This window comes from Boleophthalmus pectinirostris, unplaced genomic scaffold, assembly GCF_026225935.1.
Source record: "Boleophthalmus pectinirostris isolate CB_2022bp ecotype Guang Dong unplaced genomic scaffold, ASM2622593v1 HiC_scaffold_13, whole genome shotgun sequence".
NCBI classification, from domain to species: Eukaryota; Metazoa; Chordata; class Actinopteri; order Gobiiformes; family Gobiidae; genus Boleophthalmus; species Boleophthalmus pectinirostris.
In genome coordinates, this window is record NW_026571036.1 from 25322451 (window position 1) to 25394539 (window position 72089).

Here is a 72089-nt window from a genome sequence, read left to right on the forward strand (position 1 = left end):
AAACTCTGTCATTGAGCATCTTCAGTCACATGTCTGAAGACTGTAATATAAACTGGTGAACAGCAGGTGGCAGCAGGAGGCTTTATTCCATGTGAACTGCAAACACCCTTCACATGTTAGTAGATATACTTGTGTAGTAAGTACTGTGTGCTACAGCGCCGAGAAAGCAAGTGTAATACCAGTGTTGAGCAGCAGGTGGTGACAGTGAGCAAGTCCACAGTCCTGTTATTTCAATGTCATTTCAAAAGTACAGCTCATAATAACAGATCTAACATTAATATGGATATTTCTGTATTGACAAAAGTAAATTAACTTAGTCCACTTTCTCAGGGGGAGTTCATGGGTTCAAAAAAGAGGTTCCAAACACTGTGTATTTTAAAGGTGCACTGTGTAACTTTCCGGGTGGAGGGTCTGTCACTATGCAGATATTGTTGCTTTGCCTGGAATTTTTCGCAGTATAATATTAAACTGATCTAGTTCCATGGAGACAAGCACCAAGGTAATTTACAGGTCTGATCTGTGGAGAGGTGGGCCCACTTAAAATAGCATGCATATTTCTTAAGGTACTGTTTTATTGTTAAATATAATTACATAATAAGCAGCTTTAGTGCCATGTGGTACATTCCAGGGAAAGCAATCTCCCTAGAACATCTCCTTGGACACAACCAGGTGCTGGACTCTTACCACAACCACATAGTGCATCTTTAATCAAGAGACAGCATGTTAATTGCTCTTACAACATGGTTTAGTCATTACTCTTTTATAACATTATTAACCAGAAAATAAAGATATTTTTTCTGCAGACAAAATTCTGAGGTTAGAGAAGGATGTTTGAAAATATTTGAAAATATGTAAAATAGGGCTCATTGAGGAAAAAATTAAAAAAACACCACTGGTTACAAAAATGACTTGTTTTATTTACTTTTGTTTTTATTTTGAATGTCCTTGTGGATGGGGAGGTGTTTAACAGAGCCTCTAAACACTGGCAGCTGAAAGTGACGCTGTCTTATCATGACAACATCTTTTTCATTAAGAAATTCGACTCGGGAACAAAGATTCAGCCCACACACACACACACACACACACACACACACACACACACACTGAGCTGGAGCCTCTGATAAAGACATTAAATATGCAGAACATCACAGAGCTGTGTATCAAAAGTTTAGTCTCCAACATTGGCTCTGTCTTCCATCTTCTCAATCAGAAAACACTCCACTTTCCACCTTGTGATGTCATGTGGTAATACAGGAAGTGCTCCACTGTGTTTTTAAACTCAATACACTTTCACTAGAATCATTTAGATCATTTCAGCCCATTAACTCCCACAAAACTATGACTTCATGACACGAGGTGGAACAGAGCATTTAGAGCTTTGGAGATGTTTGAATGAAACAAAACACAACTCCAGGTCTGTTTGTAATGAAGAAACTACAATAAAACATAGATCAGAAAATAGTGTCATATGGGCCCTTTAATATTGAGCTGATGGACAGGTCAGATTTCTACAGTGGACTCTGCTGTTTAGACTGATCGAAACTTTCTGGAGGTGCAAAGTCAACTGCATAATTCCATGAAAACAGTAAGTTAAAGCCACACTCAACTGAACTCAACTTTATTTCTAGAACACTGTAAAAACAACAGAGACAAGCAAAGTGCTGTACACAAACACGAAAAAACAGTGACAGATACAGTAACACGTACAGGTAAATATAATACAATAAAATACAGGTAAAATGTCAAACCTCAAACTGAGTTAAAAGCCATGGAGAAAAAGTGAGTTTTTAGGAGGGACTTAAAAACAGGCAGTGTGCGGGTCACCCTGATGTGCAGAGGGAGCTGATTCCACAGCCTTGAACAGTCACTGCAAATACACCATCTCCTCTCACTTTTCTCCAGGTCCTTGAGACATGGAGAAGAGCCTGATCTGTAGACCTGAGAGCACAAGAGACAGACAGATACTGATGGGCCAGGCCATGGAGGCATTTAAAAGCAAATAAAAGAATTTTAAAATCAGTGCGAATGTGCACAAGGAGCCCGTGAAGAGACCAAAGGATGGGAAGTATCTGGTCAGATTTTTGTGATTGAGTTAAAAGGTGAGTGTCTGTGTTCTGCACTCGCTGTAGACGGGAGAGTGAGGTTTTACTGAGACCAGTGCAAAGTGAGTTACAATAATCTAAATGAGATGTAATAAATAGGCTGGGAGCCAGGTTCCCCCCTCAGGATGTTTTTTGCTGCCTTTTTTCACTAATATTTCCTGTTCTCTTATATCTTGGCCCATCACAAGTTGATAAGGACCAACCCCAACTCGACCTCGTTTGGTCTCAGGACCCACAAACACCATATTTAGGAAAAGCTACTGGCGAAATGATGTCACTGGAAATATTAAGGTGCTGCAACTGCATAAATGATCAGATAACCCCAAAGTTCTGCATGGTGTATCCTGACACATGGGGGAAACTAGCAGAAAAATATTCTGGGGCTTGCCTGCCTCAACATCCCCCAAAAGACAAAAAAAAGTCTGTTCACCTGACAAATTGTCATCAAAAGTGATCATTTTCAAGCATTTCATATTACATTTATCACTGCCTCAAATGTACATGAAGAACTTCCCAACTTTAAAAGCCCAAGTCCAAGATGACCTTTGTATCTAGAGGGAAACAGCTGCAATGACCAAAGTTCTTCACTGTACCTCAAATCGGCAGAAAGCAGAACTTTCAGAACTTTACTTATGAAGTGAATTACATTAAAAGTGAATAATATTTAAACTCCAGGTGAACAGGGGTCAGGGTGCAAGATAAAACTAATGTAAATTACACACACAAACACACAACAAACCAACCAAGCAACGCACAACCAACCAACATATCATCAACCTTCATGCAACATTCCATCAGAAGTTATTGTCCAAATACAATTTTGAGAGACGTTGGATAAGAGCAGTGGACCTGGCTCCTCGTCTAAAAAGCAAGGATCAAAATTTCGTAATAGTTCAGAATGTTATCAATGAAGATTTTATAGGTTTTATACCATACTGTACAATAACATCCAAAGCACCAACATTTTGTATTTGTACTTTAGCCTGCGGTTAAACTCGCTGTCCCCTGGTGGAAGAACATTACGCAGTGTTGATCCAAACTGACAGTTAATCAGACGTGGCATCAATTAAACAGCACAGCTCAGGTATCTGGGCATTTAGCACCAGGTTCACCCCCCAGTCTCCCTCATACACACACCAACACAAACACACACTGTCATAAAGGGCACACAGCAGCCTCCCCCACAGCGCCCCTCGCAGGTGACACTCAATAATGCATGAGCGGCATTAGAAACATGAACCATTACCAAGCACACACGCATACACACACAAACACACACACACACACACAGACTAATAATGGGCATGTGATTGTTGCCAGAGACACCCAAGACCATTGAAGTGCTAATGGGGTAACACCAGCCACATCATTTCATAACGTCCATCGTCAGGCTTTGCTCCGGATCCTTCCATGGCACCATCGGAAATCTAACAATTACCCATAATGCATCAGGTGTTCGGAGCTGCTGGGGCGTTCACACACGGATTAAATGTGTACAAAGTGATATCTCATGCATGTGTAATGTGTATAGGAAAAGTGACCAAACGCTCATTAGACTCTGGCTCTGTTCACCTTAGCTCGGATTTTACCACAGACTCTTAATGGGATCTCAGTGAGGATTATGGGAAATGTTTCTGTTTTTCACATGGTGTGTATAACTGGAATCTCACAATGTCACTGTAAACTACTGTATGTCATGTATGCAGTTTATTGGAGATAAATTGGCCACAGTAGCTCAGTTTAAAAAGCGTTTGTCCACTAATCTGAAGGTCGGCAATTCGAATCCCGCTCTCCACATTAACACCACTAGTAGAGTATTTCCTGCTTCCACAGGTGAATGCTATTATTGTGTCCTTGCGCAAAACACTTAATCCGCTTTGCCCCCAGTGTCTGCGCGCACTGGTGTATGAATGTGTTTCTATGAATGTTTTCTTATTAGAGGCTTTTACAGAGGCTCCAAAATGGTTCACAGTTTTGTTCATTATTTGTTCTCTCCACACTCAGTGGTGTTGAGCTACTATTGTGACCACAGCTGCCCTGGGACAGACTGATGGAATTGAGGCTACAAATCTGTGCCATGTGACGCTCTAACCACCACCAGCACTCACAATGCATTCAGACTTCAGCAAGGTTAAGTCTTTATTTATATAGCGCTTTTCACAGACAGTTTTTGTCCCCAAAGACGCTTTACAGAGCATTATTCAGCATTATTCATTCAGCATTATTCATTTGTGCTATACCTGTTGATGGTAAGCTACTGTTGTAGCCACAGCTGCCCGGGGCCAGACTGACAGAAGCACGACTGCCATGCCAATCGGCGCCATCGGTCCCTCAGGTACATCAGGTGTCTTTTGTTACTTACATTCTGTATATTCTGTACTGCAGTGTTTCCCAAACTTTTTTTCTGGGGACCCTAATTTTTAAAGTCACAAACCTTCGTGACCCAAGTCAATATTATTATACATTATTCGTAAATCACACAATAAAGGGGGATTTGACCATTAATGAGGATATTTTATTGTTGACTGAGTGATTGTGTCTCTGAACAATAAGTATTACTCAAGTTTGAAACAATGAAAAATATTTGAAGCAGAAATAAAAGGATCCAGAAGTCGCCTGTTTGGACAGTAAATGTTAGAACATTTCTTTTTCTTTTCAACATTTAATTGAACCTGCAATATTGGAACAAAATAGTCAATGAAATAATTACTGAAAGATGAGAAATAATACAAAACAAGTCTTAACATTTTAGCTTTTTTAGTGAGATAGGTGGGCCTGTGTTTGTTTTTGTTGTGTGTTCAGTCTGGGTGTGGGTGTCAGAACTGTATCACAGACCCGCATGCAGATCGTGACAAAGGTGACCAAAAAAATCTTGTGACCCTCCTGAAGGTCGTGACCCAGTCTTTGGGAAACAATGCTGTATTGCATGAAGAATTGAATATTTATATGTGGTAAGTTTAAAGGTGCACTATGTAACTTTTATGGTAGGGTCCACCACCTACTTGTCACTGTGGAGATATTGTTGCCTAAAAAATATGGCATTAAACATATCTAACTGTTAGTCATTTATTTTATTTATTGCTCAAACATGCCTTGAAAATCTATATTCTTACAATGAGCGGAGTAGCCTCTCCACAGATCTGAGCTGTAATTCTTGCCCGGTTGTGCCACCTGCTTGTTTTTCATGGAATTAATGCTATACTGTGGAACTTTCTTGGCAAAGCAATGGCCACTCCAAGGAGCTAATCAGGTGGCAACAACAACAATTAAAAGTTGAATTGTTTGCATCACAATTGGTTGCAGCTCTTTTAGATGTACATTTTTCTTTTTTTCTCTTTTATAACGGTAGTCATGAAGGTTTGTATCATTGTGCGGCATCACAACCTTAGAAACTGACTTTTTAAATGTTCAAGTCCATAAAGAAATGACAAATAGAAATGTGACGAGTGCTTCAGCGTCTGTATAGATCATACATGTCCAGGCCCGTCTCTGCTAAACTCCACTGACCACACACAGCTCAGTGACCATGACCGTCTGCGTCTGAACTGACCGTCTGTGACCCAGTGAAACTTAATGCATCTTAACCTACATCCAGCAGAGAGGAGCAGGTTCAGGCCCGGGGAAGCGGACAGGGGCCTGGGTCAAAGGTCGTGAGGAGCTCAGAGGTACAAAAGGCAGGAGCTGGTAACGGGAGCGTTCTAAAATATAAATGGTGTCCCAGTGACATAGTTTCTAAGACTGTAACATGTGCAACTGTGTGTGTCTCTCGTACTGTCTGTTAATCATGGGAGGACAATCCAGAAAACCCAACTCAAAACAAACTACATAACTTGTTTCTATGGATATATGGTCATTGCTCTGTCTGGAAGGTTCCACAGTGTGACATTAAACAGCTCTACTTCACATTTATTCAATTACAGGTGGATTTATAGCTCAAAATACCTAAAAACAGACATTGTGACTGTGAGCGGGGTCGCCTCTCCACAGATCTGACCTGTAACTTGGTCTTGTTTGGTCTCCATGAGGATAGAAAGGTTTAATGCCATACTGTGAAACATGAAGTTGAAGCAATGATGTGTCCACGAACAAAAGCATTTGACGGAGCCTCCACCTGAAATGTTACACAATGCACTTTTAAACTAAAACATCATCCAATTAATTTTTTTTCAACAGGCTGTAACATGGAACTATAAGAGAACAAGTAATCTTACATGGTCTAAACCACACATGTCAAACTCAGGCCAGGGGGCCAAATTTGGCCAGTATTTTGCCCGTGAGATCATATCAAATCTGTATTAGAGCTGCCGGCTACAGATAGACTATAGAGACATGATTTATTTAAAATGTTATTATTTTATATTATACTTGTTCTGGATTCAATGTTTAAGCAAAACTATTATTAAACATTTATTCTAATAAGAAAAACATTACAGATCTTGAAAAAAGAGAAAACATGCAGATGTTGTTGAAATTTTTCAATAAATATTTAGTTTGGCCCACGACCTAGTCCCAGTTTTTAATTTTGTGAATTTGAGTTTGACACTCCTGTTCTTAACTGTCTAAACTCCAGGTAGTGCGATAAGTATCTTTAAGAATGATCATCATGTTTCATAGATTATTACACACACTTAACATTTCTAATGAAGGAAAAATCTTGACTTTTAAGTTGATATTGGACAAATACTTTTACTTTTTTACAGATATATAACATACTTAAACACATATGATGCTATTTGTCAGGCTTAAGTACTGTTTCTAGTGAAGAGTACACCACTTTCTTGTCTATGGAGATGATGTTATAGATGTACACCTAGAATGTTCCAGAGTATAGCAATGAATTTGACCTCACCATGGAAACAAGCAGGAAGCAGACCCCCCTTCAGAAAAGTTACATGTTGCACCTTTAACATACCGGTTTTATCAAAGTCTGATCCTGTCAGATCTCAGAAGCTCAGCAGGTCTGGGTCTGGTCATCACTTAGATGGAGACAATGAGAAAATCAGGAGCCACAGGGGAGCACCAGTCACAAAAACTGTCATTGTGTCCTTAGGCAAGACGCTTCACCCACATTGCCTTGTATGAAAGTGGTGTGTGCGTGAATGTTGGTGGAGGTCTGTCCCAGGGCAGCTGTGGCTACATTAGTAGCTTACCACCACTGAGTGTGGTGTGAATGAATAATGAACTGTAAAGAGCTTTGAGTATTTTGAAAGGCACTGTGCAATGATTAATTAACATTAGCGAGTGCACAGAAACCAGTCATTGATTAACGAGTGAATCCTGCCTCCACACCAGCTCCAGACGGGACAAATGATTCACCAACTGAAATTTTGCAGTGACTTCACGTTGGGGGTGTTCTGTGTATCTCTATGGTGGAATGTTCATCAGTTACCATGGAGACAAAATGCACACTGTCAATAACTTTTTAAAATAGTCTCAAAATGTAAGAAACAACACAAAATGATGAACAGGAGAGTTCATGATCCTGTTTAGGTGCACGAATCAGATCAACTGTGGCAGTTCTTTTCTTTCTGGTCAGTTGTGTTAAAACAAAGCTCAGATTAAAGGTGCGCTGTGAAATTTTTCTGGTGGAGGGTCTGCCTTCTGTTTTTTTTTTTTTTTCATGGAGACTTCATTACTTTATCTGAAATGTTCCACAGTACCATTAAACTCTATCTTACACTTATCTTACATTTTTTATTGCTTAAAAACATGAGCAGGGTCACCTCTCCACAGATCCAACTTGTAACATGTAACTTGGCTTGGAGATGTCAATTTCTTTTGTCTCCATAGACATAGATATGTTTAATGTGATACAGTGGAGCATTCTGGACAAAACAACGATATCTCCAGACGAGGAGGTAGTTGACCCTTCAAAAGAAAAGTTACACAGTGCACCTTGAGGTTGAACTTGAGTAACAGAGCTTCTAACAGAATAGTGCTTTCAGTTAGCTTCACAACACCTCAAAGTAATGTGGATGACGTCAGCTGCAAAGTATCAATAATGGACTCGATGAGCTTCATTTGACTGGAGCCGAAAACTAAAGGTGATTTTACACTCACTTAGTCCACTTCTTTATACAATCTGTGGTATCATTAAATCTACATATATTTCACACATGGTCAACACTGGTTAATATTTATTTATAAAGCCACACTGGGGAATCTTCTTGGGTTCCTTAGTAATGTCCTTAATATGAGCTCAGGTAGTCACCGGCTTCGCTCCTCCTCAAAGTTGCTCTTCACTGTCCCTTGGTGCCTCTGAGCTGGAAAATTTGCCTTTTCCTACAGGACCATGGTCTTGGAATCGATTACAGAAAGATCTTAAATTGGTATCTATGGAGTCACTTAATAAGTTCAAGAAAATTATAAAAAGTGGGGTGACTGAGACATGGGTGAGTTTTTCTTGAGAGTTTTATAATGTGATATTTTGTGATTTTACAGTTTTTTTATTGATGGTGTTGCTGCTGCCTTGGCTACATATCTTGAAAAAGAGATTCTGAATCACAATGGGACCTCCTGGTTAAATAAAGGTTAAAAAAACAAACAAACAAACAAAAAGTATGTATGTATTTATTAGTATTAAGGTTCTAGTGTCAAACATATGTGAGAGCTTCACTTTCCTGACATGTTGAAAGTGAAGACGTCATGAATATTGATCTGGGGTCTCTTGGGCCTTCTGGAGTTACATACGTGGACTTGCCCTTCAGACACGCTAATGGTCACAGGAGCGTGTACTTGAACGTCACATCCCACTCCCCTCGAATGCATCATCATCATACGTGTCGTGCATTATTAACACGTTTTCCATATCGAGTCATAACACATGCCAGTCAAAATGCTGCAAGAAGTAATTAGCTAGAGGTGCATTCATAGACTGTGTAAAGAAGTGGACAAAGGGAGTGTGACGTCACCCACAGCCTTCAGCTCCAGGCAAATGAAGCTCAATGACGATGGTGGTTATAGGAGCGAATTTGGAGCCAGGTTCATATGAGGAACAGGAATTTATTTACGGACAAAATAATGAAATACAAACACCAGGATCATGTAGAGCGGGTTAATATGAACATTTTAAGACCAAAATGAAGAGGCTCACAGCAGCAGTTACAGAGAGAGTGGAGACAAGTTTTGAATGTTAAGTCCATTTAAACCAGAGTCAGTGGAGTCGTAAGTGCGCTCATGCTCACTTACTGTTTGGAACAGTAATGTCCATTTATATCGGTGCAAAAAGTAGTTTTTCTGTAGTAAACCTCATATGCAATTCATTCTGTTTTCCATTGCTTAAAAAAACATGGAAAAACATGTAATATTGCTGACTTGCCTCTCCACAGATCAGGCATGTGACTGTGACCATAGAGACAAGCAGGTGACAGACCCTCCTTTAAATAGTGATGGATACAATAGTATGTAGTCATGTTATTTTGCAAAGTGAGTTTTGACTTTTAATTTATTTTTTCTTTCTTTTTTTTTTAAATGAATTTTTAAGATGAAATTGTTTGTTTCAAGATTTTCAGTTGTCACAGCTCAAGAAAAACAAGCTTTCTTAAAGGGCTAAGAAAACTGAGTTGTGTTTTATTCACAGATATTTGAGTAATCCTGCGTTATTAGTCTGTCCACATCTCTAAAGAAACACAATCCATCCTTGAACAGAAATGGAAGCCTCAGACATCATCTGTCTCCTATTTACAACTCCAGCCTCAAACCTAAAACAAAGAGAACAACAAGGGCAGTCAGGTCAGGACAAGAGGTGTGAAAACACTCATTATGGACCTGAATGATTCTGCTAATCTGTCCCCACACTCAGGACAGATAAATAGACCAAGCTAACAAACAAAAACTGTAAACAAGTAATGTGTTAGTTTCAGAGAAGTTTCAGTGTAGTTAGCTCCTCCCTACAGCAGATATAAGGAAGTGTCCACCAGCGTCTGACCACAACTGAAGAAGCAGCTTAGATGAGCTGAGAAACGTTTTCAACCCAAATAAATGTTTGTCCAGTTGACAGATTGAATTTCTCCTTTGTCTTACATCACCAAAGCTCAAAATGCTCTATTCAACCTCGTGATGTCATGTAGTGGTAGTTTTCAAGTGAACAGCTCCTTTTACGTTTTAGTTCAGTAGAGATGGGCAATTCTAGGGCTGAAATGATCCAAATGATTCTAATGAAGGTGTATGGAGTTTAAAAACACAGTGGAGCACTTCCTGTATTACCATGTGAGGTACAAGGTGGAACAGAGTGTTTTCTGTTTGAGAGAAGAACTCAGCCTAAATGTGCATGGGCTGAGTGTTAAACATGTGTGAATGAAACAAAATACAACTCCAGGTCTGTTTGTGATGAGGAAACAACATTATAATGACATACTGTAGTTCAGAAAATAGCGTGATTTGGTCCTTTTAAACTCACATGTTCCTTTTGTAGTTGTCTGTAAACTAATAGTGATTGCATAACACTTAAGTAACTTGTTTTTATCAGCTTGTAACAAAAGGCTGGCACTGCTAGGCCTCGATACCATCTGAACATAGACAGTATCAGGTAGCTTTAATTGTACCTAGATTGGACACAGTGTCTCTTGGGGCTTATCGGAGGCAGCTTACAGTTAGCGGGCGATTCTTCTTAAGTGTATTGCTTTTGTTTGCGTGATGTGAGTATGGCCCGTGTACAGTGTGCGGGCTTACCTCTCCGTAGCCCTGTATCAGAGGTAACTGGAGTGTTCAATCTGTCCTCATACAGACCCATGCACACAGAACAGAGGCGGATCGAGTGACATCGGCTGAAATATTAAATAGTCTTGAAAAGTGGCAACCAGATTCCTCCATGCGTTTGTATTGTCAATATTAATGATACAGAGACAGTGACATGTTGAAATAAGGGCTGAGGAGGTGACAGGAACAGTCAAGGGCGGACGGTGAGTTTGAAACATTATATTTGGTCCTTTAAGGTCCTATAGTACAAGGAACTGACTCTTGTGAGCTTTAAGTCATTTTATAATGTTGTTCCCTCCTCAAAAACAGACCTGGAGTTGTGTTTTGTTTCATTCACACATGTTTGAATAACTTTATTATTAATCTGTCTACATCTCAAAAGCTCTTTTAATTTCAAAAAGCTTTAAACTTTTTTCTGATGAATGCAAAATCTTGACTTTTGCATTGGTACTAATACAAATACTTCTACTTTTTTATTTTCATGTACAGATATATTACATACTTAAACACAAATGATCCTATTTGTCAAGCTTAAATACATTTTCTGGTGAAGAGTACACCGTTTGCTTGTCTATATGGAGATGATGTCATAGTTTTGCTCCTGGAATGTTCCAGAGTATAATCTGTCTACATCTCCACAAGCTCAAAATGCTCTGTTCCACCTTGTGATGTCATGAAGAGGTAGTTTTCACATTAACAGCTCTGTATATCTTTTGTTTAATACAGACTGGCAATTCCAGGGCTGAAATTATCCAAATGAGCCCAGCAAACTGTAGCTGTTCACTTGAAAACTACCACTACATGACATCACAAAGTGCAACAGAGCATTTTGAGCTTTTAATATGTTCATTTAGTTAGTTTAGTTTATTTATTTAATGAGACAGGGACAGTGCACAAGCTACATGAACATTAACGGGAGAGATGTTTGTTCCAGGTTGTAGCACCAGTGCACATTTCCACCTGTCGTCCCTGGGCAGGTTCATTGATTGATTGTATTTAAGTGACTTTAGCTATCAGCTGTTCTTCCTGGAGATCTATGTAGCATGTTTTGGGTTTTGGGTTGGTATAGAGATTAATAATAAAGAGTTACTCAAACATGTGAATGAAACAAAACACAACTCCAGGTCTGTTTTTGAGGACATAAAACATTCTAAGATGACTAAAAGTTCACATCAAGAGTCAGTTTTGTATAATATAGATCCTTTCACAGTGTGGCAATAAACAACTATTTTTATAGAGACAAGTAGATGACATCACCAGGCTAAGTACAGGTCAGATCTGTGAAGAGGCTACCTCTCATACAGTTCTATAAGACATACAGTTCTTATACAGCCCAGGTATTTATTTTAGCAGTAAAGTCACCTATATGCGAATAAATGCTAGATCAAACATGTCAGTAGTTGTCACAAGCTTCTGTGTGCTATTGAGGATCTAAACTTTTTTAGTCATAAATGTACATATTTCAGTATTTGACTGTACTGAGCACGTCTATGGCAGTTCATCAACTCAGTCTGTGTCCCTCCATCAGCCCTCTGTCTCATCGATGTTTGATATGTGACCCTTGGTGAAAAAAGGTTAGACACCCCTGTACTAGATCAATTTAATGCCATACTGCGAAACATTCCACTCAAAAAACAAAACAAAACAGTGAAGACTTCTTAGATAGCATGGCACACCCCCCACCAGAAAACTTACACAGTGCAGCTTTAAGCATTTAAGAGAAGTAAATATGTGAAAGAGAACCACCTGAGATAGTGGATAGTTTAACTAATGTTTAACTTTTAAAAAACACACACATGTTAATACAAATAACAACTGAGAAATGACTTCTTTTATATGTTTTTACTTCAACTGTAAAAAATCCTGACAGTTCTCAGTACAAATGGTTCTTGTGTCGTCTGCACTTTACATGATATTAAACGTAACAATGGAGGTGGATTCCATCACACATTAAAGGTCCTATATTATGCATTATTCTAAATTCTTTAAGTACTTTTGGACACCTTAGTGATATTTCACAATCACAGCTTTAAATGTAAATCTGTTTAGGGCCCAAGTTATTCAAACTTTATCTCTGAGTATCGAAAAAGCTGGCATCAGGTGGAACCAGTGTTTTGATCTGAGAAAGATGGACAAAATATGAAAGATACAACAACATCTAGTACAAAAAAAGTACAAAAAAAGTAAAAAAGTAAAAGTAGATTTGCTTTTGATTATTTTTTTAAAAATCTATGTTTTAATGTAGTTTCCTCGTCACAAACAGACCTGGAGTTGTGTTTTGTTTCATTCACATGTTTCACACAGGCTCACCAGATTTTCTAAATAAAAAACTTGGACATCCCTGGTTTGTGTTGGTTGGTAATAATAAAATTGTGAAACGAGGACATAATTAAGGAAAATTTTTATGTACTCGGCACTAATGTTAAATACACATTTTCACAGTTTCTTTGTGTTTTGGTCATTTTTAAGCAGCTTTTCTGTATTTTACCTAAACAAATGACAGTTTATGTCTCTCTTTACTGTCAGCAAGGAATCAGATTGGTCAAAAATAGGGACACTATTCTCTTATATATATCTATATAATTTATTTTATAAAACGATGACAAAACAGTGGTTTTGTGTAAATCTGCTGGGACAGGGGACACAGGGCTCATAACTGTCCCAAGTAAACAGGGACATTTGGTCACTGTACTTTAATTCACAAATTGTGTGTTCTTCTCTTAAACAGAGTTTGAGGTTCTTCTCTCAAACAGAAAACATTCTGTTCCACCTTGTGATGTCATGTGGTAATACAGAAAGTGCTTTATTGCATTTTGAAAGGATTAACTTCAGGTCTGTTTATAATGAAGTAACAACATTCTAACACATGTGTCTCCAACCTGTAGCTCAGGAGCCACCAGCAACTCTCCACCTCCTGCCAAACAGCTCACCAAAGAAATTCTCAATTATAGGTTTTGTGCTGAATAACTAAAATTGGATTAATAGAATGACTGTTAAAATCATAAATGTATCATGTTCATGCCTAACTTTACTTTCTGTACTAATAAATGGATAATGGTGTATGTTTTATACGTCTCTAACTGTTCTAATCTAAGGTCTTAAATTGAGTGATTACTCAATTTCTTGTGGCTGCTAAAATAAGTAGCTCTCTCGCATTTTCTTTTTGTAATGGTAGCTCCAAAGGAAAAAAGGTTGGAGACCCCTGTTCTATCACGTCTTAAATCTCACAAGAGTCAATTTCACGTAATATAGGGCCTTTAAATTCATGATTTTGACATTTGGCACCATGTGTTTTGGAATCCTTTGGAAGTACATTTCACATTATTGTAAAAAGCCTCACGCACATGCCCAGAGAGTGGTCAGTAGTCCATTCCGTGGTCAGTAGTCCATTCCGTGCAGCCTGTTCTTTCGGTCTGGTTTCTGCAGGGCGGGGGGCAAAAGGGGCAGGTTCAGATCAGTCAGTCCTCTTTGTAAACTCGCTCTTAACTGCACCGAGTTCCTCTTCACCCCTCCTCCACCCACTACCCTGTCTCCAGCCATACCTGTCCCTCCCACCACCGACAGCTCTCTCCTCTTGCCCCTGTCTTGCCTCAAACTCTTAAAAACCAGCGTGTGTTGTCTGGATGGGAACACGGGAGGTTTTGAGCCATTCACCAGTAGTCCCGGTGGTCCTGGTCTGGTCAGCCATGGCATTTTTCTACTTCTAGCATCTTTGAGCCCTACGTTTCTCAGTCTGGGGAGAGGAGACGGGGCTGTGTCCATGTGCTCTCTGTCCGCAGGGAGGGGGTCAACATCCAAAATCATCCTGGGTGAAACCGGGCCGTGATCCGTGGCGTAAAACGTCTGTAGCTTCTCCAGGCGCTCGCTGATGGGCAGGTGATGGTTGTCCTGGTTACGGTTGTCTTGGAAACAGTCAGCGGAGGCGGGGTTGGCAGTCGCCCCGTCGGATCGTGTGGTTCTGAGCAGGTGGGCGTGGCGCGAGGGACGGGTGGTGCTGCCGGTGCGGAGGGCGTCGGGGGCACCTGGCAGGGGGCGGAGTCACACAGCTGAGAGGCGGAGCTTTTGGGAGGAGACAGGTGCACCAGCTCTCGCTCTCTGAACACTGACACTGCAAAAACACACGAGACAAGGGGAATGACAGAAACTAAAGGTACAGTGTGTAACTTTCTGCAGGTGGCGCATCATCTGTATTATTCCATGTTAAAACCATATTTTGGAACATTCTCCATGGATAGATACATTTTATGTCACACTGTGGAAAATTATTGCTAAAGGAACTACAAGAAAAGCATTTGACCCTTCTACATTGGGGAGACACACTACAACAGCCCAGTGTGTCTCAGTTCAAGAAAACAGCTTCAAGAACAGAAATGATGCTAATTCACTGACACTTTTAAAAAACGTCTAAAAGAGGTACAAACAAAGAACATGGTGCAAATGAAAAAAAAGAGCTGCAAGAAACAAAGAAAAATGTGTCATCATTAAATGCTCCACAAATAAAGAAATGATACAAAGCACAAAGTGATGAAAACCAAGAAAACACCTGCAAATTGAAAAACCCTGCGTAAAGAGTCATCACAGTGGAAGTGTTCATCATTTGATGATGGTACCTCGTTTAAACTTGTGTTTGAGTTTGTGAATTTGCATTGTTTCTGTACTTGAAGCTGTTTCCTCAAACTAAGACTGGTTGCAGTGCATTTAGTCCCCATGGGGCACCATAACAAACTCAGCCAAAATGAAAACAACATGGTTAAAAAAGTGACATACTGTGGTTTTAAGCAATAAACTTGACAAGGTTTGAAAAACGTTATTCAAAATATTATAATGTTTTTTTATCTTTATGGCAAAAGTAGAAATTTATTTTGCCAAAAGATTATTTTGGTTGAATTTGTTTTGCAGCTCATCCAAGCAGCTTCTTCAGTTCTGGTGAAAATACTGGTGAACACTTCCTTGTATCTGCCTGAAGGGAGGAGCTGACCTGGCCCTCACTATTGTTTTCTTTATTTGTTACAATAGGGGCAGCCAGGTCAGGCCCAGAAGTTTCACACCTCGCACCTCTTATGGCCCTGAATGATTCTGTTAATATGTCCCCACACTCAGTGCAAGTTCAACCTGGTCTAGTAGCTAACAGAAACTGTAAACAAAAAGTGTTAGTTTCAGACTAGTTTTGGTGTAATTAGCTCCTCCCTTCAGGCAGGTATACAGCAGTGTCCACCAGCGTCTGACCACAACTGAAGAAACAGCCAAACAAATTCGACCTAAATAAACGTTTATCCAGTTGACAAATTGAATTTCTCCTTTTGTCATGGATTCTACCTGAACGACTGAGGGATTGTACATACATTTTTTCTTCTATCTCAAACATATTATAATATAATATATAATAGAGTTTATAATTTATAAAATACTAACATTGAGATAAAAGGCACAGGGTGGTCTAATTTTTGTTTCCTTTACAACATTACAATATACTACTGTATATGTAATAATAATAATTGAACTTCCATGATTTTAGATTTTTGTGTTATAGTTAACCATAATAATAAAACTACATTATAATTATTATTACTTTTTTTTTTTTTTTTTAAAGAATTATTACAGTTAGTGTGTAAATGTTGTTCATATTGCCTATTTTTTCACTGGATGCTCTTACTAAATGGTGTACAGTGTGGATTTACCTTCAGGAAACAGTGGTTCTTTTGGCTCCAGTGTGAAGTCCAGCTCCTCTTCCTCCTCCCCGAGAGGAGCTGGGGAGGGGGAGGGCTCCCGCAGGGGCTGGGAGGGGGAGGAGGGGTGAGGCAGGTGGGGCAGTGAGGGCAGAGAGGGGGGTGAGGGCGGAGAGGGGGAGGGGGGCTGGTTCTCATCCTGCTCCTTCACCACGTCTCTGTCCACTGTCTGTGCTGGTCTCTGAGGTCTGCTGCTCTGTTTGGAGGATTTTTCATCTGAGGTGTTCTTCTAGAAAAACAGAGAAATAAAGTCTAAACAAAACATAAACGATCTTTAAAGGTCCTATATTACACTAAACTGACTCATGTGAACTTTAAAAGGACAGTCCTGAATTTTGGACTCATTTTCTAGTGAGCCAGAGTGTTGGAGACGTGTGGAGACACTTTTTGAAATATTCCATCCAGTCCTTGTATTTGCAGAGGTCGCTGGTGTTAGACTAGTGCATGTCAATGGCCATAGTTCTCCTGACACTAAAAACAGTCTTACCCACTCCACAAAACACCCCCAAACAAATCTGTTGATAGAATAATTTTAGTAAAACCAACCTTGCATTTGAAGGATTTCTGTCTGAGCAGCAGTAAGTTGTTCTTCCTGATAGAAAGCTCGGCAACAGCGGACTGATATATGAGAAAATAGTCCCTCAACATGCGACGATTCATGCGATACAAGGTTAGTTTTACTTCAAACATTATTCTGTCGACACAGACATTCACATGGACAGTCTGGTGTAATAATAGATTTGTTTTGGGTGTTTTATGGAGTGGGTAAGACTGTTTCTAGTGGCAGGAGAACTATGAGCATTGACATGCACTAGTCTAGCACCAGTGACCTCTGGGTCCGGTCAAGTGGTAACGGAGGGAAAAAGGGGCAGATTTTTGACATTCAAATAGCTCTTATACAGAAACCAGAGGGACTATTGAAATAAGTAAAGTATCAGAATGTAGGAAAGAGTTAACACTCCAACAGGGTAAAGTTAAACCTGTGATATTCTTTCAAGTTGTTGACAAAAAATTAAAAAACTCATGTCGGTAAAGGAGGGAATGAAATATGCAGCACTTTTTGGGCAATAAATACAAACAGTGATAACTAGTGGTTCTCACTTCCATATCCTTAACAAACTGGTTTGAATATTTGCTTCACATAATTTTCTACCATATGGTACAAGATTAGGTTGAAAAACCTCTTACTTTTTGAGTCATGAGATTTTTTATTAAGAAAGGTCATGGTAACGGAGGGAAAAGTAACGGAGGGAAAATTGTTAAAGCAAGTAGAAGGTGCATGATTTTACATAATTTGTCAACTTTTTTCTTCTGAATACTTTAATATTACTTCAAAATGAAAGGAAACTATTTCTATAAAATATGTCAGTCCTTCCAAGCAAATTTTTATCATTTTAAACACTTTTTTTTTTTGAAAAATCATGTACCTTCATCAACAGTTCAAAGATCAAATAACACAAGATATGATGAAATACATCCATTTATTTACATGATTTGCAGGTCTTTGAAATTTGGGAAATAATTTTTGTTCCATGTTTCATACATGGTCTGTTTAAAACGTATGGAACTTTAGAACCAAAAATGGTACAGAAAAAAGGTCAACAGTTTCATAAACTAGAGTACATATGCTATCTGTTCAATACATTTTTATATCAGATGCATTAACTTGAATTTTTGGCCTTGCTGTTTACTTCTGCTTGACTGGGCCCCTCTGCAAATACAAGGACTGGATGGAGTATTTCAAACAGTGTCTCCACACATCTCCAACACTCTGCCTCACAAGGAAATTAGGTCTTATGTCCAAAATTCTGGACTGTCCCTTTCATGTTAAAGTGTTCTTCCCTCGTCAAAAACAAACCTGGAGTTATGTTTTGTTTCATTCACACATGTTTGAGTAATCCTCTATCATGAGTCTGTTTACATCTCCAAAGCTCCAAACGCTCTGTTCTGTCATGAAGTAGTAGTTTTTGGGTTAACAGCTCCTTTAGTTCAGTAGAAATCGTCAATTCCAGGGCTGAAATAATCCAAATGATTCTAATGAAGGTGTATGAAGTTTAAAAACACAGTGGAGCACTTCCTGTATTCACAAGGTGTCACAAGGTGTTTTTTTGTGTGACAGCAGGGTTTGTGTGTTAAACATGTGTGAATAAAACAAAACACAACTCCAGGAATGTTTGTGATGAGGAAACTACATTAGAACCTTAGGACCTTTAATTTATAGGACGTTGACTATGTTTAGACAATTTTATGGCAGTCCTTTTTACATGTACTAAAAGCACGAGAGCAAGGATAAAATACTTCGCACCGTGATGAATAATCAGCTAAATAAAAATGTAAACTTTACAAAATGTAGCTACAAACCCAAAAGTACGGCGTGTGGAAGTCCTACCTGTTGTCCTTTTATTTCACTCCCAGTTCTCTCTCTCCAGGTGTTCTTGGTCGGTAACGTCCACTCATTTTCCAATTTCTATCAAAAAACAACATCATGTTAAAGGTGCACTGTGTAACTTTTTGTTTGGGGGGTCCAACACCTTGTTTCTATGGAGATGTCACTACTCCACCTGGAATGTTCCACAGTGTGAAGTTAAACAGCTCTACTTTACATTTATTCAGTTACAGCTTAAAAATACAGGCATTCTGACTGTGAGCGGGGTGGCCTCTCCACAGATCTGACCTGTAATGTGGCCTTCATGAAGACTGAAAGGTTTAAAGCCATACTGCGAAACATTCCAGACAAAGCAATAACATCTCCATGGTGAAAAGCATCTGACAGAGCCTCCACCACAAAAGTTACGTTATGAATCTTTAACATTTTTCAACAAAATAAAAATGAAATCAAAGTTTGTCAGTATCTGTGAGAAAACCTTGAGGGTCTTGGCTCCCTTCTGGCTGCGGGTGAACTTGGCGAGGAGCAGATGGTAGTAGGCCATGATGGGCGAGGGCCTGTGATTGGTCAGTGTGTGGATGACATCAGAGAGGGCGTAACCCAGCGTGTCCGTCATGTAGGTGAGCACAGATGAGTTTAAGTCTTCTGGGCAATACCTGGACACAACACGGACCACTCATGTATTAGTAAAGATAAAAGAGAGCTGTTAATGTTGACAGAAAATGTGTACGTGACAAGATAATCTAGACCACAGGTGTCAAACATACGGCCCGGGGACCAGATCCGGCCCTCCAAGACCTTTAATCTGGTCCTCGGCTGATTTTCTACTAATATTATATATATAATAATATATATTTTAATTATATTTTCTAATAAAATATTGGTAATTTTCTGCGGTGCTTATCATAGCAGCATCTCCAGCACCTCAGAGACAGCACAAATGAAGACTTGTCTTTTTCCAAACCCTCTTAAAAGTGGACGCCAAGTTCAGGATTTTCTAAGAAAAATTTACTTATTCCTGTTTGCATACAAGTTCATGTTAAAACATTGTGTTGAAATTGCATTTTTCTTAAAGTTTCAGGTTGTTCATAATATTATAATATTTTGTAAAAGAAAGAGTTCATCAATTAAAAAAAGATTTCTGTAATAGATTTGTGTTTCTCCGCACAAATATTTGAACTTATTGTTATTTTTGAGGTTTATATGCCATGAGTTTTCTGATCCGGCCCCTTTGGGATCAAAGTAGGTTCAATATGGCCCCTGGACCAAAATGAGTTTGACACCACTGATCTAGACTGTTTTATAAAAGTAACTCAAACATTTTTATACCAGTATAAACTAGTACTAAAACAGGGGTCTCCAACCTTCCATCACAAAATTAAAATGAGACAGAGAGCTTACTCATTTTAGCGGCCGCAAGAAATTGAGTCATTATAAGAGCCACGGCCTGAAATAGAAACAGTTAGAGGCGTATAAAACATACATCATTATCCATTTATTAGTGCTGAAAGTAAAGTTAGGCATGGGAATTATACATTTACAATTTTAATAGTCATTCTATTCATCAAATTTTAGTTAATTATGATTCAGAAATTCTTTGGTGAGATACTTGGAAGGAGGTGGAGAGCTACAAGTTGGAGAGCCCTGTACCAAAATATAAATTACTTCTAGCTTCTATTGCTCAAATCAGTGTTTCCCAAACCTTTTTTTCTGGGGACCCATATTTTAAAAGTCACAAACCTTCATGACCCAAAGTCAATACACATTCACTAGCTAGGACCACGCCAACAACAACATAGTGCGAAGAAGTTTATTGATAATGCATGAAACGGGGCAAAGATGTCTGGGTTGAGACTATGGGTGGGGCTCCGTCTCAATCTGCAATTGGCCCATCCAGAACAGGACCCCCCTTGTAGGGGTCTTATGACTGAAAGACAAAATAGGGGAATGGAGGGTGGGGGTCGAGTTAGCCGAGACAAACTGGGATGATGGGAAAGGCTGATACATATAGGCTTCTGGGAAATTCGAGGCGTGGTGGGGGTGAGTTGTGGTTCGCTGGTGAGAGGAGAGGGCGGCTGAGGTGTGGTCCTGCTCCTGAATCTCACTTAATCATATTAACTACATTTATTTGTAAATCACAAATTAAAGGTGGATTTGATCATTATTGAACATTAATGAGGATATTTTATTGTTGACAGAGTGATCGTGTCTCTGAACAATTACGTTTGAAACAATGAAAATCAGTCATTGAAGCAGCAATAAAAGGATAAGTCGCCTGTTTGGACATTAAACGTAGCCCATTTCTTTTTCTTTTCAACATACAATTGAACCAGCAACACCGGAACAAAATAGTCAATAAAATAATTACAAACAGATTAGAAATGACACAAAACATGTCTTAACATTTCAGCATTTCCAGTGAGATAGGTGGGTCTGTTCTAGTCTGGGTGCAGTAGGAGAGTGCAACATGCAGATCAGTGTCAGAACTGTACATTGCAGATCTACATGCAGATCGTGACAAGGCGACCCACCTGAGGGCCCCAGTCTTTGGGAAACAGTGGCTTAAAGGACCCATGTTACCTTACTACTATTTTCTGATCTCTGTTCTAATGTAGTTTCTTCATCACAAACAGACCTGGAGTTATGATTTAGACTGAGTTTTTCTCTCAAACTGAAAACTAGAGAGAGCTAGAATCACACTGCCAACCTGTGGGTCAGTGGATCTAAATTCTCAAACAAATATATTTATGTCAAGAGTGGGATTCAAACCGTCAACCTTTGGATCAGTGGAGAAATGCTCTACCAACTGAACCACTGTCGCTTTAAACTCCACACACCTTCACAAGAATCATTTGGATCATTTCAGCCCTTGACTTGCCAATTTCTATTGAACAAAAGGTAAAAGGACATCACAAGGTGGAACAGAGCATTCTGAGCTTCAAAGATGTAGTCAGACTGATAATAAAGTGTTAAATATGTGTGAATGAAACAAAACACAAGTCCAGGTCTGTTTGTGATGAGGTAACAACATTCTAACACGTCTTAAAGAGTCTATTTTGCGTGATATAGGACCTTTAAATATATCATAAAGCTGGTTCTGGTTGGAAAATGGGAATTGTAAAACTGTTGAAATCCCAAACTTGTAACATTTCCTTCATGTTTTGTTGTATAGTTTGACACTGTGACCTCCCCAGTCTGAATGTAAGAATAAGTAGTAAAGTATTGTAACAGTGACAAAGAGAGGAGAGGCCAGTTTTATTCTTGTGGCTTAGAGAGAATGTCTTTTGACCAGAGGAGACACCCATGAGTGCATTTCCACGCTGTGTAAAGCACCGAGCCGCCTTTAGCTCAGCTGTAATACACAAAACCCCACCACAGGAATTTTCATTTTGTTTGAGAAATTCAGAGTCATTTCCTCTTTTCTTCCTCTGCCCGCGGTGTGATGTGGGAGGACTTCACTTGTCTCCACTCATTGTCTTCATCTGGTGGCTTATGAGACACTAGTTTTGTTGTGGCATGAGAGTTAAAAGACACTTATTAGGGTTTTAGTTTCCTGTTTTATGCAACATTTGAAGACATTTTCCAATTAAAAGAAATAGTTTTTAAATTGTTAATTGGTGCCCAGCAAAACCTGGAGGGTTAAAATTTCAAGGTAAAATATTTCAGAGTTGTTTTTAACACAAAAATGTTACTTTAACTATAAGTTAAATGGAGGTTGGAGTTGGGGTTATTTGCCAGAGCTGATTTGGTTAAAGTTTGGTTGGTTCATCTTCCCTTAGTGTTATGCCTTCCATCCACCACTTCAAACTCTCGTGAGAGAAGACCAGTTTGAACCAGTTTTGTTCATAATTTAATCTTAAATTAACTCAAATAAAGTGTAAAAATAAAACCCCTCTGTGTGTTGTTTAGTTAAATCAGGATAACCTTACAAAGTATTATTCATTTACTCTAAAAATGTTCATATAACTCTGGATTTCGGGGGTTAAATAGGAACTTTGGTCCAGTGTTACTTTAACATTTGTGTTAAATTAAATTAACTCTAGCACATATTGGACTCACATAAACCCAGAGAGTTAAAATTGATTCTGTGAGTCAATTTTAACACTCCATTTTTTGTTGTGTGGGTTCAGACTTGAGTCAGACTCTGGACTCTGGATTCAACTTGGACTTTGACTTGAGAAGACTTGATGCTTCTCCTCAAAAAGTATATGTTTTTAGAAAATAACTTTCTCTTTACAGTTGATACATGCAGTTCTTCATTTTACAGAACAAACTAGAACATGTCCCTCCCACTTCACTATTTGTTACTATGGCAACCGTAATTGAAGTACTGTGATATTAGATCATCAATTGTCTTACAGTATTATACAGTAACACAGAGGGAACTACATAGACCATGATCCTTTGCTTCATTTCAGTGCAGAATACATGAGAAAATAACTGCACTTTTAATTCTTAATTCTTTCTATAATGAACAAAATAATTCACACTAAACTAACTTGAAGCTCAGAGCAGAGGACTTGGACTAGACTTATATTGTGGACCACTCACTCGGGGCTCGATTTGGTTTAAAGGTGAACCCTCCACCCGAAAAGTTACACAGTGCACCTTTAACAAATGAACAAATAACACATCAAAATTTAACCTAAATATCTAATAAATAATACCACTGTTTTTACAGTTTTAACCATCCTTGACTGTAGTTGTGTTACACTGTTCTTGTGTAATGTGTGGAGGTTGTAATTGTGTTACACTGATCTTGTGTAGCGTGTGGAGGTTGTAGTTGTGTTACACTGTTCTTGTGTAGTGTGTGGAGGTTGTAGTTGTGTTACACTGTTCTTGTGTAGTGTGTGGAGGTTGTAGTTGTGTTACACTGTTCTTGTGTAGTGTGTGGAGGTTGTAGTTGTGTTGTACACTGTTCTTGTGTAGTGTGTGGAGGTTGTAGTTGTGTTACACTGTTCTTGTGTAATGTGTGGAGGTTGTAGTTGTGTTACACTGTTCTTGTGTAGTGTGTGGAGGTTGTAGTTGTGTTACACTGTTCTTGTGTAGTGTGTGGAGGTTGTAGTTGTGTTACACTGTTCTTGTGTAGTGTGTGGAGGTTGTAGTTGTGTTACACTGTTCTGTGTGTAGTGTGTGGAGGTTGTAGTTGTGTTACACTGTTCTTGTGTGTAGTGTGTGGAGGTTGTAGTTGTGTTACACTGTTCATGTGTAGTGTGTGGAGGTTGTAGTTGTGTTACACTGTTCATGTGTAGTGTGTGAAGGCTGTAGTTCTGTTACACTGTTCTTGTGTAGTGTGTGGAGGCTGTAGTTGTGTTACACTGTTCTTGTGTAGTGTGTGGAGGTTGTAGTTGTGTTACACTGTTCTTGTGTAGTGTGTGGAGGCTGTAGTTGTGTTACACTGTTCTTGTGTAATGTGTGGAGGTTGTAGTTGTGTTACACTGTTCTTGTGTAGTGTGTGGAGGTTGTAGTTTGTGTTACACTGTTCTTGTGTAGTGTGTGGAGGCTGTAGTTGTGTTTACACTGTTCTTGTGTAGTGTGTGTGGAGGTTGTATTTGTGTTACACTGTTCTTGTGTAGTGTGTGGAGGCTGTAGTTTGTGTTACACTGTTCTTGTGTAGTGTGTGGAGGTTGTAATTGTGTTACACTGTTCTTGTGTAGTGTGTGGAGGTTGTAGTTGTGTTACACTGTTCTTGTGTAGTGTGTGGAGGCTGTAGTTGTGTTACACTGTTCTTGTGTAATGTGTGGAGGTTGTAGTTGTGTTACACTGTTCTTGTGTAGTGTGTGGAGGTTGTAGTTGTGTTACACTGTTCATGTGTAGTGTGTGGAGGTTGTAGTTGTGTTACACTGTTCTTGTGTAGTGTGTGGAGGTTGTAGTTGTGTTACACTGTTCTTGTGTAGTGTGTGGAGGTTGTAATTGTGTTACACTGTTCTTGTGTAGTGTGTGGAGGTTGTAGTTTGTGTTACACTGTTCATGTGTAGTGTGTGGAGGCTGTAGTTGTGTTACACTGTTCTTGTGTAGTGTGTGGAGGTTGTAGTTGTGTTACACTGTTCATTGTGTGTAGTGTGTGGAGGTTGTAGTTGTGTTACACTGTTCTTGTGTAGTGTGTGGAGGTTGTAGTTGTGTTACACTGTTCTTGTGTAATGTGTGGAGGTTGTAGTTGTGTTACACTGTTCTTGTGTAGTGTGTGGAGGCTGTAGTTGTGTTACACTGTTCTTGTGTAGTGTGTGGAGGTTGTAGTTGTGTTACACTGTTCTTGTGTAGTGTGTGGAGGTTGTAGTTGTGTTACACTGTTCTTGTGTAGTGTGTGGAGGTTGTAGTTGTGTTACACTGTTCTTGTGTAGTGTGTGGAGGTTGTAGTTGTGTTACACTGTTCATGTGTAGTGTGTGGAGGCTGTAGTTGTGTTGTACCTGTTCTTGTGTAGTGTGTGGAGGTTGTAGTTGTGTTACACTGTTCTGTTCTGTGTAGTGTGTGGAGGTTGTAGTTGTGTTACACTGTTCTTGTGTAGTGTGTGGGAGGTTGTAGTTGTGTTACACTGTTCTTGTGTAGTGTGTGGAGGTTGTAGTTGTGTTACACTGTTCTTGTGTGTAGTGTGTGGAGGTTGTAGTTGTGTTACACTGTTCTTGTGTAGTGTGTGGAGGTTGTAGTTGTGTTACACTGTTCTTGTGTAGTGTGTGGAGGTTGTAGTTGTGTTACACTGTTCATGTGTAGTGTGTGGAGGTTGTAGTTGTGTTACACTGTTCTTGTGTAGTGTGTGGAGGTTGTAGTTGTGTTACACTGTTCTTGTGTAGTGTGTGGAGGTTGTAGTTGTGTTACACTGTTCTTGTGTAGTGTGTGGAGGTTGTAATTGTGTTACACTGTTCTTGTGTAATGTGTGGAGGTTGTAGTTGTGTTACACTGTTCATGTGTAGTGTGTGGAGGCTGTAGTTTGTGTTACACTGTTTCTTGTGTAGTGTGTGGAGGTTGTAGTTGTGTTACACTGTTCCTGTGTAGTGTGTGGAGGTTGTAGTTGTGTTACACTGTTCTTGTGTAGTGTGTGGAGGTTGTAATTGTGTTACACTGTTCTTGTGTAGTGTGTGGAGGTTGTAGTTGTGTTACACTGTTCTTGTGTAGTGTGTGGAGGTTGTAGTTGTGTTCCACTGTTCTTGTGTAGTGTGTGGAGGTTGTAGTTGTGTTACACTGTTCATGTGTAGTGTGTGGAGGTTGTAGTTGTGTTACACTGTTCTTGTGTAGTGTGTGGAGGTTGTAGTTGTGTTACACTGTTCATGTGTAGTGTGTGAAGGCTGTAGTTGTGTTACACTGTTCTTGTGTAGTGTGTGGAGGTTGTAGTTGTGTTCCACTGTTCTTGTGTAGTGTGTGGAGGTTGTAGTTGTGTTACACTGTTCTTGTGTAGTGTGTGGAGGTTGTAGTTGTGTTACACTGTTCATGTGTAGTGTGTGAAGGCTGTAGTTCTGTTACACTGTTCTTGTGTAATGTGTGGAGGTTGTAGTTGTGTTACACTGTTCATGTGTAGTGTGTGAAGGCTGTAGTTCTGTTACACTGTTCTTGTGTAGTGTGTGGAGGCTGTAGTTGTGTTACACTGTTCTTGTGTAGTGTTTGGAGGTTGTAGTTGTGTTACACTGTTCTTGTGTAGTGTGTGGAGGTTGTAGTTGTGTTACACTGTTCTTGTGTAGTGTGTGGAGGTTGTAGTTGTGTTACACTGTTCTTGTGTAGTGTGTGGAGGTTGTAGTTGTGTTGTACCTGTTCTTGTACACTGTGTGTAGACTCTTCTTGCTGTAGCCCTCGTTGATCCATCTTTCGTCCAGAGCAGCTCGGACACTCGGCCGTTTGACTGGATCAGGCTCCAACAGGGAGAGAACGAAGGACACTGCACCTGCACAACAACACAGGCAGATAATAATCTATTTCAATGTCCTATATTACACCAAGCTGACTCTTGTGAGCTTTAAGACATGTTAGAATGCTGTTACCTCCTAAAAAACAGCCCTGGAGTTGTGTTTTTAAGTGATTATAAATATATCACTTCTTTTACCAGAGATTAGTCATAGTTTGGTGGTTTGATTGTTAATTCTGTAAAAATCGGTGCTGGTTCTTAGTCTTATGTAAATCTTTACATCAGTGATCTCTTACTGGGTTTAGTCTCTTCATTAATGATGCATAAGATGTCCAATGTTAAGTGAGGTTATCACAGCCTCTTGATTCCTACATCTTAGTTCTTATGTCTAGTTTCTTGGTAGTTTGCAGTTTGTAATTCTAGCTGTTATCCCGTGTGAAAGAAAACTCTGACCTTGTGCTCCTCATACAAGTCTATTGTTTATTTTACCAATTGGTGACCCAGCGCTTGGATGAGACAAATTTTTATCTTATATGTACTGTATGTATCATCCCTGTGTCTTATGCATTGCAATCTGTATGTTTTGTTCAACTTTTCAGTTCTTTTTATTTATTGATGTTTGCAGTCTAGAAATTCCACAACATTAGTCCTTTATGTAGTTTTTTCTCCTTTTTCATGTGCAAGCAGCCATGTTTTTTTGAGGTTATCAGAGCATGCGTCTCTCTGATTGGTTAATGTGCCTGTCAATCACCCCCCCTGAACTCAGGGAGAAGGACACAGCTCCAGATCCACTCGTCTGTGTAAAGTTTTGTCAAAGTGTGTGTTCTGGCTTCTTGAAATCACTTTTTTGTGTAATTATTCAAATGCTGGTCATGTATTGTGCTATTCCCACCTGTAAAACTATAAATGTTTTATACATCCTGTAGAGAGCATCACGTCTCATGAAAATTAGATATTGTGTCCAAAAGAGGGCACTTATGTTGACTTTCTCCTCTGTCTGTGTGATCCGATGGTGACAGTGTAAGTGTCTCTGAGCCCAACCTGAGACACATGAGCCCTGAGTGTGTGTGTGTGTGTGTCTGTGTGTGTATCTGTTTGTTTGGGCTTGACTGGTGCCAGACAGTGAGCTGTTCACTTGAAAACTACATCATCATGACATCACCAGGTGGAACAGAACATTTTGAGCTTTGGAGATGTAATCAGACTAATAAAAATTGTGAATTACACATGTGCTCCAGGTACATTTTTGAGGAAGTAACAATATTATAAGCTCACAAGAGTTCATTTTAATGTGTAATACAAGACCTTTATGCAAAAATGTTGGCTTGTACTTGTTATACTCATGTACCATTAGTATCACATAGTGGTCAATGAAATCTACAGTACAATGAGACAGGTAGAGTATACACAGTACATATGTGTGCAGACCTTTGCTTATGTCAGGGGGGATGCTGCTGATTTCTCCGTTCACCATTTTCTGATGCAGGTGTTTGATGTTGAAGGGCTCCACAGTGAAGGGCAGAGTCCCCGTCAACATCGCAAATGTACTCACCCCTCTGAAAACACACAGAGAAAGGATGGAGTTACATTACCAGGCAAAAACTCAGACTCATATATACAAACAGAGGACATCAGATATATGGAATAAATTTATGGAATTATTTAGCAAAGGTTATCAAATATATTTTATTACCAAATCCTTAAATTAGCCATACATTTTTCTTTTCTAAATAATTCTATATATCTTGTTTCATATATTTTATACCATCTGTATGTATATAGTTGGTAGTTTTCATATTCTAGATTGTGATGATTTGTGACCATGTGTCATATTCTCAGATGGAGGCAAGACCCAGTTTTCCCCATTGATTATATCCAAAAGGTAAATTCACAAATGTTGAACCTGGTGTTGACTAAACCCAAGAACTCACTATATCACAACATCATTTTGCATTTTAACAATATACATTTTAGCTGCTCCTCATCTGTATTCATTACTATTGTACTACAGAATGCTGTGATGTCATCTGAAACACAGCAATAATGCAGAAAGTAGTAAAAAAAATAAATAATAAAAAAGATTAAATGAGAGTGTGTGTCCAAATCTGACTGGCCCTGTATGTTTAAACAACTCTATGAAATATTTTTCGACAAAGCAAAGGGAGACTAATTTGAAGATATGAATATAAAATATTCAAGATAACTTTTTTCTTTGCTACATAATTCCATGGGTGAAAGTTTTCACAATGTTGCATGTGACAGGAACACCCCAGTCCATAATTATGGACAGAATTCTGCTCTATTTCAATAGCACCAAAGTGAAGAAATGATGTGGTGTGAGCCTGACTCTCACATGCTCAGTGTATTCATAATATTCATAATATATTGTAAGAGGAGTAACGCCCATCCTAATGTTTCAATTCAAATGCAATCTATAATATTATTTTAAATCATTAGAAAACCTTCCAAATAAACAAGTAAATGCATGTTATCAATTTATAAAAAACTTCAATTATCAGTCTATCTGTTATCTGTTTTCTTGTATGTATGTTTAGAATCATATGCAGTAAAAACACTATATTTCTCTTTAAGTCGAGCGTGTGTGTGTCACTTACACAGACCACACGTCGACCTTGGGCCCGTACTTCCTGTGTGCGAGCAGCTCTGGGGCGGCGTACGCTGGACTCCCACACTGAGTACTGAGCAGCTCCAGAGACAACGACTCAGGCTTCACCGTGTTACTGAGACCAAAGTCTGTCCCATGACAAAGAGACGGAGGGAATACACAAAAGAAATAAAGAGAGACTTGAGTTAAAACCAGATAACAGATATTTAGACTTATTCACATGTCACCTGTGGGTGTGTTTTTAACTTACTATGAACCATTATGTGTTCTTTATGAAGATTGATTTCAAAATCACAATATGTTGCACCTTTTTTCAAAACCAGTCAAAAGTTTGGACTCATTCAATGTTTTTTCTGTGTACTACTTTCTACATTATATATACATACACTACTGTTCAAAAGTTTGGGGTCACTTAGGAATTTCCTTATTTTTGAAAGAAAAGCACTGTTTTTTTCAATGAATATAACTTTAAACTAATCTGAAATACACTCTATACATTGCTAATGTGGTAAATGACTATTCTAGCTGCAAATGTCTGTTTTTTTATGCAATATCTACATAGGTGTATAGAGGTCCATTTCCAGCAACTGTCACTCCAGTGTTTTAATGGTACAGTGTGTTTGCTCATTGTGTCAGAAGGCTAATGGATGATTAGAAAACCCTTGTGAAATCATGTTAGAACAGGTGAAAACAGTTGAGCTGGTTAGAGAAGCTATAAAACTGACCTTTCTTTGAGCAGGTTGCGTATCTGGAGCATCACATTTGTGGGGTCAATTAAACGCTCAAAATGGCCAGAAAAAGAGAACTTTCATGTGAAACTCGACAGTCTATTCTTGGTCTTAGAAATGAAGGCTATTCCATGCGAGAAATTGCCAAGAAACTGAAGATTTCCTACAACGGTGTGTACTACTCCCTTCAGAGAACAGCACAAAAAGGCTCAAAGCAGAGTAGAAAGAGAAGTGGGCAGCTTGACCGTATGGACGCAAGAATTGCCCATCCAGCCAGTCCAACTTGTGGGAGGGGATTCTTGAAGCGTGGGGTGAAATTTCTCCAGATTACCTCAACAAATGAACAGCTAGAATGTCAAAGGTCTGCAATGCTGTAATTGCTGGAAATTGAGGATTCTTCGACGAAAGGAAAGTTTGAAGGAAAAAAAATATTATTTCAAATACAAATAATTATTTCTAACCTTGTCAATGTCTTGACTATATTTTCTATTCATTTTACAACTCATGGTGGTAAATAAAAGTGTGACTTTTCATGGAAAACACAAAATTGTCTGGGTGACCCCAAACTTTTGAATGGTAGTGTATTCCATATATAATTATAATTACAATTCCATAGATTAGTAGATTATTACTTCATATATTTGATGTCTTCTGTATGTTTATTAAATGCAGAAAGTATAGAACCATATCTAAAAAAAACAAACTAACACTGAATGTGACCAATCTAAACATTTGACTGGTCATGTAGATTTATATATTACATTTTTATATGTCTAAATAAACTGCCATTGGATTAAGAAAAATGAATTACCAAGTGTCTATTTGTAATGAAATGCAGACTAGACAAAAACTGCATTAATTATAATGTGGAGTTTTTTCATACCTACTATCTTGATATTGTTGTGTTCATCCAGGAGGAAGTTTTCAATCTTCAAATCCCTAAAAAAATGTACATGAGTCACAATTATGTAACAAAAAAAAAAAGACTTCTTCAGGACTTCTCGGGTGTTTTTGTGGAGATCTCCCTCAAATGTTTCAGCTTTACTCCATCTGCATATCTTCATCATTTTATTGCCCTCTTGTCCATCTTGCATCTATTCAGTTAAATGTATTTTATTACTGTGTCTGACCTTGAAACATAAATATTTTTGCTTTTGTCATCGCCTCTCCATAGATCTGACTTACTGTGGAACATTCCAGACAAAGCAATAATAACTGCATCTCCAAAAGAAAATTTACACCTTTAAATTTTTTTGTGTAATGTGTTTTTGAATTTTCACATACACTTTTACTTATTATTAAAGATCTTATATCACGCAAAATTGATTGTTGTTCCCTCCTCAAAAACAAACCTGGACATTCTAACATTCTAACATGAACAATTTATCCACAACTATCAAGAGAAGAAAGACGGAAGATTAAAGGAGAACGGCATATTAGTGATACACTGGATAAAATTAACTTCTTAACTCAAACTGATTCTACAATTAAATTACAATTAGTCTGAATTAAGAATTTAAGAAGTTGCCGATACGATACAGTTTTCAATACAGTGAACTTACGCTTTGATGCAGTTCGATACGATATAATTAAAATTGATTCAATATGGTTCAGTAAAAAATCATGGCTAAATCATGTCTGTGATACTAAAAGTCTTTGTTAAACCACTTCTTGTGCAAAGTTCATATGAAACACAAACATTTAAATCATCAAAACAGTGAAAATGTCAAATGTGTCGCATAAACGAGTTCCCTTCCTCTAAACGAGCAACAAAATTGTAGCTGTAACAAAATAATTTAGTAAAATATACCAAAAAAATACTCCCGGTGATACATCGTCGACACAGAATCCCAAGATATTGATATTGTATAAGCACATTAAACGATACGATATGTCGATATTTCAATATTTTTTGCACACCCCTAGTACGGAAACCGAGAGGGGTCACAACAAATGCAAACACCGCAACAAATACAAACGTGACAACACAACAAAAAGCCACAACAAACCAAAAAAAAAACAACGGAAATGACCGCGGGACTTTATTTTAATGCAAACACCGCAACAAATACAAACACCACAACACAAACGCAAAAGCCGCAATACATTAAAAAGCCACAACACATTAAAAAGCCACAACACATCAAAAAGCCACAACGGAAGTGACGGCGGGACTCTATTTTCCGACGGACCGATCAACTGGCAAGTGAAGAAGAACTACAACGGTGAAAAGTAAAGGAACGGAGAAGTTGGAAATGTAAGTAAAAGTAATTTATTGTTTTATCATTATTCGTTTCACCTTGTAGTTCTTCTTCACTTGCCGCTTGATCGGTCCGTCGGAAAATAGAGTCCCGCGGTCACTTCCGTTGTGGCTGTGGCTTTTTAAAGTGTTGTGGCATTTGTATTTGTTGCGACGTTTGCATTAAAATAGAGTCCCGCGGTCATTTCCTTTGTGGCTTTTTTTGGTGTGTTGTGGCTTTTTGTTGCGTTGTCGCATTTGTATTTGTTGCGGCGTTTGCGTTTGTTGTGACCCCTCTTGGCTTCTGTACCTAGACACTAGGCGCTGCATAGGCCTAAAAGGCGACAGGTGAAATTCTTCATGTTAGAATGTTTTTTCTTTGTGGAGCTTGTTGGTTGAAGATTTGGTGATGCAGCAGATTTATGAAGCTGCTGGAGAATACGACACACATTTACAGAGAAAAACATTAACCAGAAGTGACATTTGCCGTACAGCGGGACACTTCCAGCTGTTGTGAAAAAATTCTATTACTAGTATTAAGCTCAAATTGCTCTGTTCCACATTTTTTTCAAATTAACAGCTACATTGTACCTTAATTTCAGTAGAGATTGGCAATTCCAGGGCTGAAATGATCCAAAACAATTCTAGTGAAGGTGTGTGAAGTTTAAAAACACAGTGAAGCACCTCATGTACTTCCTGAACTTCCTGTTTTCTGTTTGAGAGAAGAACTCAGCCTAAATGTGCAGAGTTTGTGTGTTAAACATGACCGATACAAACACAACTCCAGCTCTGTTTATGAGGAGGAAACGACATTAGAACATAAATCAGAAATAGTGTCATACGGGCCCTTTAACTTCTTGCAGTACATTTCCGAGGGAGTGAATTACTGGCCCCAAAGTCTCAAAACCTTCATTTGTGTTGGTCAGAAGTCAAGTTTTAGAAAGACATCTTATTTGCAAAAGCTCGGCGTGGAGCTGGTTTATTTTGGCCTGTCAGTTCCTCTTAAATTTATATTAAACCCAACCGAAAATCTCCGTTAATCTCATTCACCTGGAAAAGTCCCCGAGTCGCCCAAAAGCCACCCACAATCCGCACTAAAACCTATAAGACTATCAAACTAAATGAAAATCTGTGGTTATGAAGAACAGAGATCTCCCTATAAACTCGCCACATGTTTTTTAGTACTCTTTTTTTAATCTGGAAATGCTCGCAGACCGTCAAAAAAACAGTTCGGAGCGCAGACAATTTCATACAAGAATAAAATTGTAAAAATGTGGGTGGCGGGAAGTGAAGAATTTCCATGTATTTGGCGTTTAATCTGAACTTTGGGAGCCATTTCATGAGGGACTTCATTAGAGAGGAAGTGCATGATGTCGTGATGATGTGTGAACCATGGCGCCGTCGCGGAAAGATGACCTCATCGCCTGTTAAGCGCATTTCCACCTTAAGAGAAGCCAAAGTATTAAACAAAGCACCTCCACATACTAAAATGCCATTATAAAAACACTCAAACTCCCACAATGCACCGTGGCACATGCGGCGTTTGGCTCTGGCTCGGTCCACGGGGGCTGATAATGCCCCAGAAACTGCCCCGAGTCTCACTGTGGATGTTATTCTGTTCTGCAAAAGCAACATGTGGATTTCAAAGTGCACTGTGTCACTTTTTGGTCGGGGGCCCGTCACCTGCTCGATTCCATGTGTATGTCATCACTCTGTCTAGAATGTTCCACAGTGTGACACTAAACACCTTACATTTATTCAATTACAGGTGGTTTTATAGCTCAAAAATCCTTGAAAAATAGACATTCTGACTGTGAGCGGGGTCGCCTCTCCACAGATCTGACCTGTAACTTGGTCTGGTTTGGTCTTCATGAAGATTGAAAGGTTTAATGCCATACTGTGGAACATTCCAGACAAACAGGAGCGACTGGCAATCTGTGCGCACTAACAGCAGAGGGAGCTAGTAGAGCTGGTATCATTTAAGAAGTTGCAGATATGATACATACCTCCATACATAGGCCACGATACGATACGGTTTTCAATACAGTGAACTTAAGATTTGATACGATTCGATATGATATAATTAAAACTGATCCAATATGGTTCAGTAAAAAATAAAGTCTAAATCATGTCTGTGATACTAAAGTCTTTGTTAAACCACTTCTTTTGCAAAGTTAAAATGAAACACAAACATTTTAATCATCAAAACAGTGAAAATGTCAAATGTGTCGCATCAACGAGTTTCCTTCTGCTGAACAAAAAACAAAACTGTAGCTGGTACTAAATAATTTAATAAAATATACCAAAAAATACTCTTGGTGATATATTGTCGATACAGAATCCCAAGATATCGATACTGTATCAGCACAAACGATACAACATATCGATATTTCAATATTTTTACACTCTCCTAGGCTCTAGGTGCTGCATAGGCCTAAAAGGCGACAAAGAAGAGTGGGTCAAGAATTTGCAGAAATAGATAAAAAAAAAAACAACATAAAACATAAAAACACAAAATAGAGTTTTCCCAGGAAATATATAAATGGGTCAGTGACATGATGTTTAGAGTTAATGCTGTATTAGTGTAAATTGTGAAATTCTTCAAAACTTTAAGAAAACAAACTAACAAAATTAATGGCGATTTATTTTATGTAAAATGTAATTAAATAAAAAATATATGTCTGTTGCACCAAATGACATTTTTTAAGACATCCTGAGCTTTAAATGCAGACTTTTTTTTTTTTTTTCCAAAGTTTTTTTTTCAAAGGGCATAAATGAAATATTAAAATATACACTTAAATATACCAAAAAATCTACCAGTGATGTGCCACCTCCAGAAAGTTGCTTTGATTTTATATATATATTTTAAATTATCTTATTGTTATCTTATATAATCTTATATTTATATAAAATACCTGGATTTGTATTATATACAAAATACCTGGAGTTGTGTTTTGTTTGATTCACACAGTTGAGAGTTCTTTAAGTTCTTGGGTTCTTTTTAAAGACCATACAGTAAAGTGTATTTACCTTAGAAAGAACCCAAGAAGTTAAAGTATATAAGAAGACAAAATGAACATCTTTGGCTTAGTTGAGAGTTCTTCTCTCAAACAGAAAACACTCTGTTCCAACTTATCAAAGTTTTATCAAGGGGCATATACCTAATGATAAAATACACACTTAAATATACCAGAAAATCAACACATTTTGCTTTTTTGATTTGATTGATTTGATTGCTTTTTGATAATTTGAAAACTGCACAATGTCACAAACCCAAACACAGTGTAGTGTTTGCACTCTCACCTGTGCACGATGCCATGTCTGTGCAGGTGCTCCACGGCAGAGAGGATCTGTCTGGTGTAGCGTCGGACTTCCCTCTCCTCCAGGCGCTTCCTCTCACAGATCCGGTCCATCAGGTCTCCTCCTGCACACAGCTCCATGGCCATGTAGTAACTGTTCTCTGTCTCCAGGGTCTACAGCGACAAGAGGACAGAGTTAGCTCAGACCAACAGAGATAATACAAATATCTGCTGTGTAAATATCTTAAACTGTGTAACATTTATGATAGAGGGTCCACCACCTGCTTGACCTCATGTAGATGTTATTGTTGTTTCCTGGAATATTCTACAATACGACATTTCATTTAACTATCTCCATGGAGACACGCAGGCCACATCAGCTCACCGTAAAGGCCAATTTACACTCCAGTGTCAAATCGTCTACATCACGATGCGTCTGCGTCGACTGACGTGCACCTCTGAAATTTTCTAACTATGGGTTAAAACGACACAGACCACAGGGGAAGCGACACAGATATTAAGTGATGTGATTGGTCGTCTCTACCACCGTTCTACATACATTTCCTGTACTCGGCTTTCTTTTCTTTCAGTATACATTGAGTAATAATGTGTTTAATGCAGCTTTGCGCACATTTGTTTATGTTTTATAGAAGCAAAACTTAAAACCGCATGACTAATTTGCATAAACTAGGCTCAAAAAACAGCTCTCTCTTTGTGCCGTGATGTGGTTCAGCTTCTGTCGGACTAAAGGACATGAGTCAGTGGAACATGAGTGTTCTTTCTGTGACAGAGGGGTGTTCTGCTGATGGTGAGTCTGTTTTGTGTTTCTGTCATGTTGGAGATGGTTCATTTTAAACTTTTCAGAGATTATACGTCTACAGGTTGTACACACAGACCATATATATGAATGGACATATATTCTAACCCCCTAGCGTTTCGGTGGAGAATTACTTCTCGTTGTATGGACCTCGACACAGACCCATAAATCAAAAATGATAGTGACAAGGAGATGGTGGCAGTGTGCTTTGAGTCGATGCAGAACTATACTATACACCCTTAATAATGCATGTCTTTGTGGTAGTTTTGAGAAGTAATAAAAACCCATAATTTAATAAATACAAAATATATTTGTTTAATGCCATGCCATGGAACATCCCAGGCAAAGCATAAACAAAGCAGATGGGGGACCCTCCACCAGAAAAGTTACACAGTGCACGTTTAACTTATGATAAGTTAAAGGTATCACAAAGGCATCCACAATTTTATTTAGCTTGACTTATGCTACTACTACTACTAGCAGAAGCAGTAGTATAGAGTATAGTAGTATATAGATGCTGGTTGTTATTTGACTTTAAGCCACAGGATATATATTAAAAAACCAGTGTATTTTTAGGGTTCTTTCACACCGACAGCAGTTGGTGCACCAAATGTTCCATTTGAGCCAGAAGCTCTTAGTTCAGTTCGTTTTTGTTGGTGTGAAAGCTTCAGTCGCACTCGGATCCACAGTAAATCAAATGGACTGAGACCACCTCTTTTTTGATTCCACACCAAATGCCAAACTCTGGTGTGGTCCCTCTGGTGAGAACCTCAACTCAGGTCCAAACCAGAGACAGTAGGTCCAAACCAACTATTCCAAATGCATCATGGGAGGACAGGCCCGGACTCCTGAATTAAGAGGCCGGAGGTCAGCTTTCACGCTGTCCATACTCCTCGAGCGACTCCGTGGGAAGGCCACTGGGCGAGACAGAGCGTCTTGGCCTCACTTTCGAGAGGTGTGGTGTGCAGGACAGCCTTGACGTCCCTGAGCCATGTGCAGTCAAACCTGCTGTGTGCAGGAGCCTTGGATATACAACAATCTGACCAGTTTTGTTTGGTCTGCAGATGTGAAAGAACCACACTGGAGTCTTTGATACACAGTAACAATTTTATTGCCTGGACCAAATAATCAAACTAGTGGTGTGAATCCCCACCAAGTAACCTTTTAGCCAAACAAATGATCTTAAATTAAATGATTTGTTTTTCATTTTAGATGTATTTATTGCACTGGAAAACTTTAGAAAAATGTGCATCCTGACTGTTTGCCTGTTTCCATGATAATTGTTTCATGGCTTTTATATTCTACATTATGGCACACAACACATCTATGTCCATGAAAATATTTCCAAAGTATGGCTTTACCTTTTTATTTCCATGGAATCATACAAGTGATGTGCCACCTCCAGAAAGCTGCTTTGATTTTCTATTTTTATTATCTTATCTTACATGATCTTATATTTATATTTAGTGTTGGTAGTGTGTCTGAAAGAAAACTAACCACCCACAAAATACCTGGAGTAAATTTCTTCACGAGGACAATAAAGTTTTCTTTTTCTTTCTTTCCTTTTCTTACCATTTTCTTTCTTTCTCTCACCTCAAACAGGACTACGATGTGTGGGTGTCGGATCATCTGGTGAATACGAGGTTCTCTCTTCATGTTCTTCAGCACGTATGAGTCCTGACGAGCCTTCTTCTTGTCTATCACCTTAATGGCCACCTGAAAAAAAAAAAGGATCTAATATTATAACTATGGCAAAAGCTGCAAACCAGGCCTGATTTAGTCAGTTCAATCTGCTGAAAACAAAAAACAAACAAACAAAAAACCAAAAAAACTGTAGTATTTTCTATTATAAAAATTCATACTCGTACAACTAGGATAAATGTGTGTTTTTCTTTCTTTTACTTTGTAGTCATAAAACTACAAATCAGTTTGTAGCTGTTCTCCTCTTCTTGACATCAGAAGTCTAGAGTCGGAGGTGTTAGGGCTTACAGGGAGCCCACAGATTACCAGGGGGGACCTTGCCTTGTCGTGACTCTATTATCCAGTATACTCCAAACTGTGAAACAAATTACTGCTGATGATACTGTTAAAAAATAAATAAATAAGTAAAAGGGATGTAACAATAACCGAAATAATGTGATATCGTATCGTCAAAAGTCACAATAATATCGTGGACTGTCACAATATATCGAATCACAAGTTTCTTTGCTTAAATGCAGGTTTCAATGTAGTAACAGCTTATAAACACCAGGAACTACATGTCCCATGATTCATTTCAGTGCAAACAACATGAAGGAATATGTTTTTACTTGAATTCTTGGGATTATGATGGAAATAATTCACACCAAAATCTCGATCAGGGTATTTTAAAAGCAAAAAAAATGTCCTATCTACAATTACATGAGCCTCTCCAAAGTATCACAATAAATATCGTAACATGCGATGTATACCGTGATAATATTGTCCCGAGAGATTTGGATATCGTTACATCTCTAGTATTAATACACTGGTTTACATAATAAACTTCTGTGCCTTCATTATCATTATTATTAGTTTGTACGACCACAGTATGACATTTATTTTATTATATGTAAATATCTGTAAAGTTCCGTGATTAATGTCCATAAGAAACCACATCATTTTTGAAACTATGTCATGAACAGGGCTGGGTTAATATAAGTTTTTTATTCTTCCTGCTCCTTTTTGAGAAATGTGCTTTTCTGTTGTTTATAATGTATATGTAGGATTAGGGGTGTAATATCTGAAATATCGTGATATTATATCGTCAAAGGTCTCACAATAATATCATGGATCATCACAATATATCGAATTACAAGTCTCTTCACTTAAATTAGAAATTAGTTATGGTGCAGTAATATCTAAAAAAAAAAAAACACACACACACAGAGGGAACTACAAAGACCATGATCCTTTGCTTTGGTTCCGTGCAAACTATATGATGAAATAACTTTTATACGCACTTTTAAATCTTAATTTGGTTCTTTGGATTAAGTCTTGTCAAGACTTCCAAAAGGAAAAAGTTGCATATTCACAGTTTTGTCACCCTCCACAAAATATGGCAATAAATATCGTACCGTGAGGTGTGTATCATGAAAATATCGCACATCATTAAAGTGTAGGATTATTGTTTCTCTTGGCACAAACTCACAAAATTCCTCACGCTCAATGTTACTTTTCAGTATTGTGCATTTTCCCTCTGAGGCACAACAGTAGCTACAGCTGCCCTGAGACAGACTGACAGAAATGAGACTGCCAATCTGTGCCATCAGCCCCTCCGACCATCACCAATGCCCAGTCCTGTTTAGCTTCTGAAATCTGATTTGGAAAAGGAGAGGAGAGCACAGGAGGAGTTGTGCCAATCCCAAATCTGGTACATCTGTGTGTCTTGTAGCTATGCCAAATAAGGATTTATACATTTCACTAGAGTCACAGAACAATAAATATAAACAAAAAACCCTTCCCAAAAAGTTACGTAGTGGACCTTTAAAGCTGAAATAGTGCTCTGTGCTCGTGGAAACAGCAGTGAGGACTAACAGGGGTCAACGGGGCCAAACATCTCCCACAGGTGAGTTTGGCTGTTACCGTGACGACAGAGTTAGGTACATACGATACAATGAGGTCATGGACGCAGTGACCCTTCAATGACAGGAAGTTAAACATACATCTGCACACGGACACACGCCACTGAAGCAAGAAAACTCCACAGAAACACACACACGATAAAGAACATGAATGTATACATATGTCGCCTACAGAGGAAACAACTGTGTACAAGAGATAAAACTCACATCATAAACACACTGTATGCTGCTGTCTCCATGGAGATGTCACTGCTTTGTCTGAAATGCTTCATAGTATTTTTCCATCGGGCTTTTATTCATTACAGGTGTTTCTGTTGCTCAAAACAATACAGTAATTCCTGTGTGTGAATAGAGGCGACTCTCCACAGATCTGACCTGTCATGTAGCGTTGTGCTGTAACCTGCTCATCTCCCTTGTGATAGAAAAGTTTAATTTATAGGTGAGTTTCAGCTGACGTCATTGTTATTAAAAGCCCGCGTTGCATGTTGGGAAATATTTTGGTCGGAGGCAAGAAACATGATAGCGGTCAAACACAGTGCGTAACCTCGCGTATTTATCCCCGATAATGGTAAATTCCTGCTGCATTATCGGATGCACAAATAGAAGCACGGAAAAAGGAAAATGTCTTTTTCGTATTCTGAGTGAAAAGAACAGCTAACGGCGAATTAAATGGCTTTCAAACATCTGCAGAGCAAACGTAGAAGATCCTAACAAACCGTGGACTCCAACAAGTTCAACAACACATCGAGACTGTTGGAGGCTTTCATCTTTTCTGCTGTGAATGGCCCAGGAGTTTCCACCAAGTCATTGTGGATATCGCCGAAGTGAATATTTGTCCAGGTAGTTGGCGATTCCGACCAGAGATTTGGTTTGGTCCACCTTTTGTCGGGGTTGAAAAGGGTGATTTGGCGTCCATCGATGCTTATGACCAATTTCTGGTCAAATGGTCTATGGTCCTCTGCCATTAGAATGGATAAATAACCAGGAGCAATACCCTTAACGTGATTTCTTTCTCGTGCTTTTGTCAACAATGAATCTCGCCTATACTGTGGAACATTCTAGACAAAGCAATAACATCTCCATGGAGACTAGCATAAGAAATGTTATACAATGCACCTTTAACTTGTCAAGTAAGATCCAGATTTAGAGAAATATAAAATTTAGAAGAGTGTAAAATCCCTGAGAAGTCCAGGTAGAATCCCTGGCAAAGGAGAAATTCAATTTGTCAAAAGTGAAGAGCAGCTTAGATGAGCTGAGAAACGTTTCAACCTAAATAAACATTTGTCCAGTTGACAAATTGAATTTCTCCTTTGCCACTGTTTAGAAAAGTTTTATCCAGTGTTAATATTATTTAACACAATGCTATATGTGTGTTGGACTAACCTGCTTTAATTTAAATTCCATATAGATATAATTTGGAAACGTAAGTTAAAGATTGTCATGGCGTTCAGTTTATTTGTGACATTACTGGGTGTTCTGTAAGTCTGTCTTTTATAACAATATTGTACATTTTTTTTGTACATTTTATTACTGTTACTATAACTCAAAGATGCACTGTTAAACTTTTAGTTTGGGGCTCCATCATCTTTTTGTTTCTAAGGATACATCATTGTTTCGCTTGGCATGTTCCACAGTGTGACATTAAACAGATCTCCCTTATATTTATTTAAAAATATGTAGAAAAACAGACATTGTGACGGTGAGCGGGGTTGCCTCTCCACAGATCCGACCTGTAACTTGGTCTGGTTTGGTCTCCATGAAGACAGAACGGTTTAATGTCATACTGTGAAACATTCCAGACAAAGCAATAACCAGAAAAGTTACACAATGCACCTTTAAATGTAGCAAAGCAACCTAAGTCAAACATGTTACTTTTTTTTTTTTTACATTTTATCTAGCCTATTTTCATTAATATTTTACTACTACTACTACTACTACTACTACTACTACTACTAATACGACTACTGCTACTACTACTACTTTTATTTTACTTGTAGACATAAGAAACATATATTTTTTTAAATCTTTTGACAAAAAGTTTTTGCGATGTTTGACTACTTTAATTATTTTAAATCAGTTATAATTTAATGTAAGCTCACTTTAAACAGTTTTATTCCATTAATGACATTTAAAAGTGCTTGTGGTGGATATTTTATGATACTAGTCTCTTGATAACATCTCCCTTCTCAAATAAGTGCCTTTAAAGCTATCATTACTTGAGCTCACACTCCACACGCACAAGCATAACATTATATTACGTTCAAACTGGATGTGTTATTATTATTAAATGTTACTAGGGGTGGAACATTAACTAAAATATCATGATACTGTATCATCAAAAATCTCTGAAAAATATCGTGGACCATCACAATATATCAAATCACAAATTTCTTTGCTTAAATTAATAGTAATGGTGCAGCAACAACAACAAAAAAACAGAGAGAACTACATAGACCATGATGCTTTGGTCAATTTTGGTGCAAACTACATGAAGAAATAACAGTTCTAAGCACTTAGTTCTTTGAATTAAGTCTTGTCAAGGCATTTTAAGAGGAAAAAGTAGCATGTTCACAATTTTGTTCGCCTCCACAAAATATTGCAATAAATATGGTACTGTAAAATGTATATTGTGAAAATATCGTACCGTGAGATTTGAATATCATGACTTCCATATATGTTACATTAGTTACACTATTTTCTGATCTATGTTATAATTTTGATGTTTCCTCATCAGAAAAAAAACCCAAAATAAAACAATACAAAAAAACCCCCAAAAAAACTAAAAAACAAAAACAAAAACTGGAGTTGTTTCATTCACACATGTTTAAGACAAATTCTGTGTGTGAATTCTTCTGAGAAACTGAAAACACCACCTTGTGATTGATCTTTTCAGAGTTCCACTATGTTTTTAAACTTCATACAGCTTCACTAGAATCATTTGGATCATTTCAGCCCTGGAACGTAGCTGTTCACTTGAAAACTACCGCTAGATGACATCAAGATGACAAGATGACAAGGAACAGAACATTTTGAACTTTGGAGATGTAAACAGACTCCATAATAAAGAATTACTCAAACAAAACAAAACACAACTTCAGGTCTGTTTTTGATGAGGAGACATCATTATAACACACTCTAGTTTAATTAAAATAACTTAAATTAAGATCATTTGACTTTATTTGAGTAGATTCAACTTGACAAGTCAAATGATCTACTAATGGAATAAATGTTATTTTTTTTAATTCAGGCAACATTTGATTGTGTTTCTTATTTTAAGTGCAAAAATATGTTGTTTTTCTTATTTTAAGAGTAGCAAGATGTATTTTCATATTTTAAGTACAAAAAGTCTCATTCCACAGGCAGATCATTTTAGTTTTTAAGTGAAATTTACTGAAATCATGATGAAACTTTCAAATTCAAGTTGTTTAAATTTATTTTTTTTGCAGTGCATGAATTAAAGCTCACAAGATCATTATCTCCTCCTCCTCCTGACCTTTTCTCCAGTCCCGATGTGGAGCCCCTCCATCACTTTGGCGAAGGACCCTTTGTTGATCATCTTCCCCACCAGGTAGGAGCCCACGCGCTTCGAATGGGGAAAACTCCTCAGCACCTCCCTGGAGACTTTGACCAGAGGCAGGGCCGCACGCTGCTCCTGTCCCCCCAAGCCTCCGCCGCCCCCTCCGTCTGCCCCCTCTCCTCCCTCCGCCACCATGTCCTCGGCAGCGGCGGGGGGCTTCACTGGAACAGCCGGCATTGCTCAGAGAAAACAGTCCGGTCCATTTCTAGTCCACAGGTCCAAACCAAGCTGGGTAACACGCTCATGACAGCTCTCCTCCAAAAGCCTTTCCAAAATGTTTCGATCTTCAACTTCTGTTATTCAAAATTACTTTTTTGTAGTTCAACTTGGATGACAAAAACTACAGAGAAGTGTCCATGTGTAGTTGTAGTTTGCGTCTGGTCCCGGAGAGTCCCTGTGTCCTGTGTGTGGCCAGCCTCCTCTTCTTCTTCTTCCTCGTCTTCTTCTTCTTCACGGGTTTGGTTGCTTCCGTGTTTGTCTGTGCCGGTGAGTGGATGATTAACCGTGGACTTCACAGGTCAGCTTACACACACACGTACACACACACACACACATACACTCACAGGCGCACACACTGGCTCTGTCTCCGCAAACAGAACATGGCTCACTGTTACACTCTTGAAAACTCTCATGGGACAGAGAGAGGGGACACCGTACATTAACTACACTGTAATTAGCCTTAATAAAGCATCAACAGACTTAACTATGAAGAAATTGTTTATTAAGAATGATTCAGGCTCAGTAAGTACTAGTTAATAAACAGAAATCGAATTCCTAGGCCTGTCACGATAACAAATTTCAAAAAGTGATAAATGGCTTATAGCGATATAATGCAATACACAATAATTTTGGAACTACTTGCCACTGACACAATAAAAATACAAACAAATAATAATACATCAGACTTATGTTCTCTCAAAGGTGCTTTACAAACTAATTGGAAGCATGATTGTAGAAAACAGAGGGGAATCATGGGGGGATGCTAAATTGAGCAGGTGAGTTTTTGTTTTTAGTAGTGGTTTGAAGTGCTGCAGTGCGTCCCAGTTCCTGATGGATTGTGGGAGAGAGTTCCAGAAGGAGGGGGGCGGCGGTAACAATCAATCAGCCCCTCAGTAATAATGCAAGATAATCCCCGTAATCCATTTTTAAATAGACAGTATCATTAAAAGGTCTGAGGTGTAGCAAATAAATAACTGAATGAACCAATAATTGGCCATAGAAGTGACTTACTTAAACTTTTACAGCAAAATTGGTTAGGGTTAGGGTTAGGCTTAAATGTCTACTTTTAAAAAGAAATTCCATCCATCCATTTTCTTCCACTTATCAAGGGGGCAGCAGTGTAAGCAGGGACTCCCACTTCACTTCCAGGCCCCCGAGGCAATCCCAGCCCAGAGACATAGTCCCTCCAGTGTGTCCTGGGTCTTCCTTGGGGCCTCTTGCTGGTGGGACATGAACACCTCTCGAGGGAGGCGCTCACGAGGCGTCAGAACAAATGCCCTCCCCTCAGCTGCACCTCTTGAGGTGGAGGAGCAGCGGCTCTACTCCAAGCTCCTCCTGTGTGACTGAGCTCCTCACCCTATCTCTAAGGGAGCGCCCAGTCACCCTGCGGAGGAAACTCATTTCAGCCGCTTGTATCCTTGATCTTGTTCTTTCGGTCATTACCCAGAGCTCATGACCAGAGGTGAGGGGAGGAACATAGATTGATGGTAAATTGAGAGCTCAGCTCCCTCTTCACCACAACGGTCTGATACAGCGACCGTATCACTGCTCAATGACAAAGAAATTGTTCACACGATAGTGAACCCCAGCATATACAATATAACGATAAGTCGTTATGGTAATTATATAGTGACAGGCATACTAATTCCTAACCATTTTAAACACTAATAACAATGCTTTCCACTTGTTATGTACTTTAAAAACTTGTCAAATCCCCTCAAACTACACACCACACTATAATTATTCTCTGTTCACTCCATACTATTGTAGCCTCAGGTGACCTGGGAAATACTGACAGAAATGAAGCTGCCAATCTGCAACCACCACCAACATATTCACCCACACAACACTTTTATACTAGGAAATGCAGCTAAAGTGTCTTGCCTAAGAACACAATGACAGAACCCAGTATATGAATTAGTAAGAATAAAATTACGTTTAAATAGATTATTATCCTTCAGACAGTGGCTATAGCACAAAAACTTAAATGAATATGAGTTATTGGTGAACTTGATAAAGCCTGATACTACACCTAAACACTACACTTGATATAGTACATTTATACTACGCACTACATTTATACAGTAGTGAAATACCTCCAGTGGTTTTCTGTTGTGATGATGGACACGTTAAAACTTTGTAAAACAACAGTTACTCACATCTGAAACAAACCACAATATTTTTTTCTTTGCTTATAGGAAACTGTAGGAAGAGCAGAGTCCAGCTCACACTGCTCCGTCCTCCTGCAGGTGAACACACTCACAGAAACACACTCGCCTTAAGCTAATGACAACAAAACATCGCTCAGGTTTCCAAACACACTTTCAAATTACAAGGCCCCGTCCGTCACTCTGATATGTGGACCGTTTACTCCTCACTCACTCTTCAATAATTCACTCAGATCTGTATGACCTTGTGTATTCAATGTATGTGTCTGTGTGTATAGTTGTGTTCTGAGTTTGTGTGTAGGTGTGTGTTTGTGTGTATGTGTGCTCGTGTATAGTTGTGTACTTGTGTATAGGTGTGTGCTCATGTGTAGGTGGGTGCACGTGTGTAGCTGTGTGCTTGTGTGTAGGTGTGTGTTCGTGTGTATGTGTGCTTGTGTATAGGTGTGCGCTCATGTGTAGGTGTGTGCACGTGTGTAGTGTGTGCTTGTGTGTAGGTGTGTGTTCGTGTGTATGTGTGCTTGTGTATAGGTGTGCGCTCATGTGTAGGTGTGTGCACGTGTGTAGGTGTGTGCGCGTGTGTTGGTATGCGCTTGTGTGTAAGTGTGTGCTCGTGCATAGGTGTTTGTTCGTGTATAGGTGTGTGCTCGTGTGTAGGTGTGTGCTCGTGTCAGTGTGTGCTTGTGTATAGGTGTGTGTTTGTGTATAGGTCTGTACTCGTGTATAGGTGTGTGCTCATGTATGTGTACTTGTGTATAGGTGTGTGCTTGTGTGTAAGTGTGTGCTTGTGTATAGTTGTGCACTTGTATGTAGGCATGTGCTTGTGTATAGTTGTGTCTTCGTGTATAGTTGTGTCTTCGTGTATAGTTGTGTCTTCGTGTATAGTTGTGTCTTCGTGTATAGTTGTGTGTTAGTTGTGTCTTATAGTTGTGTCTTCGTCTTCGTGTATAGTTGTGTCTTCGTGTATAGTTGTGTCTTTGTGTATAGTTGTGTCTTCGTGTATAGTTGTGTCTTCGTGTATAGTTGTGTCTTCGTGTATAGTTGTGTCTTCGTGTATAGTTGTGTCTTCATGTATAGTTGTGTCTTCGTGTATAGTTGTGTCTTCATGTATAGTTGTGTCTTCGTGTATAGTTGTGTCTTCGTGTATAGTTGTGTCTTCGTGTATAGTTGTGTCTTCGTGTATAGTTGTGTCTATAGTTGTGTCTTCGTGTATAGTTGTGTCTTCGTGTATAGTTGTGTCTTCGTGTATAGTTGTGTCTTCGTGTATAGTTGTGTCTTTGTGTATAGTTGTGTCTTCGTGTATAGTTGTGTCTTCGTGTATAGTTGTGTCTTTCGTGTATAGTTGTGTCTTCGTGTATAGTTGTGTCTTCGTGTATAGTTGTGTCTTCGTGTATAGTTGTTGTGTCTTCGTGTATAGTTTGTGTGTCTTCGTGTATAGTTGTGTCTTCGTGTATAGTAGTGTGTGTCTTCGTGTATAGTATAGTTTGTGTCTTCGTGTATAGTTGTGTCTTCGTGTATAGTTGTGTCTTCGTGTATAGTTGTGCTTGTGTATAGTTGTGTCTTCGTGTATAGTTGTGTCTTCGTGTATAGTTGTGTCTTCGTGTATAGTTGTGTCTTCGTGTATAGTTGTGTCTTCGTGTATAGTTGTGTCTTCGTGTATAGTTGTGTCTTCGTGTATAGTTGTGTCTTCATGTATAGTTGTGTCTTCGTGTGTTAGTTGTGTCTTCATGTTATAGTGTGTCTTCATGTAATAGTTGTGTCTTCGTGTATAGTTGTGTGTCTTCGTGTATAGTTGTGTCTTCGTGTATAGTTGTGTGTGTTAGTGTGTGTATAGTTGTGTCTTGTGTATAGTTTGTGTCTTCGTGTATAGTTGTGTCTTCGTGTGTATGTGTAGTTGTGTCTTCATGTATAGTTGTGTCTTAGTTGTTTGTGTATAGTTGTGTCTTCGTGTGTATAGTTGTGTCTTCGTGTATAGTTGTGTCTTCGTGTATAGTTGTGTGTCTTCGTGTATAGTTGTGTCTTCTGTATAGTAGTTGTGTCTTCGTGTGTATAGTTGTGTCTTCGTGTATAGTTGTGTCTTCGTGTATAGTTGTGTCTTCGTGTATAGTTGTGTCTTCGTGTATAGTTGTGTCTTCGTGTATAGTTGTGTCTTCGTGTATAGTTGTGTCTTCGTGTATAGTTGTGTCTTCGTGTATAGTTGTGTCTTCGTGTAGTAGTTGTGTCTTCGTGTATAGTTGTGTCTTCGTGTATAGTTGTGTCTTCGTGTATAGTTGTGTCTTCGTGTATAGTTGTTGTGTCTGTGTGTTGTATGTTGTGTCTTCGTGTATAGTTGTGTCTTCGTGTATAGTGTATAGTTGTGTCTTCGTGTATAGTTGTGTCTTCGTGTATAGTTGTGTCTTCGTGTATAGTTGTGTCTTCGTGTATAGTTGTGTCTTCGTGTATAGTTGTGCTTGTGTATCTTCTTCGTGTATAGTTGTGTCTTCGTGTATAGTTGTGTCTTCGTGTATAGTTGTGTCTTCGTGTATAGTTGTGTCTTCGTGTATAGTTGTGTCTTCGTGTATAGTTGTGTCTTTGTGTATAGTTGTGTCTTGTGTATAGTTGTGTCTTCGTGTCTTCGTGTATAGTTGTGTCTTCGTGTATAGTTGTGTCTTCGTGTATAGTTGTGTCTTCTGTGTGTTATAGTTGTGTGTATAGTCTTCGTGTATAGTTGTGTCTTCGTGTATAGTTGTGTCTTCGTGTATAGTTGTGTCTTGTGTCTTTCTTCGTGTATACTTGTGTATAGTTGTGTCTTCGTGTATAGTTGTGCTTGTGTATAGTTGTGTCTTCGTGTATAGTTGTGTCTTCGTGTGTATAGTTGTGTCTTCGTGTATAGTTGTGTCTTCGTGTATAGTTGTGTCTTCGTGTATAGTTGTGTCTTCGTGTATAGTTGTGTCTTGTGTATAGTTGTGTCTTCGTGTATAGTTGTGTCTTCGTGTATAGTTGTGCTTGTGTATAGTTGTGTCTTCGTGTATAGTTGTGTCTTCGTGTATAGTTGTGTCTTTGTGTATAGTTGTGTCTTCGTGTATAGTTGTGTCTTTGTGTATAGTTGTGTCTTCGTGTATAGTTGTGTCTTCGTGTATAGCTGTGTCCTCGTGTTTGGGTCAGATTGCAGTGGTCTTGTCGTCACTCTGCTGATGATATCCTCTTTGTGTGAAACTCGAGTCTCACACAATGTTTTAGTTTAGCCACGGCAGCATCAGAGTGAAGCTCGTGTACAGTTTCCTCCTACTGTTCGCTTTTAGGATTACATGTGAACCAAACCACCAGAAAAGTTACACAATGTGGCTTTAAGTATATAGTGTGTGTGTACATTTGTGTATGTGTGTGTGTGTGGGTGAGTGTCTATTTAAAACTCAGCGCTGAAATCAGAAGGTGACGAAGAATAAATATAAAATTTCAATATTTACGTACACATTTTAGGTATCTGTACTTAACTTACAACACTGTACTTAACTGTTCTTAACTTAAGTATATTTTACAGTTGATACTTTTTACTTTTACTTCACTACTACTTTTGCTTGAAAACGTGTATCTGTACTTTCTACTCCACTACATTTTAGATCTGGACTGAAAAGTAAAAAGCATTTTGAAATGTGTGAAACTGTTTTAGCCCATTTAATTTGTGTTTCTGTCTCAGCTTTGAGCAAACAAAAATACACAAAAACAGACAGAAAAATTAAGAAAGCAATAGATCCACTTAAAATCCGCTAAATTCTTTCTATAAATTCTACATTTCATCCTGTAATTTTTCTAAAAAGCTCTGCAAAATACTTTTACTCTTGAGTCTTTAAGTATATTTTGAAACAAGCACTTTAATACTTTTACTTGAGTAGATCATTGAGTAGCTCAAGTATCATATTTAGTGCTGTCATGCGATAAAAAAAATTGAGAGATTAATTAATTATGATCTGTAATTAATTAATCTAATTAATCTCATTTTAATCTCACCTAAAAATTGCTGAGAAAAGCCTTCAAGTTGAGGTATTTTCATTTAAATTCATTATTACATTATTGTGGCAGATCAAAAGACTGATATAGATTTAAAAAAGTGACTTTATAAAGTCATTTATTGTTTAACAAATCTCTCCAAATTGGTTGTTGAGCCCAAGTCTCCATGAATAAGAAACTGTTTGCTGTAAAGTAGCAAAGACGAGGAAATCTGAACATAATAACTTTTGTCTACTTAAAGACAATAAAAAGTCCAGTCTTTCCTTAACCATATTAAAAATATTATTGATAGAGAAATGTTTTATATATGAGATCACTGGTTTTAGTCCTTGTTTTAGTCCTGGTTTAGACCTGCTTTAGTCCTAGTTTAGTCCTGGTGTTAGTTCTGGTTTAGTCCTGGTTTAGACCTGGTTTAGACCTGGTTTAGACCTGGTTTTAGTTCTGGTTTAGTCCTGGACTGGATTAGTCCTGGTTTTAGTCTTGGTGTTAGTTCTGGTTTAGAGGTGCACAGGAGGAAGCGCAGTTTACGCAGCGTAGCGAGAAAACACGATCCACACGCGGCTCACGGGAGCACGTCGGTGTCCGCGCATTAACTACGGAAGGAAACGTGGTCCGCGCGTTCTGAGGTTAATGACGATGATGAAGGTGTTTGTGTTGTTGTGTGTGTTTGTGTTTGTGTGTGTTTGTGTGCATGTCCCCTCATGTGGCAGGTCACTATAGGACAGTAGTGCAGACATCATGAGCCTATGCAGGTTGTTTTCACCAGTGACATTTAAGTTGTAGGCGATATTATATTTGTTATTTTCTTTTATATTTCACGTCGGGAGAATAATTTCCAAGACACAAATGTGTTTTTACCTGTGCACTGCTGCTCTGTTCTACTGGCTCTTCGACCTCGTCCATTGTGCGACTGACACCGCCAACGTGAACATGACGTTTACATCGCTCTTACTGCGCACGTTTTGTGCGGGTTTCCGGCAATGAGTGAATTACCGAAATAAAAAAAATGTATAAATGTGTTTTTTGTGTGTGTGTGTTGTTGTCCCAACAACACATAAAAACAGGTTTTATAATAAAGCAACTCACATACAGAAACACTAAAGTTAGAGATTAAAAATGAGATTAACGCGATTAAAAAACATAACGCGCTAAATATGACTGTAATTAATTAATCGCAATTAACGCGATAATTTGACACCCCTAATCATATTATCATGTGATACTTTTACTTTTTTGCCCGTGTATCTGTAACAAAATTGTGTATTTCATCCTCCACTGTACAAATTATGAGTAACTGTATTCAGTTACAGTTACTGTTTCAGTGAGTGGTAATTGGATTACAGTTACTTTGTTGAAATAAATGGATTACACGGGGGTATTTTCCTGTTTTCACATTTTGGGCTATATCCTCCCCCTTTTTTTCTGTAATTCCATTCATTGCCGGACACTAAACCAGGTCTAAACCAGGACTCAACCAGGATTAAACTAGGACTAAACTAGGACTAAACCAGGTCTAAACTAGGACTAAACCAGGACTAAAGTAGGACTAAACCAGGACTAAACCAGGAGTAAACCAAGACTAAAACCAGGTCTAAACCAAGGCTAAACCAGGTCTAAACCAGGTCTAAACCAGGTCTAAAACCAGGTCTAAACCAGGTCTAAAACAGGATTTAACAGGACTAAACGATGCTGCACGGACTGTGTCTCCTCCTCTTCTATCAATAATATTTTTTAATACGGTTAAGGAAAGTCTGGGCTTTTTATTTTCTTTTAGCCGACAAAAATTCTTATGCGAAAATATCCTCGTCTTTGCTTCTCTACAGCAAATCAAGTAATCCAAAGTATTCACATTATGTTACTCACTTTAAGTAATTTAATGGATTACGTTACAAACTACATTTTGGGGTATGTAATCTGTAATCTGTAGGGGAATACATTTTAAAAGTCACCTTCCCAACACTGTCTGTATATACGTGTATAAGCTGAAGCAGACACTGAGGTCCGTCTGGCAGTGTGTGTCTTTGTAGCGTGGGCCATGGCGCCTCTAAACTTCACGTAATCACAATCAAAACAGACTGTAAAACATTTTCTCTTCACGGCCAGACCAGACGCCAAGATATTTTTATAGAAGCAATCAGCAACTTTGCACAATCTCCTTTCAAACACTAAAATGTGCAAACCCCCCTACAGAGCAGCCCTGCTCACCCAGAAAATATGGACTATGAAAACGAGTGTTCGGTCTCCAGTTACAAAATTACAAATGTTTTACCACAAAAACCTGGATTTCACAATGAAGTGTGTGTACGCCACAAACCAGCACGACCATTACAAGACAGAAATGACATAATTGTTTTAATAATACATTTTTCATTAACTTAATTTGTCTATTTACTCAATTACACTCAGTTTTATTGCTGAAAACGAAAATGTGCATTCTTTCTCTCTCTCTCTCCCCTCTGTTTTTCCTCATCTCTCTCCCCTCTCTTCTCCTCTCTCTCCCTCCTCTATCACCTCTCTCTCCTCTTTCTCCTCTCTCCTTTCTCTCTCTTTCTCTGCCCCTCTTCTCTTTCTTCTCTCCTCTCTCTCTTTATCTCCTCATCTCTCTCTCCCCCTCTTCCTTCCTTTCTCTCTCTCTCATAGTACAAAGTCTCCCCTCTTCTCTCTTTCTCTTTATCTCCTCATACCCCCCTCTCTATTTCTCTGTCTTTACCTCTCTCTGTCTCTCTCTCCTTTTTTTCTCTCTCTTTATCTCCTCAGAGAGCGACAGAGGTGAGGAGATAAATTGAGAGAAAGATGAGGAGACGGAGAGAGATGAGGAGATAGATAGATAGATAGAGAGAGAGGGAGAGAGAGAGAGAGAAGGGGGGGGCAAAAATATTAAGACAGAAACATAGAGAGAAAGGGAGATGTCTTTACTTCTCTCTTTCCTCTTTTGTCTTTATACCTTTCTCTCTTTCTCTCCTCATATCTTTCTGTTTTTCTCCCTCTCTCTGTCTTTACCTCGCTAACCTCCTCTCTTTTTTTCTCCTCATATCTCTCTCCCTCTCTCTCTCTCTCTCTCTGTCTTTACCCCCGTCTCTCTCTGTCTCTCTCCTCTCCTCTCTCTTTATCTCATCATCTCTCTTTTTCTCTGTGTCTCTCCTCTTCCCTCTCTCGCTTTATGTCCTCACCCCCTTTCTCTCTGTCTTTACCTCTCCCTGTCTTTATCTCCTCATCTCTCTCTCTCTCTGTCTTTATCTCCTCATCTCTCTCTCTGTCTTTATCTCCTCATCTCTCTCTCTCTCTCTCTCTCCCTCTGTCTCTCTGTCTTTACCTCTCTCTCTCTTTTTCTCTCTGTCTCTCTCCTTTCTCTCTATCTCCTCATCTCTCTCTCTCTCTCTGTCTGTCTCTCTCTCTCTCTTTATGTCCTCACCCCCCTGTCTTTACTCTCTCTCTCTCTCTCTCTCTCTGTCTCTCTCCTCTTCTCTCTCTTTATCTCATCATCTCTCTCTCCCTCTCTCTGTCTGTACCTCTCTCTGTCTATGTCTTTCTCCTCTTCTCTCTTTATCTCATCACGTCTCTCTCCCCCTCTTTCTCTACCTCTCTCCTCATCTCTCTCTCTATGTCCTCACCCCCCTGTCTTTATCACTCTCTCTCTCTGTCTCTCCCCTCTTCTCTCTCTTTATCTCCTCATATCTCTCTCTCTCCCTCTCTCTCTGTCTTTACCTTTCTCTTTCTCTGTCTCTCTCCTCATCTCTCTCTTTCTTTTCTCTCTCTGATAAAATCCATTGAGTGTGAACAGAGATGAAGCTTCTGTCTCTTGTAATCGTTTTAAGAATCATCATCAGAGTCTTCGTCGGTGGGTCGTCAGAGGGTCGTGTGGTTTGGAGCTGAGTTCAGAATTTGGGGAAAGAAATTGGACGATCTGACTGTTCATGTTCAGGAAATGAATAATGAAAACTATTTCTGTTTTCAGAGAGACTAAATTGTGATTGACCAATATGAAGATTGAACGGTCCTGATGCTTACAGTGAATGGGCTCGCTCCTCCACAGATCTGACCTGTGTCGGCCTGGTGCTTGTCAGTTTGGAAACACCACACTGTGAAACATTAAAGACAAATCAGCAGCATCTCCATAGATCAGTACTTCAGGATCATTTGTAGGTATCTGTAATGTACTTAAAGATACACTGTGTAACTTCTAAGGTGGAGCGTTTGTTACTTGCTTGTCTCCATGGAGATGTTATTTCTTTGTCCTGAATGTTCCACAGTAGGGCATTAAACATATCTCCCTTGTATTTGTTCAATTACAGGTGTTTTATAATTCAAAAATACTTTAAAAAACACACATTCTTACAATGTGCAGGCTCGCTTCTCCGCAGATCTGACCATTAACCTGTCTCCACTGTGATTACCAAGTTTATTTCCAGTAATATCTCCATGGAAACCAGCAGGTAGCAAACACTCCATCAGGAAAGTTACACAGTAGTTACACAAGTAGATATTTTTTACTTTTACTTCACTGCATTTGAGAGCAGGTATCTGTACTTTCTACTCCACTACATTTTTGAACAAGACTAAAAAGTGAAAGTATTTTTTATGAGAGTTTGAGACCTGCTGAAAAGGCTGAAGGGTTCATAGTCTGAGCAAAATAAATATATAAATGTACAAAGTTTCTGTTGAACAAAATGCTTTTACTTTTTACTCTTTAAGTACATTTTACTTAAGTTGATTTTTTCATGTGGCACTTTTACTTTTACTTTCCTTTTTTTTTTTTTTTTTTTGCTCTGCTGTCTGAACTTTTACAGTAGCAAAATTCTACTTCCACCACTGCCAGAGACACACAAGACCGGACTCTTGGACTACTCATTTTACTAAAACACTCTTTAGGTCATTACATTTAAATTGTAGCTAAAAATTGTCAACATTATTTTCCAACTTTGGCCATTTTTTAAGTTTAAAATTGTACTTCCTGGTTGGAAAATCATGAAATCACTCTACGGAATTCCATAACTGTTACTTAGCAACCATGTGATACTGTGGTTTAAAAGTCTTTTAAGTACACAGAAAGTATTTTTTAACACATAAAAATAGAAGAAAACACCATCAGTTTCTTTTGTGTAAATTGTGGCAAACTTTCAAAGATCATTCTCCCAGTGTGATCATCAATATGAAACTCTCTAAAATAGAACTGTCAGGCTGCGGTTCAATTCTCTTTCCTCTCTTCCTTCTCTTTGATTCTTCTCCATGATCCTAAAGTTTTCAGCTGTCAATCAAATGTGTCATATTAAGCGATGTCCCAAAGAAAACCACAAAAGGAAGGAATAAATCTAAGGGAGACTTGAGGCGCAGACATCAGGGAAAAGAATCAAACTTTACTGGTCTTAGTAGCGAATGGAAACCTGACCGAAGACCTACAGACCCCATTGGAACCTGACGACAGATTCGGACGAGTTCAGATAAATATTTAGAACTTATGTTAGTTCTTGAGTCGGATTTGGGTACATCAATGCGTCAGCTGTTTCCTGTCTACAGTAAAACGAGTCGCTTTGAGATTCTTAAGTGTTCAAAGATAAGACTCTGCACTTCTAGTTTAGATACAAGTCAAAACTGTGTGATTATTATTTGTGAAATGTGGAGAAAAACTTCAGATACAGGATTTTTAAAGCATAAAAGATTGGAGATAAAGTCCACAGGAAGTAGAGTCACTGTCACTAATCCGTAGCTTCACCTCGAATCCATGCTCTGTGTGGATGTAAACAGACACATGTGAACAACTTTCACCTTTTTACTTTTAACTAGTGATGGGCGAATGGAGCCTCGTGAAGCACTGACACCTCAGTCGCAATATTGTCTCAAATGGTTCGACGTGTCTGAGGCCTCGGAATTAGATCAAAGTGATCCCAAACCATGGATCAAAGCTTTTTGTTCCACCATTGTAGATGCCATCGAAAATGAAACAAATGCCAAAAGTTGTCAAAAGTCGCCAAAAGTCACCACTAACATCACACAATACTCCTCACTACCCAACGTGTTTAAGAAATATTGGTGCATCTTTTATAGGCGAGTTTCATTGTTGACAAAACGCATGCGTTGCATGCTGGGAATTATTTTGGTTGGCGGCATTAAACACTAATTCAACATGACGATCCTGGTTATTTATCCACTCTAACGGCAGAGGACCGAAGACGATTTGACCAGAAATTGGCCATAAGAATCGATGGACGCCAAATCACCCTTTTCAACCCCGACAGAGCCTGGACCAAACTAAATTTCTGGTCGGAATCGCCAACTACCTGGACAAATATTCACTTCGGCGATATCCACAATGACTTGTTGGAAACTCCTGGTCCATTTACAGCAGAAAAGATAAAAACCTTCAAGAGTCTCGATGTGTTGTTGAACTTGTTGGACTCCATGGTTTGCTAGGATCTTCTACGTTTGCTCTGCGGATGTTTGAAAGACATTTAATTCATTGTTAGCAGTTCTTTTCACTCAGAATACGAAAAAGACATTTTCCTTCTTCTGTGCTTCTATTTGTGCATTCGATAATGCTGCAGGAATTTACCATTATCGGGGATAAATACGTGAGGTTACGCACTGTGTTTGACCACTATCTTGTTTCTTGCCTCCGACCAAAATATTTCCCAGCATGCAACGCGGGCTTTTAATAACAATGACGTCAGCTGAAACTCGCCTATACTGTAGCAGTTTAGCGCTTGTCAAACCACGGAAGTGCGCTGAACACTCTGAACCAATCGCAGAGCGGAACATTCGCCGAGCCAATGAAACGCTTCGATACACTGAAGCGATCGACACTCAGAGTGAAGCAGTATGGGGAGGGACCAACACTTCCACACTTTGGTCACGTGAGCGGCTGCTGCGAGACGAGCTCTGAGGCAGTGCTTCGGAGCGATTTGTTTCAGAAAGAACGAGACGTGCTCCAGAGCTCCGTCTCATTTGCCCATCACTACCTTTAAAGAACGCCTAGTGTGATTTGAATTGTGTCGGGCTCAGTCGGGTTCGGACACAAATATCTTAATCCCTATTGGGCTCGGATCGGATTCACTGCTCTGTCACACCGGGCTAGGACAGAAAAATTTGGTGAGGAGTTTAGAGGGTACACATTTCCTCACCCATTTCCTGCAGAATCAAGGAGAAGGAAGTGAGGAAAGAGAAATGAGATGTGGCCTCTACTTCTTATAAGTGTCGATATATTTTTCTACTTTTCTTCACAAATTTCTTCTTAATTCATGTGAAACTATAATTTATATTTACAGCAGGTATTATCCCACCAAATTAAGTCCAAATAAGAGAATCATCAAACCCTTTCATACGTACTTTAAATCAACTGAACACTGACAGGACACAACGACTCCGGCTCCTTTGTGAACACAACTGCTTCTCCAAAAATCACAAACTATTTTAGCATAAGTGGGCTCCAATTGCAAATCGCTCCCATCTCCAAACAGTGACCACAATCCTGGAACTTGGTAGAGGGGGTAAAGAGTGTGAAGAGTGTGCAGGGGTGGGCGCTGTAGGTGTTAACATACTCCGAGGAGGATCATAACAGGCTTTTGGCGAAATAAATGAAGAGCGAACGATGAGAGGTGAGTCGTGAGTGAGAAGGAGAGAAACCCGGAGCTTTGGAAGTGAAAAACAAATGTGAATTAATAAGACCTCCAGAGTGTGATTACATAACCTGAGCGGTGCCGTGGTGGAGTGTTTGCCGCTGGCTTTTTGCGGCGTTTCCATGGCGCCGAAAGGTCACCGCCGCTGCCAGAGACCACAGTCTGTTTCAGTGTGAAGTCCAACAGGCAGGATTTCACTTTCCTCTCTTTCCTCTCAGCGCTGTGTGCAGATGGAGACGTGAGCGGAGGAGGAGGAGGAGGAGATGGGGAGTTTGTTCAAATAAGAAAACTGTTGCTCTTAGAAATCAAAAAGTTATCCCAAGAAGTTCTAAGGTTTGGCTGAGTTCACATTTGCACACACCCCATCAATACTGAGGCTAAACAGAGAGTAAACCCAGAACCAGACCAGAACCAAACCAGATCAAGTCCAAACATGAGAACACATCTTCAAATCTGAATCTAAATCAAATATTTGTTTGATTCGATGATTGATTCAGTTTCGGAAAAGAGGGTCATTCATTTATATCATTCTCAGAGGAGTTTTCACAAACACAGACACACATAGATCAGGAGTGGGCAATGCTTTTTTCCAAGGGGCCACATGAGAAACAGAAAATACTGTGAAGGGCCAAAATACATAATATGAATTGTATTTCTTTATAAAAAGTAGTAAATATCTTTGTTTTGATGAGCTGCTCAGACTGGTTTATGTTATGATTAAGCAATGAGAAAGTGAGGCTGCTGAACAAAAATGTAATTAAAAACACCTCTAAAATACAAGTAATGCAGTTTTAGTCCATGCATGAGGTCAAATGATAAAATATGTTTATTTTGTAATTCCAAATGAGCTTAAAGGGGCCGGTCAGAGTCGACCAGAGGGACGAATGTGGCCCAGGTCTGACATACAGTGTGTTTGTCCATCACAGTTTACAGTTTCATGCAGGTAAACTGGACTCAGATGCAACACAAGGAATGCAGCCAAACACAAGTGTTTTAGTTCAACAGAAAGTGTCCCACAACAGGAAACGCGAATCAGGCTGATAAACACCTAAAGGAAATATGTCTTCATTATATGAACTTTAGTATCCTCCAAAACCGAGAAAATGTCGAAAACAAAACAAGCTGAGTATAAATGTGGTCATACTGGCTTGTCAAATCCTGATCTCGTCAAATCTCAGAAGATCAGCAGGTCCGGGTCTGGTTAGGACTTAGATTGGAGAAACTGGGAAAATCAGGTGCCACAAGGGGGCACCAGTCACACTGTCACTGTCATTGTGTCCTTAGACAAGACACCACCCACATTGTATAATATGAAAGTGGTGTGAGTGAAGGTGGTGCCGCAGATTGACAGTCTTACTTCTGTCAGTCTGCCCCAGGGCAGCTGTGGTTACAGTAGTATCTTACTACCACTGAGTGTGGAGTTATTATTATTAAATGTAGAAACTGGCTTAAACGGGGAATAATTCAGAATCAGATAATAAAGAACATCTAACGACAACAACAGGATGTGTTCAGATACAGAGCTGGAGAGTCTCTTGACTCAACAATCCAACAAAGACTGAATGAACAAATGGAGTTTACACAGACGACTCTGGGATGATCAGAGGGTGAGTGGCAGTTGTAGGAAAAACAGGGAGGAAGCAAAAATAGGACTGGAACAAGCTGGAAAAGGAGCTGGACTGCAGATAACATGTAAACAACAGACAGAAGTGTGACATTTACAAGTGGAAGTCAGTGTCACACTCTATTCCAACACAAATAACATCAAGAAACACGACCATGAGAGTTGAGTGATTTAATAACAGAAGTCATGAAAGAATTAGAGAAGTGATATGTTTTTCATAGTGATGCATAAAACTAATGCTCTAAAGGCATCATGACAGAGTGAACACAAACACTGAATTTCCCGTTGGAGGTACAGATTCTCTATGTCCATGTGTGTGTATACACTCTATGGTTAGTGTGTGTTTGTGTGTCGTGTGTGTGTGTATATTTGTGTGTTTGTAGAGGAATGCTGGCTCGGAGCAGCTCTTGGCTCACATTCTAACGCGGTCACATTAAAAGAGCAGAGAAAGCCCCTTCTGCTTCCTGCCTGTAATAAAGAAATCCCCAGCAGCCATTAAGGCACTTTTTAACACCAAATAACTCGCTCCCAAACACAGCACGGCCAAGCCACATCTCTCCCTCCTCCCTCTCTACCTCTACTGCACTGCAACTCTATCCTCTCTCTCTCTACCTCTACTGCACTACAACTCTATCCTCTCTCTCTCTACCTCTACTGCACTACAACTCTATCCTCTCTCTCTCTACCTCTACTGCACTACAACTCTATCCTCTCTCTCTCCTCTCTCTTCACTCCTTCACTATCCTTCTCTCCTCTCTCACACTCTTTCGCTATCCCATTTCTATTCTTTACTCATTCTCTCATCTCTTTCTCTCTCTCTCTCTCTCTCTTCATTACCTTAATCTATCTCTCTCTGTTTATCTCTCTTCCAGTTCTCTCTTTCCCTGTCTCTTTCTCTTCTCTCCCACTCTCATCATTCTCCCCTCTCTTTCTCTCTCCTTCCCTCCATCTCTATGTTTGTCTCTATTCTCCTTGCTCTCCCCTCCTTCACCACATCTTGTTTATCTTTCTTTCCTATCCTCTACCTTTCTCTCTCTCCATTTCTCTCTCTCACATACTCCCTTTCTCCTCCTCTCTCCCGCCCCTTCTTGCTTCCAGTCTTTTCTTTCACTCTCCCTTCTCTTAATCTCTCCTCACACTCTCTCCCCTTTCTGTCCTTCACATCCTCTTCCTCCTCCTTCTTTTCTCACTCTCTCTCCATGTCTCAGTCCATCCCTCCGTGTGTTGTTTGTGTCTGTGTGTTGTGTTAGTCCGAGTGTCAGTGTGAGTGTTGTGTGTTGAGTTAGTGTGAGTGTTGTGTGTTGAGTTAGTGTGAGTGTTGTGTGTTGAGTTAGTGTGAGTGTTGTGTGTTGAGTTGGTGTGAGTTGTCAGTGTGAGTGTTGTGTGTTGAGTTAGTGTGAGTGTTGTGTGTTGAGTTAGTGTGAGTGTTGTGTGTTGAGTTAGTGTGAGTGTTGTGTGTTGAGTGTTGTGTGTTGAGTTAGTGTGAGTGTTGTGTGTTGAGTTAGTGTGAGTGTTGTGTGTTGAGTTGGTGTGAGTGTCAGTGTGAGTGTTGTGTGTTGAGTTAGTGTGTGTGTGTTGAGTTAGTGTGAGTGTTAGTGTGAGTGTTGTGTGTTGAGTTAGTGTGAGTGTTGTGTGTTGAGTTAGTGTGAGTGTGTGTGTGTGTGAGTTAGTTGTGAGTGTTGAGTGGTGTGAGTGTTGCGTGTTGAGTTAGTGTGAGTATTGTGTGTTGAGTTAGTGTGAGTGTTAGTGTGTGAGTGTGTTGTGTGTTGAGTTAGTGTGAGTGTCAGTGTGAGTGTTGTGTGTTGAGTTAGTGTGAGTGTGTGTGAGTGTTTGTAGTGTGAGTGTGTGAGTGTTGCGTGTTGAGTTAGTGTGAGTATTGTGTGTTGAGTTAGTGTGAGTGTTGAGTTAGTGTGAGTATTGTGTGTTGAGTTAGTGTGAGTGTTGTGTGAGTTAGTGTAGTTAGTGTGAGTAGTTGTGTGTTTGAGTTAGTGTGAGTGTGTGTGTGTGTTGAGTTAGTGTGAGTGTGTGTTGAGTGTGTGTGAGTTAGTTGAGTGTAGTGTGTGAGTGTGTGTGTGTTGAGTTTAGTGTGAGTGTTGTGTGTGTTGAGTTAGTGTGAGTGTTGTGTGTGAGTTAGTGTGAGTGTTGTGTGAGTTAGTGTGAGTGTTGTGTGTTGAGTTAGTGTGAGTGTTGTGTGTTGAGTGTGTGAGTTGTGTGTGAGCGTGTTGAGTGTGAGTGTTGTGTGCTGAGTTAGTGTGAGTGTTGTGTGTTGAGTTAGTGTGAGTGTTGCGTGTTGAGTTAGTGTGAGTGTGTGTGTTGAGTTAGTGTGAGTGTGTGTGTGTGTTGAGTTAGTGTGAGTGTTGTGTGTTGAGTTAGTGTGAGTGTTGCGTGTTGAGTTAGTGTGAGTGTTGCGTGTTGAGTTAGTGTGAGTGTTGTGTGTTGAGTTAGTGTGAGTGTTGAGTGTTGAGTGTTGCGTGTTGAGTTAGTGTGAGTGTTGCGTGTTGAGTTAGTGTGAGTGTTGTGTGTTGAGTTAGTGTGAGTGTTGTGTGTTGAGTTAGTGTGAGTGTTGTGTGTTGAGTTAGTGTGAGTGTGTGTGTTGTGTTAGTGTGAGTGTTGTGTGTTGAGTTAGTGTGAGTGTTATGTGTTGAGTTAGTGTGAGTTAGTGTGAGTGTGTGTGTTGTGTTAGTGTGAATGTGTGTGTTGAGTTAGTGTGAGTGTTGTGTGTTGAGTTAGTGTGAGTGTTGTGTGTTGAGTTAGTGTGAGTGTGTGTGTTGAGTTAGTGTGAGTGTTGTGTGTTGAGTTAGTGTGAGTGTGTGTGTGTGTTTTGTGTGTGTTTGAGTTAGTGTGAGTGTGTGTGTTGAGTTAGTGTGAATGTGTGTGTTGAGTTAGTGTGAGTGTTGTGTGTTGAGTTAGTGTGAATGTGTGTGTTGAGTTAGTGTGAGTGTTGTGTGTTGAGTTAGTGTGAATGTGTGTGTTGAGTTAGTGTGAGTGTTAGTGTGTTGAGTTAGTGTGAATGTGTGTGTTGAGTTAGTGTGAGTGTTGTGTGTTGAGTTAGTGTGAGTGTTGTGTGTTGAGTTAGTGTGAGTGTTGTGTGTTGAGTTAGTGTGAGTGTGTGTGTTGAGTTAGTGTGAGTGTGAGTGTGTGTGTTGAGTTAGTGTGAGTGTTGTTCGTGTTGAGTTAGTGTGAGTGTTGTGTGTTGAGTTAGTGTGAGTGTTAGTGTGAGTGTTGTGTGTTGAGTTAGTGTGAGTGTGTGTGTTGAGTTAGTGTGAGTGTTGAGTTAGTGTGAGTGTTGTGTGTTGAGTTAGTGTGAGTGTGTGTGTTGAGTTAGTGTGAGTGTTAGTGTGAGTGTTGTGTGTTGAGTTAGTGTGAGTGTTAGTGTGTTGAGTTGGTGTGAGTGTCAGTGTGAGTGTTGTGTGTTGAGTTAGTGTGAGTGTTGTGTGTTGAGTTAGTGTGAGTGTTGTGTGTTGAGTTAGTGTGAGTGTGTGTGTTGAGTTAGTGTGAGTGTTAGTGTGAGTGTGTGTGTTGAAGTGCACTGTGGTGGATCTTTTACTGTCGGGTTTGTTGCCTGTAACTCACTTTAATGACAATTTAACATTTAAAGTGTTCTGATGTTGTTCCATGAGAGTGTTAAGTGTCTCAGTTTAATCAGATTAACTCAGATTATAACAGATTATATAAAGTTGTGTTTGTGTGGCTCTGGTGGAACAATCACAGTCGTTACATTTAAAGACTCAGATTACACAACACTGACTCCTGTGGACTTTTAATCACTTTATAAAGTTATTACTTCATCACAGACCTGGAGTTGTGTTTTGTTTCATTCACACATGTTTGAGTAACTCTTTATTATGAGTCTGTCTACATCTCTAAAACTCAACATGCTCTGGTCCACCTTGTGATGTCATGAAGAGGTAGTTTTCAAGTGAAGAGTATTAAAGTTGCAGACTAACATAATATAATAACAATTTGTCATATCTGCTCTTGTCTGATCATGGAAATTGACTTCTGTTGTGGACATTTACATTACTGTTATTTATTACATTTTCACACTGAAAAAAGATAAGGTAAGATTTACTAGAAAAATCCTCACAACAATTTGCACTTACACTTTTTAAGTAAATATTACTGCTGTAATATCAGGTACTATTTACTTGTCAGTATTATGTCAAATGTACTTACCACCACAGTTAACAGTCATAGATTTACTGAGGATTTGTACTCTTTTTCAAAAAAAAAAAAAAAAATTTATTTTTTTTTAATTTAGAAGTCACATATATGTAAATAAATTAAGTAAAATATATCAAATATTGTCATAATTAATTGCATTACCGTGATGAAATAATTAAGTCTAGTATTGACTGATGTATAATAAAAGGTAAATTGTCATTTTTATACAACTCTTTTCCACCTTCAAGGCTCAAAGTGCTTTTTATGACAATCTTTGATATATTTTACTTACTAATTTATTTACATAAATATGACTTCTAACTTAAAAAAAGAATAACAAAAACAAATTACAATTAAAAATTCATGACTGTTAATGATTACTGTTACATTTGACTTAATGCTGTCAAGTAAATAGTACCTAATATTACAGCAGTAACATTTATGTAAAAATGTAAGTGCAAATTGTTACAAGGATTTCTTCAGATAAATCTTACAAGTTATTTTTTTTCAGTGCATAAGAAGAACAAATACAAAAACAAAACAAAAAAAAAAAAAAAACAAAACAAAAAAAAAAAAAACCCCAAAGCAAACCACTTACAGGTCAGATCTGTGGAGAGGTGACCCTGCAGAATGTCTGTTTTTCTAGCCATTTTGAGTTATAAAACCACCTGTAATTTTAGAGCTGTAAAGTAAAGTAAAGTAAAGTAAAGTAAAGTAAAGTAGAGCTGTTTAATGTCACACTGTGGAACATTCCAGGCAGAGCAATGATGTATCCATAGAAACAAGCAGGTGACGGACCCCCACCAAAAAGTGACATAGTGCATCTTTAATGAATGCATTCTCGTAGCTTAAGATGTGACTTGTTGTATTTTTCACCTGTCAGATTGATTAATAATATAATTATAATAATAATGTGATGTGAATAATGTGTCTGGTCTTGGATTTGGAGAATTAACATTTAGTTTGTGCCAGAAAAACTTCCAGTAAAAGCTGAAATAGAAATGTTAATACAGATGAATCCAGCTTCCCTCTGATAATGACGACTCGTGTTTGTGTTGTTTCAAAATTAAACCTTGGTCCAGATTTTCAACACTTTAATTTTCTTGTTGACATGATAATTGTGCATTTAGCACCACAGGCCCAGACGGCCTCACTGGCTCAGGTTTCATGTGTGTTGGTGACTGCAGGAGCTACGCCGCCCTCCAGTGGACAACACGTGCACTGCTGTTACACTGCAGATGTGCTCTGTGTGTTTCTCTTATAACATCATCTGTACAATGGAATGAAATGTACATGTCCCTGTAACTGTGAGTTAACACTTGTCTCCAACTTGTCGTCCCAAAAACCAGACTCAAATGTTGGGGTGACCCTGGGGTGACCAGGTCTTTTCTGTGGTTGGCCCCAAACTTTTAATGGCATTTTTTTTTTTTTTTTTTTTTTTTTTTAATCTTTTTTATTGACTTTATTTATTTTATGTAATGTGTTAGGTTGCATTGTGCTAGTCTGTGCAGCACTTTAGTAAAATGTGCTGAACAAATAAAGTTGGATTGAATTTTAATCTTTTTTTTTTTATTTTTTTTATCAATTTCAAAATACATACATGACCTTGCACAAATTTAGAGACACTCTCTCATTCAACTTTCTTTTTCTCTTTATTTTTACTATACTCAGAAGACAGATACAGAAGACATCAAATATATGAACTAAGATATATGGAATTATGTATTAATGACATGTTTTTTCAAAATATTTTCCAACAAAAAAAAAGGGTGGCTGCTTTGAGGATTTAAATATAAAACTTTTTTTTTTTAATGCTCCTAAATAAATGCTCCTAAACGGCACTTTTTTGGCATGGCACTTCAGGTTCATCGGCGATCCCATTTATGTCCACGGAGAATTTGGGAAACGTTTGGGAACATTTGGGAATCTAAAATCTGACAAAGTTGGTTCATTTGTGTAAAATGTTCAGTGTTCATGTGACCAATACAGTCCCTGACAAAAGTCTTGTCGCTTATCCATTTTGTAGAAACAAAAGCTTATAACCTGACTTTAAATTAATCGATTGGTTTTAGAAATGTCTCATATGAAAGCTAAAACCCTCCCAAATTATGCTCAATATACTAAAATAAATTTGCTTCACTGAAGAAAGATTGATCATTTAATGAACACAGAAAGGTCAGATTTTGGCAATTTGTTGATGAAGTCATCAGGAATAGCAAAGAAAGCGTCTTACATGCCTCCCAGAGTTCATCAAGATTCTTTGGTTTTGCCTTCCATGCTTCCTCTTTCATTCTACCCCAGACATGCTCAATGATGTTCATGTCTGGTGACTGGGCTGGCCAGTCCTGGAGCACCTTGATCTTCTTCACCTTGAGAAACTTTGATGTAGAGATAGAAGTATGCGATGGAGCACCATCCTGCTGCAAAATTTGACCCCTTTTATGGCTGGGAATGTAAGAGGAGCTAATACTTCTTGATATTTTAGGTTATTGATATTTGCCTTCCACCCTGCAAATGTCTCGCACACCCCCAGACTGTATGGAACCCCAGACCAGGATTTTTCCGCCACCAAACTTAACTGTTTTCTGGGTGAATCTTGGATCCATGCGGGCTCCAGTAGGTCTCCTGCAATATTTGCGGCGGCTGTGATGTAATTCAACCGAGGATTCATCTGAGAAATCCACCTTCTGCCACTTTTCCAGTGTCCATCCTTTTAGCAGGCTGTGGGCCTTGGCAAATGCCACACGGTTTTTTAAATTGCCTTTTGTTTAGTGCTGGTTTCTATGCACTGATTCGACCATGGAGGCCATTTCGAGACAGAATTCTACAAACTGTTCTGGTTGACACAGGGACTTGAGGTGACCAGGCCTGGTGGAGCTCTGCTGCAGTGGAAAAGGGGCTGGCCTTGGATTTTTGAATCAACAAACGGTCCTCCCGAGCAGTTGTCTTGCGGCATCTGCCGGACCTGGGCTTGTCAAAAACATCTCCAGTCATTTCAGATCTTTTTCTTATTCTTTGTACTTGACGCTGAGACACATTGAAGGTGTCAGCCACTTCAGCAGTGGATCTGGTCTTCAGCCTCTTGATGATTAACGCTTTGGTCTCAGGGTGGATCTTAGGCATGTTGTCAGAGGTCAAGTTGCAGTTGATGTGAAGGTCTGGTGTGCTGGGGTTCTTTTTATACACACCCACTAATTGACTGATCAGTAACTGATCACAGGTGAGGCTGTAATCTAGGATTGGGTGCATCATATGACAAGGCGACAAAACTTTTGTCTTGCCAAAATCTGACCTTTCTGTGTTCATTAAATGATCAATCTTTCTTCAGTGAAGCAAATTTATTTTTAGTATATTGAGCATAATTTGGGAGGGTTTTAGCTTTCATATGAGACATTTCTAAAACCAATCGATTAATTTAAAGTCAGGTTATAAGCTTTTGTTTCTACAAAATGGATAAGCGACAAGACTTTTATCAGGGACTGTATGTCACTCTGCACACTATGGTAAAAATAAGGTTAAAAAGTAAATAAACTGAATGACATAGTGTGTCCAAAGTTTTGACTGGTCATGTACAGTTTGATGAATAAAAAAAATAATAAAGAGAAAGAAAAATACAGAAATGAACCCATGTTACTATCAATCCTAAGTTACTGAGTAAATGAAAAATGGATACATTTAATGCCATAACGTGACATTCCAGACAAAGCAACAGCATCTTCATGGACACAAGCAGAAGGACGACCCTCCACCAGAAAAGTTACATAATGGACCTTTAAAGATGCACTCTGTAACGTTTTTGTTGGGGGTCCATCACCTGCTTGTTTCTATGGAGATGTCATTGTTCTGTCTGGAATGTTCCACAGTGGGACATTAAACAGATCTACTTTACATTTATTCAATTACAGGTGGATTTATATCTCCAAAATTCCTTGAAAAACAGACATTGTGAGGGGGTCACCTCTCCACAGATCTGACCTGTGACTTGGTCTGGTTTGGTCTCCATGAAGATAGAAAGGTTTAATGCCATACTGTGAAACATTCCAGACAAAGGAATAACATCTCCAAGGAGAAAAGCATTAAAAAAAAAAAAGAAAAAAGAAGTTACACAGCGCATCTTTTAAAGCAACAAACATATTTGTGAAATTCCCTCAAATCCAAACAGTGTGAGAGCAGATCTCAGCTGGTCTCACACTGAATCATTACAATTACTTCATAAGTCTGAGCAGCTGCGTCTGTTATAAAGAGAAAAGAGGGAGTTCTAATGGACCTGACCAGGACTGTGCTTCAGGGAGAGTGAGTCAAGTCTTCAAAATGGACTCCTGCAAAGACAAACAGACAAGAAGGAAAACAAGTTCAGATTTTAACTCCTACAGTATATTACACAAAACTGACTCTTATGAGCTTTAAGTCAAGTTATAATGTTGTTTCCTCCTCAAAACAGACCTGGACTTGTGTTTTGTTTCATTCACATTATGTTGAAGTTATCCTGCATCTGCATCTCCAAAATTCAAGCTGCTCTGTTCCACTTTGTGATGTCATGAAGTTGTAGTTTTCAAGATGTATGTAGAATCCATCTAGTCAGGCTGGTGTCACCTAGTGCCTCCGCTCAATTTAATTTCTCTCCAGAGACTAGGTCACGAATCAGAATAAACTAGACGCTTCGCAAAAACCTCGGAAGTGTGAGTTCAGGCAGCAGCCACTCAGCAAAGAGCCGTATATTCTGTGTTGTCAACGATTCCCGAGATCGAGAATTTAAAGCCGAAATAAAGACAATGTTTGGTGAATTTGATCAAGGGGAAAGATGTTATTGTCCTTCTTCCTACGGGATTTGGGAAAAGATTAATATACAAGTTAGCGGCACATTACATACGTCACAACCAAATAGCAGCGATTGATTAAAGGATAAAAAGTCCCCGCCTACTGTCGAGCAAACGAAATCTAACACTGTGAGGTCAGATGTTTCTATGAAGTGAAACTGACTGATGAATCAGGCTAGAATCCCTCAGTCGTCCAGGTAGAATCCATGGCAAAGGAGACATTCAATTTGTCAACAGGACAAACGTTTATTTAGGTGGAAAACATTTCGCAGCTCATCCAAGATGCTTCTTCAGTTCAGAGAGGGGAGTTAAAGAGGCTATTTTTGTTAGGGAACACAATCCATCCTTGAACAGAAATGGACGACTCGGACATCATCTGTCTCTTATTTATCTTCAAACCTGAAACAAAGAGAATGACAGGGGCAGCCAGGTCAGGACCAGAGGTGTGAAAACACAAATTTTGGGCCTAATATGTCCCTCACTCGGATGAACAGATGAATAGGCTGAGCTAACAAACAGAAACTGTAAACATGTAGATGTGTTAGTTTCAGAGTAGCTTCAGTGTAGTTAGCTCCTCCTGCAGACAGATATAAGGAAGTGTCCACCAGCGTCTGACCACAACTGAAGAAACAGCTTGGATGAACTGAGAAACATTTTCAACCTAATTAAATGTTTGTCCAGTTGACAAATTGAATTTCTCCTTTGCCATGGTAGTTCTCAAAGTAACATTTACCTTTTATATTTTGTTAAATTGAAATGAGCAAATCCTGGGGTTGAAATTTTCCAAATGATTCTACAGTGAAGATGTATGGAGTTTAAAAACACAGTGGAGCATTTTCAGTTTGAGAGAAAAACTCAGTCAAAATGTGCAGGTTTGTGTGTTAAACATGTGAATAAAACAAAACACAACTCCAAGTCTGTTTGTGATGAAGAAACAACATTAGAACACAGAACATAGATCAGAAAATAGTGCCATATAAATCCTTTAAGTCGTGTCTGAGTAATGAATCCAAATTTTAAATTTTATTGAGATGAACATGTAGATTTTTCTAATCACCTCTGACAGTGTTGGGTGTTTTCGGTCAATCCTCTCTCAGTAAAAGCGTGTGGTTTGGTGCAGAGTTCAGATTTTGGAGAAAAACTTCTGACACTTGTTTTGTGTTAAAAGTCTTGTATTGTGTTGTTAATGTTGAGGAAATAAATTCTGAAAGCCTTTTTTATTTGTGTTTAATGAGACAAAACACAAGGACTTGGTTAAATGAAGAACTGTCTGTTGCACAGAAATGCTCCAGACATTTTGGGTTGGATTTTTGGACTTAAGACTTAAGACTTAATTAAATAGCTGGATTCCTTTTGAGACCTCAGCTCTGTCATGTGTGCAGTTTAACATTATTTAAAGCCATACTATGTAACTTTTTCATTATGGATGTTTTATTGTACTGAAAAACTAATTAAAACATACATCTTCATTTTGAGTAGGATTGCATCTCCACAGACCTCTTTCTGCTTGTTTCCATGGAAATGTTCATTTAGCTGAAATATTCCACAGTATGGCATTAAACTCTATTCCACAGAGAATGTTCCAAAATGGTTTGAACTTTCTGTTTCCATGGAATCATGCAGGTGACTTTACTCATCATTTTAAGCTATACAAATGAAATGATACAATTGAAATGGCCCAAAGCATTTGACAGACCCTCCACCAGAAAAGTTACACAGTGCACCTTTTTTTTTTTTTTGTACAATTTTATTTATAAATTTCAATAGCAAATTCCAAAGTATGTATACCAAACATCATATTTGTGCATTTTTTTCCAAAAATAACCCCAAGAAAAAAACAGAACAAAACAAAAATAATAATAATAAATAATAATAATAATAATAATAATAATAATAATAATAATAATATATAATAATAATACTAATACTAATACTAATAATACTAATACTAATACTAATACTACTAATACTACTACTACTACTACTACTACTACTACTACTACTACTACTACTACTACTACTACTAATAATAATAAAATAGATTAATAATAATAGTAATAGTAATAGTAATAATAAAAGCAAAAGTTTAAAAAATTTAAATATACTATACACAGTGCATCTTTAAAGGCAAATCAATAATATCCCCATGGAGACCAGCAGGTTGTGGACCCCCACCAGGAAAGTGACCTAGTGCACCTTTAAGTGTGTGCCAGCAGCTCTTAGAGTCTGTGGTGCGGAGTTGATCGGTGCTTTGTTTTGGTGATGTCACTGCGCTGCCCTGTGGAGCCTGGTCGGACGCCTGTCAAACGTTGATGACTTCATCGGCGTGTCTTCATCTTTCAGCACCTCCCGCCGTCTCTCACTGACGACATCATCCGTCAACGCGTGCTCGGGGCTGTGGTCTGGGCCCTGTGCTCTGTGGTCTCTGTGTGGGACCGAAAACAAAACACAACAACAACTTCATCAATGATCCACATAACCCCTCTGTCCAACATGGCCCGTCTCGTCTGAAACTTTTCCAGATCATTCTTAGTTCACAGCTGGTGTTGCTGTTGTTGTGCCCATTGGCAAGACTCTCTACTCTCCATCTGTGTTGATGCGTTATAAAAGGGTGAATGGTGGTTCAGTGAGGCCATTGGCAGAGACTGGTCGCCCCAAGGCAGCTGTGACTTTAAAAGTAGAATACCAAACCCATTTTAACAATGCTCTGAGTGACTCATTGTTTGATTGAAAAACACATATGGGATCTAATCAGAAATCATTCAAAACAAGTTCACATTTTAGCTGTTGGGTAAAAACATGTACCTGGCTCATGTCAGACTGATAAGTGTTTCACTCTGACCTGAGTTCTGCACATTCTCCATCTGAACGACTCTCGCTGAAAGTGTTTAGAAAAAGAACTTGCAGCAGAATGTCTCGAGCTGATTGAGCGAACCACCTCGATGTGCCAGACCACAAGTTTCTTTTTAGCCAATCACAGCAAACCTGTCAGAATGACGTATCCAAGTGACAAGTGTCATGAAGAGTGAACAGGTCCATAAACCAATTTAGTCATTTTTGTGATATAAATTTGTGCATTTAGGGCGTTATAAGCCACTATCACCGTACACTGGTGCTGTGTGTGTTTTGGTCTGTGTAGGCCATAGGTGTCAAACATACGGCCCGGGGGCCAGATCCGGCCTTCCATGACCTTTAATCTGGCCCTCAACTGATTTTCTACAAAAATATTTTAATTATATTTTAAAACCCAAAGACAGAATTTGCTATTTTTTGCACAGCATTTACAGTTAAAACCTCTGATGTGCCACAGACATGCAACTAGAAATAATAGATTTACAGTTACTACCTTTGTGAGCAGGTTTTCTCAGTAATGAACATTAATAAAACAAAACTGCACTCAAAGCTGAACAGAAGCACTTGATTGACATTCTCAAGACAGCAGCTGCTCAGGACATGGTGTCTGATATTGATGCACTTGTTCAGGCTAAAAGATGCCAAGTTTCAGGAGCAAACAGAAAGCATGACTAAATTCTGTGAAATACATACAAGATTAATGTTAAAACTTTGTGTTGAAATTGTATTTTTCTTAAAGTTTCAGGTTGTTCATAATTTTATAATATTTTGTAAAAGAAAGAGTTCATCAATTAAAAAAGATTTCTGTAATAGATTTGCGTTTCTCTGCACAAATATTTGAACTTATTGTTACTTTTGGGGTTTATATGACATGAGTTTTCTGATCCTGCCCCTTTGGGATCAAAGTTGGTTGGATACGGACCCCAGACCAAAATGAGTCTGACGCACCTGTTGTAGGCCATAGTTCATATTGTAGATTCATGGTGTCGGCCATGTTGCCTGAAACTCCTCCCCCTGCC

The 72089-nt window shown here is 38.9% G+C and overlaps 1 protein-coding gene across 1 annotated transcript; it reads right to left on the bottom strand.

Annotated features, from left to right (window-relative positions):
• Positions 1-14177: 14177 nt before the first annotated feature.
• LOC129407647 (hormonally up-regulated neu tumor-associated kinase homolog A) lies at positions 14178-43808 on the bottom strand. The gene is given in 12 exon segments (XM_055149285.1): positions 14178-14821; positions 14824-14907; positions 16478-16754; positions 18915-18992; positions 19390-19567; positions 26650-26782; positions 28172-28299; positions 29359-29497; positions 30981-31036; positions 35640-35809; positions 38046-38168; positions 43548-43808. Coding segments are annotated over 12 exon segments (2271 nt in total).
• Between the last annotated feature and the right edge of the window lie 28281 nt (positions 43809-72089).